Source organism: Cebidichthys violaceus, unplaced genomic scaffold, assembly GCF_023349555.1.
Source record: "Cebidichthys violaceus isolate CVI_PGR_0920_01 unplaced genomic scaffold, fCebVio1.0.p SCAF_11, whole genome shotgun sequence".
Classification (NCBI taxonomy): Eukaryota; Metazoa; Chordata; class Actinopteri; order Perciformes; family Stichaeidae; genus Cebidichthys; species Cebidichthys violaceus.
The window spans coordinates 12053919-12124111 of record NW_027176274.1 but is presented as its reverse complement, the minus strand read 5'-3'; the positions used below and the strand labels follow the sequence as shown (position 1 = coordinate 12124111).

At 40.5% G+C, this 70193-nt stretch overlaps 6 protein-coding genes across 10 annotated transcripts in view; 3 read left to right on the top strand and 3 right to left on the bottom strand.

Annotated features, from left to right (window-relative positions):
• tbl1x (transducin beta like 1 X-linked) overlaps positions 1–7421 on the top strand; it is an 18429-nt gene extending 11008 nt beyond the window's left edge. The window contains exons 2-15 of the mRNA XM_068704855.1: positions 1441–1546; positions 2154–2299; positions 2509–2728; positions 3573–3705; positions 3900–4041; positions 4152–4215; positions 4358–4455; positions 5091–5151; positions 5311–5432; positions 5528–5602; positions 5709–5836; positions 6775–6940; positions 7037–7138; positions 7306–7421. Of these exons, the coding sequence (XP_068560956.1) occupies positions 1489–1546; positions 2154–2299; positions 2509–2728; positions 3573–3705; positions 3900–4041; positions 4152–4215; positions 4358–4455; positions 5091–5151; positions 5311–5432; positions 5528–5602; positions 5709–5836; positions 6775–6940; positions 7037–7138; positions 7306–7332 (1542 nt within the window). The 5' untranslated portion in view covers positions 1441–1488 and the 3' untranslated portion in view covers positions 7333–7421. The remainder of the gene's footprint in view (positions 1–1440; positions 1547–2153; positions 2300–2508; positions 2729–3572; positions 3706–3899; positions 4042–4151; positions 4216–4357; positions 4456–5090; positions 5152–5310; positions 5433–5527; positions 5603–5708; positions 5837–6774; positions 6941–7036; positions 7139–7305) is intronic.
• Positions 7422–9492: 2071 nt separating this feature from the next.
• gpr143 (G protein-coupled receptor 143) lies at positions 9493–16000 on the bottom strand. Its single transcript, XM_068735404.1, has 9 exons — positions 15745–16000; positions 14510–14619; positions 14097–14191; positions 13594–13686; positions 13312–13421; positions 13104–13212; positions 12139–12256; positions 11795–12047; positions 9493–10056 (listed from the first exon to the last, which is right to left on the bottom strand). Exons 1-9 carry the CDS (start codon positions 15998–16000, stop codon positions 9953–9955), a joined length of 1248 nt encoding a protein of 415 aa, XP_068591505.1. The 3' UTR covers positions 9493–9952.
• A 3129-nt stretch (positions 16001–19129) lies between these two features.
• On the top strand, positions 19130–23394 carry LOC137890995 (ankyrin repeat and SOCS box protein 9-like). Its single transcript, XM_068735391.1, has 7 exons — positions 19130–19367; positions 19491–19570; positions 19764–19871; positions 20330–20480; positions 20739–20873; positions 22247–22438; positions 22583–23394. Exons 1-7 carry the CDS (start codon positions 19283–19285, stop codon positions 22732–22734), a joined length of 903 nt encoding a protein of 300 aa, XP_068591492.1. The 5' UTR covers positions 19130–19282; the 3' UTR covers positions 22735–23394.
• A 2790-nt stretch (positions 23395–26184) lies between these two features.
• On the bottom strand, positions 26185–40870 carry mospd2 (motile sperm domain containing 2). Of its 2 annotated transcripts, XM_068704853.1 has the most exons (16): positions 40750–40870; positions 40605–40662; positions 40050–40205; positions 39087–39173; positions 38770–38924; positions 37522–37582; positions 37317–37355; positions 37101–37225; positions 36532–36705; positions 31963–32081; positions 28947–29040; positions 28489–28585; positions 28040–28160; positions 27774–27876; positions 27532–27561; positions 26185–26739 (listed from the first exon to the last, which is right to left on the bottom strand). In XM_068704853.1, exons 1-16 carry the CDS (start codon positions 40780–40782, stop codon positions 26584–26586), a joined length of 1608 nt encoding a protein of 535 aa, XP_068560954.1. In that variant the 5' UTR covers positions 40783–40870; the 3' UTR covers positions 26185–26583. The 2 variants fall into 2 exon arrangements, with proteins under 2 accessions (XP_068560954.1, XP_068560955.1); XM_068704854.1 differs by lacking the exon at positions 27532–27561.
• Positions 40871–40991: 121 nt separating this feature from the next.
• Positions 40992–47796, top strand: fancb (FA complementation group B). 3 transcript variants are annotated; one of them, XM_068704852.1, is made up of 10 exons: positions 40992–42292; positions 42383–42538; positions 42641–42730; positions 42991–43119; positions 43892–44076; positions 44358–44794; positions 44875–45115; positions 45737–45813; positions 46981–47188; positions 47383–47796. In XM_068704852.1, exons 1-9 carry the CDS (start codon positions 41369–41371, stop codon positions 47148–47150), a joined length of 2409 nt encoding a protein of 802 aa, XP_068560953.1. In that variant the 5' UTR covers positions 40992–41368; the 3' UTR covers positions 47151–47188; positions 47383–47796. The 3 variants fall into 3 exon arrangements, with proteins under 3 accessions (XP_068560953.1, XP_068560951.1, XP_068560950.1); XM_068704850.1 differs by lacking the exon at positions 47383–47796 and having other exon boundaries at positions 46981–47304; XM_068704849.1 differs by lacking the exon at positions 47383–47796 and having other exon boundaries at positions 45737–47073.
• A 2786-nt stretch (positions 47797–50582) lies between these two features.
• On the bottom strand, positions 50583–61426 carry glra2 (glycine receptor, alpha 2). 2 transcript variants are annotated; one of them, XM_068704847.1, is made up of 9 exons: positions 60969–61426; positions 60067–60194; positions 57848–57915; positions 56009–56232; positions 54711–54793; positions 54483–54620; positions 54168–54382; positions 52987–53136; positions 50583–52263 (listed from the first exon to the last, which is right to left on the bottom strand). In XM_068704847.1, exons 1-9 carry the CDS (start codon positions 61052–61054, stop codon positions 51991–51993), a joined length of 1365 nt encoding a protein of 454 aa, XP_068560948.1. In that variant the 5' UTR covers positions 61055–61426; the 3' UTR covers positions 50583–51990. The 2 variants fall into 2 exon arrangements, with proteins under 2 accessions (XP_068560948.1, XP_068560949.1); XM_068704848.1 differs by lacking the exons at positions 60067–60194; positions 60969–61426 and adding an exon at positions 58681–58750.
• Between the last annotated feature and the right edge of the window lie 8767 nt (positions 61427–70193).

Here is a 70193-nt window from a genome sequence, read left to right as displayed (position 1 = left end):
GCGCCAACGAAAATAGGGAAGAAAAAGACTGCTTGCTAGAAAACATGGATGTAAACAATACAGGCTTTTAAGAAATCCATGTTTGTTTGACCTCAAGAATCCACACAATAGGCTTTGGTAAATGACAGTGAATGCAACATTTGTTTTGTTTACGCAGATCACTTTCAATAGCACCTCTTTTTGTGTTTAAAAACCATAAAGACGTTCATTGTGTGGCTGCACCGGTTCCAGAGGTTGTTCTAGTTCCAGCTCTTAGCATGTCTGCTGTGGAACAATGAAGGCAGCCTCCACATCTGAAAGAATATACCAAGGTGAAAGTGAATAATTCATGTCGAGTAACATGTTCAACCCCTCTGGCTGTATGCCCACTGGTAATTGGGACAACACCATTCTCTGTCTGTTTTGCTTGATCTCTCTTGTTGCTATGCTACCAAAAACGGGAACTTGAGTGGGCCTGGACAGTGTTTGGAATGGAAGTTGGACAACCATCTTCATACCTGACACCATCCCCTCTTCTCGTCTTCTTGGCGAAATGTCTGTCCCTTAGCTTCCCACTGGGAGAGCAGGAAATAGTTATAAAGTTACACACGATGGTTATATCATTTATTATGACTCATTCTCAGCTTGCTGTTGGTTTCTTCTTTTTTTTTTGCATTTTAACCATAACCTTCTTATAGTGCAATATTTGTCTTTCATATGTACTGCACATTTGTGAATGTTGACATTGTGTGTGTGGGTGTATGAACAATGTTGTTCCATCCACCATGTCCTTGTAAAGCATATGTATGAGCCATTGGGAAATGATTAACTCGACAGTATTTTTGCTATCAGCCTGAGGAAAAATACACAACAGAATAAAAAAAACCATAATTGCCTTTCTGTTCCTTTTGGCTCCTTTCAGTTTTGAGACATTCTCGATTGAAATGTGACCATGAGCTCTGTTAAACACCGCTATTTGTTGAAAATAACTCAGACGTGAAGGTCATGCTGGCTGCTATGAAGAGATTGCCTCTTGGCCTCCTCTGTAATTCACTAGATGGGCAGTGGACAGGCATTTAATATCCTTACTTCTTTATCAGGGCTCTCTCCATCTAGATGGTTGGCCGGGTCACTAATGGGAAGCACCATTCAGTTCTCAATGAAAGCCAAATGGATATGGACACTCCCATTAGGCCGGAGAAGAGAGGTTGGGAATACTTCTGTTCAGTACTAACATGGATTTACAGGTGAAGAGGAATCAGGCAATGGGGCAAGACGAGAGTGAGCATATGGCAACAGAGACTGGACATTAAAATATGTTGGCTCACGGCTGCGTCACTAAACAAGGGTCAGGACAGTGTGACGGAGATATCTGTTTTTAGAACGGCTTAAGAATATGTAATATGCAAGATTACAGACCTTGATATTTACCTCGACTCCCATTTCTGATTATATTTTCAGGAGTGGGCCCAACCTTCCAATATACCTCCTCCCTTCCATTGGGCTAAGATGAGTATTACCAGTGACGAAGTGAACTTCTTGGTCTACAGATACCTCCAGGAATCAGGTTTGTCTCGGTGATATCTGCTGAACACTGACACGTATGCTGAAAGATCTATTGGGCTTGATACATCTGACCACTGTATTATATTGTATTGTTATTATAAACAATCTCAGGCTACTATTTGTTTATCTTATGGTGAAACATGGTCGCTTGCATGAAGATATTTTTCCCTCAGCTTGAAGTGGATGGAAATATACAGAATGATAAAAAGAACAAGTGTGTTTGCGGTCCTCCTCCTTCAGCCAGATGGAAATAAACAGAGCATTCAGCTGTAATATGAACACCTGGTGGATGCTCAGAATATTGCTTTGCTCCTTAGATGTCAACATGCTATTCACTTCTTCGATAGAATCCGGATCACTGATTACAATCCTAGCTGCTGTGTTTTATTACTGGCAGAATACAAGCTACTAGTAGCCCTGAGAGGTCAACATGCCTTATTATACTCTCAAATGTCATACTTGTTATGCCATGCAGTCTTTGTATTCATTCACCGTCGGCTTTGTTTGTATCAAACAAGACTTTTCTTTGAGTGTTTGTGTTTTGTTTGTGCACATTCTGTGCTCGGCACTCTCCTCGTTAATGAATGTGAATGGTGTTTTGTTTTCAGGTTTCTCCCACTCAGCGTTCACCTTTGGCATTGAGAGCCACATCAGCCAGTCGAACATAAATGGAACACTAGTGCCCCCTGCAGCCCTCATCTCCATCCTGCAGAAAGGGCTCCAGTATGTGGAGGCCGAAATCAGCATCAATGAGGTGAGAGAAGGGACCTGCTGTTACCAACTCCCACAGATGTTTTCTATTGTTCAATGATACAAAGATAGTCTACACCAGGTAAACACTGAAGAATACCCAGTAGGAAACACCTTTCACGTCTATACTTGATCATTAACGGGAAACGTAACTCTAGACAAGTCACTAATGCACATTGCCTCATGATGCGTTGCCTGCTATTGTCCTGACAGGACGGCACAGTCTTCGACGGGCGGCCAATCGAGTCGCTGTCGCTCATTGACGCGGTGATGCCAGATGTGGTGCAGACGCGGCAGCAGGCCTTCCGTGACAAGTTGGCCCAGCAGCAAGCGGCCTGTGCCGTGGCAGCTTCAACCTCTGGAAACCAGTCGAACGCACCAAAGAATGGAGAAGCCACCGTCAATGGGGAGGAGAATGGCACTCACAACATGAGTACGTTGAGTCTTCTAAATACCAATGATCTCAAAGTAGGAACTGACGAAAAAAGTAATAGTTAAAATTGTAACGATAAAGGTTTTAATACAAAAAGGACAGACAAAAAATCGACAGACATTAACGTTTCAAAAATACTGTAAAAAATACTATGACATGATTCTGAATGTTGAACATTTTCAAAGACACAGCAGGCAGGAGTTGCTCCATCTGTGCTGTGTTTTGGCTCTACGCTGTCATAAGGATGCAGCCTAGCGGTTGCATTATTACACCTACCAAATCAACAGTTTTTCTACTTCAGGCGACAGGTCCAAATGATCAAAAGCAGCTGCGTGGTTTAGCTTCGTTTGTGAGTGAAACCAGAGAGGTGTGTCGATCAGGTGGCGCTCTAGACGAAGGGCGAGAGGAGGGGATGTTTGTGTCGGCACAGCCCTGAGGAATTTAATTCAAAGGTGTGGATGGTAACAGGAAGAGTCGGGTTTAAGGTCTCATTGCCTTTCTGGCTTTCACATGGTAGAAATGATCTTTCACGTATTCCTAAAGCCTGACCCTTTACTGTACTTGGTTCTCATTATACTGTAATAATTGTGTACACGCCAAGTGGGTCAGGGATACATAATGAAACGGCACATACACTAGTAGAGAGACAGATTATTGTATTCTTTAATATCTTTCTGTTATTTAAAGGTAGCCAACATGCATTAGAGGTACATTCATCAGCATTAGTGTGGACATATGTGTGTTTGCAGGCATGTGTTGGTGCATATATTAACGTGTGTGTGTGTGTGTGTGTGTGTGTGTGTGTGTGTGTGTGTGTGTTATCTGTCCATCTGGGTGTTCTCAGATAACCACAGTGAGCCCATGGAGATGGATGTAGATGTGGAGATACCAGCCAGTAAAGCCACAGTGCTCCGAGGCCATGAATCTGAAGTGTTCATCTGTGCCTGGAACCCTGTCAGCGATCTGCTGGCCTCAGGGTGAGTCCCCGTCTGTGCTGAAACAGATCTTAATGCGGGCTGGATGAGTCATACTATATTGTATGCACGCGTTGGCCCCCTTTTTTTTGTAAGATATATGACCTCATAAGATCCGTTGCTGACAGCTTATATTCCAACAATCCTTTAACCCCCCCCCACCCCACCCCCCCCTGCTGCGTTGGTCTTCTGTTCAGCTCGGGGGACTCCACCGCCAGAATATGGAACCTGAACGAGAATAACAACTCCAACACCACCCAGCTGGTGCTGCGCCACTGTATCCGAGAAGGTGGCCAGGACGTCCCCAGCAACAAAGACGTCACCTCGCTAGACTGGAACGTAGGTTCCTGATCACCCGTCCACATCTTTCCTCTTGTACTTTTACCGTAAACAGACTGTGTAGCTTAAAGGCGGTTGAGTAACAATTCTGACATCTTTCCATCCGACAGAGCGACGGGACTCTGCTGGCGACGGGCTCCTATGATGGATTCGCCAGGATATGGACAAAGGATGGTACGTCCTCCCATCATTCCAGCACGGTGTTGTTTCCTCGGTCACTAGGTTTATGACATTGTTATTGTGAATAATGCAACCTCTGTGACAATTTTTTGAAGGATCATTTCTAAAAGAAATGGATATGGCTCTTATCCGTTAGGGAATCTGGCAAGCACCTTGGGACAGCACAAAGGGCCCATATTTGCACTCAAGTGGAACAAGAAGGGGAACTCTATTCTCAGTGCTGGTGTAGATAAGGTATTTCACAATGGCCCTCAAGCATTGATTTTTGTCTTTCAATAATAAGATCCTCATGTGTTTTTCTTTTTTTTTTTTTTCTTCTTTACCAGTCCTAGGGCTTGGAATTTACTTTCTTTTTAAACATCAGCCACAGTGTAAATCTGCAACATATAATTCTTCTGGTATCCATAGACTACAGTACAAACTGCACTGTTATCAGTAAATCTTCAAGATACAGACAGAGAAAGCCTGGAATATTAGATGTATCTTACATGTTATTAAATATTTCACACGCTCTATCATAGCATCATTGTAGAATGTAACAATGAGGTATTTGGTTACACGGTATTTGCATTGATTGCACATCTTTCGTGCTACAGTGACATGAACTGCAGATAAACTTATTTTATGGATGATTCTTTGAAAATGAAGCCGTATCAACAGGCGGGTAAAAGAAAACGATCGTGCAAAGGCGCACACAGCGAAGACGATGTGACAGCAGCTGACTGCATCAGTCATTTCTTTTTACCCTGCCTACCTATTTGGTGGGATTTATTTCAAGCCCTGGTAGTCCTTTAGAGTACATTTTAAAGAACCCTTCTTTATTCTTAATGTTGCATTCATAGTTTGAAATAATCAATTCTATTTTCTAGACGACAATCATTTGGGACGCGCACACAGGAGAAGCCAAGCAGCAGTTCCCTTTTCACTCAGGTAAAGCGAGTTCACTGTTTCCACCGAAACAATAAAAGCGAATCTTTGCTGTTAATAAACAGGATGTAAAATGTTTCCCGCTCAGTTGTGGTCGTATTATTGGCTCATAAACCTCTGAACCCTTAATGAATGCGCTCCTGTGCTTATAATATCCCACAGCCCCGGCACTGGATGTGGACTGGCAGAACAACACCACCTTTGCCTCCTGCAGCACAGACATGTGCATCCACGTATGTCGCCTTGGCAGCGACCGGCCCCTCAAGACCTTCCAGGGCCACACGGTGAACAGCTTTTTTTTTTTTCTATGTTGCTCTTCTGACCTCACACCGTGCTTCCTCCCTCGACAGTCCCGCTAACGACTTTTGTGTTTTTGCAGAATGAAGTTAATGCCATTAAGTGGGATCCGTCAGGTATGCTGCTGGCCTCCTGCTCAGATGACATGACCTTAAAGGTAAAACTAGCCCTCTAGTCTGTGGAGATTAAAGACGACGACTAACCTGCAGTGGTCATTTGTATTCAGTCAAACTCTGCTTATGCTGTCTCTTCCTTGAACACAGATTTGGAGTATGAAGCAGGAGTCCTGTGTCCACGACCTCCAGGCTCACAGTAAAGAGATCTACACTATCAAGTGGAGCCCCACAGGGCCCGGCACGAGCAACCCCAACTCCAACATCATGCTCGCCAGGTGGGGAATGTCTCGCACATAACTCACATTTAGTACCGTATAGGGCAACCACCCACACTGCTCAGGAAAGTCCAAGGTAGTGTGCTTGGAACAAACATTAAGTGTTTAGTGTGTGTGTGTGTGTGTGTGTGTGTGTGTGTGTGTGTGTGTGTGTGTGTGTGTGTGTGTGTGTGTGTGTGTGTGTGTGTGTGTGTGTATATATATATATATATATATATATATATATATATATATATATATATATATATATATATATATATATATATATATATATACACCTCTGAACCCTTAATGAATATATATATATATATATATATATATACTCAATTTCTTCTGAATGCCAGGCGCATGCTGGCATTCAGAAGAAATTGAGTTCAAGACAAAATCCTAGTGCTGGTTATTGTCAGTGGCCCAAAGCCCGGCACCCTCACCCAGATGTGCATGCATGTGTGAATGTTCTAGTTCAGATACCACAGGAATTTACAGCCCCGTCTACCTGCCTGTAATTCACTTTAGAAATGATACTGCCATCATTGCTACTGCTTGGAAGGAACTTCAGAATCTTAAGTAAACGCCACCGTTGGAACAGTACATGTGCGATACATTTTTAATTGATTTCCATTTTGCTCACTGCATAATATCCTTCCAAGTTCGCTCTCATTTGTTGCCAAGGGCACCCATAGGAGATTAATCCTGCCTATTTATACCTCGCTGAAGAAGTGTTAATTGAAATCAGCCTCCCTTTTTATCATCATTTGTTTTCAACGGTGTCTCAGTGTTAGGGTCACAGATGCTCACGGTTTGTCCTTTTTTTTTTTTTTGTGAAGTTCACACATTTGTTGAAATGCAAAGTGTGACCTTTTTGTGTCGTTTTTCTGGAAATCATTGTTGCTACTCTCATATCTGATCAGTGCACTCTGTCTCCTTCACTCCCACAGCGCCTCTTTCGACTCGACGGTTCGACTGTGGGACGTCGAGCGAGGGGTCTGTATTCACACGCTGACCAAGCACCAGGAGCCCGTCTACAGCGTGGCCTTCAGCCCCGACGGCAAACACCTGGCTAGCGGCTCCTTTGATAAGTGTGTCCACATTTGGAACACCATGGTAAGCGTCTGATTTACACGGTTCCAAGCGGCAGATAAGATTCATCGTGATTGCTGTCGAGAGTCGTTCATTAATTTCCCTGCACTCTTGTGTCAGACTGGAGCCTTGGTGCACAGCTTCAGGGGCACTGGTGGTATTTTCGAGGTGTGCTGGAACAGCACCGGGGACAAAGTTGGTGCCAGCGCGTCGGACGGCTCGGTAAGCCATGGCCATTTTGATGATGGAGTGACTTGTTGCTCCTTTACGTCTTTACTATTTGGTTTGGTACTTGGAATTGATATTGGCTGAAAGAACTCATTACTAGTACTTTGAAGACATGCTGCTCGATACGTATTAGTAATGCTACCTATTTGTTTACCTTCTAGGTATGTGTTCTTGATCTCCGAAAATAGCCGATTTGAGACTTTGATGATGAGTCCTGGAATGTGCAGCAAATTGCCTTTTTCTGACATCAGCAAACACACTCTCGTTGCTCAAGGAGAGCTGTACGGTGGAGCGAAACAAACCCCTCACAGGAGTACTACCAGATGACTGCAGCAGCCTCTGAGGACTTCCGTGCACCTTACAGTTTGTTGAGTGTTTTAACGATACGCCTATTGGAAACATAATGGAAGCCGGTTAAGAGATCCCCAAGACTGGACTGAATCCAACTCCCTGGGTGCATCCGTGTTTTAAAGGTTTCTAATGAGAAAGTGCTGCGATCCCTCCGGGCCTCTGGTCCAGCTGTTATCGGGTTGTAAGGGTGGAAACACAAAGATGAGTTTTATATAAAGAGAAAAAGTGTTAATGAGACACGTGTTTGGCTGTAAGAGGGAACAAATTATGAAAGAAAGGTTGTGGTTTTAGAATTGCTCTGAGCAAAATGTTACCTCATGTCCAAAATGAACTAACGTGGGACGTGATGACACCAATACTGAAGCACTGGTATTGTACGATGACAGGGTGCTTAACTTCTTCCCAGTGGAGAATAGATTGTTTCAAGAGTACTTCTTGCTTTGTTTTTTTTTTTTTCCACAGACGGACTTTTGAGAATCCAAATTGAATGTGCCGCTGCAAGGTAGTTCTTAGCTCACGTCTAACATCAGGTCAACAAAAAGGAAAACCTGCCAAGAAACAGTCCTCGCCTCCTAAAATGACCTGTTCAATTCACTCGAGATTAGAAAACGTCATTTTGTGGACAAGATGTGAAAAGTGTGGTTTACAAAGAGAATTTTCTCCCTTTTTGGATGTAAATTTCAGAATGTAAAGATATGTAAATTAGATTAATACACAGACTTATATACTGTGTATATATGTTTATATACAGTACACTTTATTGCCATTCTGTAGGGGCTCATTAATGGCTAGAGCTGTCACATCTTTGCTGGTAATACGTGACGAGACCTTTCTAAATGAAGTGCATGTGTCATCAGCTTCTTTTAACAGTCTTTTTCAGCTGGGCCAATCGTATCCAATGCATCGGCTTGTTTTGTTTTTCAATGAGTCACAAATTGCTTTTTGTTAAGCAGCTTAGCGTTCCACTATTGATCCCTGATGCCATGGAAGAAATGTGTGCCTCATTACCGGCATTCAGGGAGTTATCGGGTCAACAATATGGGAGATGACAGTCATCGCAGTCTCCTGCTTGGGTTTCTGCTTTATCTTTGTATTAACAGGACAAAACAGGATCACGCAGACCTGAGCAGGAAAACAACTACAGCTTCAAATAGCATTACCATGGTTTCTCTTTGGCACTTTCCTATGAACAATCTGCTGCTCAGAGCACATTTTAACCAGACGGTGGAGGTCAAAAAAAGAAAAAGAGCTATGATTGGTGTTGTTAATGTTTTAAAATGCACGGGTTGTGAGTCGAGCTGGATAGGTGTGCACTAATTGTGGCTCCATCTGCTTAGTGGGATCTCATGGAAAAGACAGAATCTTCAAATTAACTTGCCACCATTTTGATTTGCCTTTTTATTTCTGGTCCCCTTCATTCAACGTCTGCTACAGCAATGTGAAGTGTGCTTTTTATAACGGTGGGGACAGCAAATGTTCAAATCTTGCTAAAAGTTGAAGGGCCAATGTTTTATTTTTGTCTTTTTTGTCTTTTTTTTTAATATGTCACAATTGGATGTTATTGGGTGGTTCATCGTTTTCTGACTTTTTCATTTTCTGAGAGCCATTATTGTCTGTGTCAGACTGAGAATTGGGCTGTGGGTTGGTGGCCATTCTTGGCGTGCTGAGGAGCCCGGTATGGAAGAAGTGCTGTGACGGCTACTGTCTCTCTTGCACCCGGTCCAGGGTGCAGTCACCTGTTTCCATGACAAAACGTTGAAGTCATTCAGTGTCTCAAATAAATCACTCTATTTTGATATCAGAAACCACGGAGCCTGTGTCTTCAATTCTGTGTTTTTCTTAGCACATTAGTATTTATTTGTCTACGACTTAAAAACATTCAGGTGTCACCAACAAAACCTTAACAAATACTTTTGAAATGTAATACAGTATAAAATAGATGTGTGCAAAAATACAAGGTGGACAACTAGGAATACACTAACTGTTATTTAAACAAAAGAAAAGTCTAATTAGCTTATTACATTCTGTGTCTTTGAGAGCTTAATGACAGGAGTGCACATCTCAAAACCAGCGCACATCTAATTGCCAGGAGATATTTTCCCTCAAGCACATTTTTAAAGGTCATCCTGTGAGTTAATAATGTAAAAATGGGATGTTTGTTCTGTTGACTGACTGCTACAAGAGACAGTGAAGTAGCTTTGGGACTGTTCAGCTGCTGTACAGTTAATGAGTCTGCGATGTTACACTACACTACTGCAGACAGATTAAAAAAGTTTAGAAAGGAATAAAAGGCTTAGAATAAAGAATTAGACTTGCTTTGTTGTACCAACTAATGAAATCTCATGATCAGTGAATATCTGGGGGGAATCTCAATGGGATAATAGCAGCTAAGAGGAAACAATCTAAAACAAAAGAAAAAGGTCACACAGGAAAGTCGAGGGAGGCGGGTTGTTGCAGCTAGTGCCTCACAGAGTTCTCCAAGGATTCTTCATCAGCGTCTACATCCTCATAGTCTCGTAGACTGCTGGAAATGTGGATTTCAACTGTACTAGACTCTGAACCTAGCAAGAGAAAATAGGGGTAGATTACTGGGTGTTACTGCACATGACACCTTCACAGTTTAAACTGCTTATCTATTGAGATATTTATACGTCCCTCCTTCACTAATGTGAATGTGCATTGATTCATAAATGTATTTTGGGAATTATTTGCAATTGCAGTGTTTAATGTGATTTTTTTTTTTTTTTACGTATTGCATTTTAGAATTGTGCCATGTTTTTTAAATCTATATTTTTAAATCTATACTGGCATTTGAAGGTTATATAAATGAATGAAAAACAAAATAAATCCTTTTAAAAAAATCCACTTTATTTCTAAACACACTGGATGGTGACACAAAACACTGAATAGCCTTAGTACATGTGATCCACATTGTGCACAAACAAAGTTGTATAAAATGATATAAAATGCTTTACAAAATCATCCCAAAATACATTTAATAGTATATTAACAGGGTTTTTGTCACAGCAGACATTTTCACATGTCATAGTAGGAAAAGTGCAGGTGTTACTAATATCTAATATCTTCCCTGGTATTTTAAAGCAGCTTTGTGGACCCCAGCGATCATCAGTTTAACTATTTACTGTGTTTTTCGTGCTGTGACATGTCAAAATGTCCTGCGTGGAAATGGCCTATGTCATCACTCAGTGTTACTAGAATGAGTTCATAAATATTAACATTTTTATTAAATGCACATCAGTGTTCAATCTTCACTCAGTTGTCAGTTCATTAGATACACCGAGCAAAACCTAAAGCTTTCTAAAGAAACAGTCCTGCAATAAATCCTTGAAGGTTATATTGTTAGCTGCCCCCCAAAATGATATCAATGAGGGTAAACTCAATATTCAAAACACCTCTCAGTATAATGCAAATCAATTCAACAGCACAACAAACTTCAGCTCCCAAAATGACTAAAAAGTTCTAATAGTTTCAACAAACACTGAACGTTTTAAGCTTCATGAGGATTTATTACTGGGCTGCATTAGTCTTAGCTATGGGTGTCTCCAATACTCTGGCATCTGATTGCATTTTACCTGCTTCATCTAAATGTTCAACAGCTTTGCCACTTGCTCTCTGCATATCCTCTTATTATGATCAATAATGACACTTACAGCTCTATGTGATTGCAGCACCTTTTTAACAGAAGGTCAGAATTTGCAACCATTATGAAGTTGCACAGTAAAAAAAACAAACATGCTCTGCCACGGTGGATCAACAAATAAATGCAACATGGTAGCGACACTATTTTCTGTTTTAAAAATGCATATGGTGCGATTCCACGCTACTGTACTACTTTGTACACCATAGATCGAAACAACACTGCATGGGCTTCATAACACCACGCGCTTCATTATTGTATCCAGCGGGAGTCAGCTACAGTACAGGTTTAAAAAGTGATTTTAATATTAAAAAAATCATCACAGAGCCTTAACTTTATCCTGAATCAATGCCTCCAGAGCTTTGCCACTGATGTGAATTTAATCACCAAGATGAAAAATAAACCTCCACTAGAAAAAAAAACAAAAAACAAAAAACTTGCCTTCAGACAGTTGGGGCAGATTCCTCAGTGGATGATATCATGCATAATGATGTCATCCAAAAGAAAATACATACTACATTTAAAGAAGAGGAATTCCAGCCACCAGGAGACACCATGCTCCATACAGGATGCTAATGCTTTATAGCTTCACCATCCCTGATATACAGGTGAGTTGTTACTGCCACTGAAATCCCAATTACCTTCTGAGAGGACGCTGATGGCGTCGGAGTGGTGCTGTCCGTTGCTCATGTTCTTCTTGCCGTCCTGGACATGACTCTGGTAGAGCAGAGTGGTTCCCACCAAGGGATTATTGGCTGCTGCGTTAGGCACTGAAGTAGAAATTGAGTCCCAGGCTAGCTCCCTCCTCCGATACAATCTGAAGTCAACATCGAAGCCTGTCCAGCCGTGAAAGGCCAGGGTGTTGAGGAAAGCTTGCATGGGGTTCAGGATACCCTGAAAGAGTGAAAATGCAGGATAATTCAAGATGTTTGACTTTGATAAAGCTAGTGTTCTTCATTCTGCATGTTAATGTTTTTCAACCCACCATGATAAACCATGTGATGAGGGCTGCGTTTCTGATATTCCTGAAAGCGTTATCATCGATGTCTGTCTGCATCTCCAGGTAGAAGAGGAGACTCTCATTGATGATGTTAGGAATCCAGCTAAAATATCAACATGCCTCATTAGCATTAGCAAATCTAGCAACACAACATGGTTATTTTCATCAAATGAATATGCATATCCAGCTCTAAATATTCTGTGGACTAGCACACATGAGTTTCATGAATCTGGTGAGAGGCACACAGAGTCACACTAGCTTATCCCGGTGACACCGTCAAGTCATATAAGTAATGCTTAAATAATGCAGCGTGACTCATGATGCAGTAATGCATGAACTAATGCAGGATGCATGATCAAGTCACTATGACTTGATACGTAGATCATCAATGAAGTAATGTTAATTCACTTCATAAATTAATTGATATTCAACCAAAAAAATAAAAAAAGGATTCATGCTTTGTAGTTGATAATATACAACTTATAATAACATTCATATGGTCCTTCTAAGAAGTAGGGAATCGTTTTGGGAACTATGCCTATTAACAAAGTGTAAAAACAACATGTTGTGGTTTTACAGGGTGTTATGTGCCGCATAATATTTCTTGGAGACTTTTTGTCGTTGTGAGGTTTCCAGGCAACCAGCAAACTAAGACTTGAGGAATTTACTGTAAGTGGCCAAGAAAGTCTGGCATATATTTTTTTTACTCTTATGTTTTTGTATGGATTAAACAAAACAAGATATAACATGTTAATTGAGCTTTAGTGGTGCTGGTTGGTCTATGTGCTAAGCTTAGCTAACTGGCTACTGCTGCTGACTGACACCACTCTCATGTCTGTGCAGTAAATATGAAGCCACAATCTTCTAATTCTCAGCAAGATGAATAAATATAGTCCCCGAAATGTCCTATTCCTCTATGTTTATTCCTTTGATGAAGAATGGTAACATACCAAATACAGAACACCAGCATTATTTTAAAGAAGCGTATTTTTATCTCATTGGCCAGCCGTCTCTCATTTTCTGTGTAGATTCCTTGTCGTCCTTTTAGCAAAGATGTCACTAGAGTGGAAGAACAAGAGAGATTATGGATAGTGGATATTTAAGCCCATGTGTAAGAAAAGCATTTGACACAAAGAGATTTGAGGGCAAGGAACTGACCTGCAGATATGGTCCGATTGAAGAAGACAGGATTGGCTACAAGGACGAGCAGCATTGGTGCGTATGTGGTGACATAGTGCGGGATAGCGTGCTGGAGACCTTGCTCACAGCTGCACAAAAACAAAATAATGAAATTAGCATCGGGAATCACAGCTCTACAGTGCTAAGCAGAGATGCTATCATCATTGACACAGTGACTGATATTCTCAGGCTCTTGCAGGAGAAAAGGCAGTGACACAAATGCTGAAAAGGTGCATCTAAATGAACAACAAAGCGTCTTACTCAGAGATAGATGGGTAGTAGAGCATGGCCACTCCTTCAACACACAGCAGCACAGCCAGACCCCATGTAATCATGTGGTAGAGGATAATGGTGCTGATGGGGAAAGAAACCAGTCATGAGACTGAGCTCACAACACAGGCTGCAGCTCTTTATCTCGAGGTTTGAGAATTTTTTTGAAATGTGCCGCACGCCCTGAAAAGGGAATGTTAGTCCATTGAAACACAAAAAGTGTGTAAAACATCGGCAGTGGCATACGGCGTCTTCAGACCACTTAGTGCACCTTCAAATGCATTCTCTACAACAAAAATCAAACCAGTTTCAGGGAGTTTTCAAACAAAGCTTTTACATCTATTGCACAAAGTGAACATAAGTGACAGGAAGGTGTTTTACACAATCTGCTTGCTGTAAATGACACATTCTCAGATCAGTTTAACGCTCCTTGTCTATAGGAGGAGATGTTGAGGTGATAATGAAGTAGAGATGGAAGGTGAGGCTCAGATCACCTGATTCCTGCAGATGTTTTCACAACCAGGAAGACGTCAACAGCGTAACAAAAGGTCCACCAAAAAGATGCGCTGAAAAACAACTGGATCCACATCTGTAACACATAAATGGGATAAGATACGCTTACTCTACAGGTCATATGATTATTATTATAAGAAGAATGAGTAATTGGGCCTTGCTGCACTGTGATCTGTAACCTGACAGTTTGAGAAGACACAACAGTCGGCCGTGCCCATGCTTGCTAAGCATGCGTGGCATTTTGCAGGATCATGTATGATTAACAGTATAATGTGTTTGATTTTCCGCTACAGTCCCCTTCACGTCATCTGTCGAGCATAAAGCCATATGGTGCATTTACCCGAATAAAGGCTTAACTGAACTGTGAAGCTTTGTCAAAGAGCGTCATACATACTGCACTGCCAACGCAGAAGACCTCAGGCCAGGCATCAGTGCTGTTGGCCACCGAGATGCGGTCAATGATGTTCGGCAGGCCCAGCCAGACAGAGGACCTTACAATGATACCTGGAGGAGGAAAACGAACACGTGATCTCTAATTGTTAACTGTAACTCATTAGACCGATCCTGAGTAAACAAATACAAACACAAAGGAGAGCAAACAAAAATAAACAGAGTCTGGTTTCAATTAACATTTAGGCATCATTTCATTCTGTATTATTAAGTGTGTTAATTAATTAGATTCAGTCATGGGAGTCCTTTTAATAGCAGCCTTATGTCATGGAAATATGAACCACCTCCAGGTGTGTTTTATAAGGGTGTTTCCATTTCCTACATGAGACTCTTCACTGTGGGGTGGGAAAACGGGAGCTCTCCCAGAAACTTAATGCGATGCAGACTACATGCTGTTGTGTATTTGTATTTGTTTTTAAGTTGTGTCAGGGGTGTGCTTCAAGCTGTTAGTTTGCAGTGGAGGGTGAATCTCGCTGGGCACTAACTACACAGTAATACATGACTTCATCTGCCTCCTCTTGTTTACCGAGCGCAGAGGCAAAGTGATGGATGAGCAGCTCAAGTGTCACACCGGTTCTGATGGAGTTCAACAATCTGAAACTAATCTGCAGCCTTTTGTGCTTAATTAAATGTGTAACTATTGCTTGCTTTAAGAACAATGCTGCATTCAGATCAACAGGAAAAAGGGGGTTTGCAGTGGTTAGGAGTCACCCATGACTCACATGAGAGGCTCATGATTCATTCTTTTGGTTCATAGTAAGCAGCTTCAGAACTAATAATCTTGAAGTATTATATACAGAATTTTTCAGGGTCTGTGTTTTTATGTCTTTTTTATGTTTGTTTAGAGTTTATACTTTAGGTTTTCCATTTGGAAAAAGAGAGGGCATTCTAACAACCTGTACAATTGACCCTAAATGTTGCAAAAACTCATGTAGGATTGATTTATACCAAAATCAACTTTCTTTCTTTTAAAAAAAAATACGTTTTCCATCGCTGTACAAACGTTTTGTTTGATGTGTTCTGTCCGTTTGCATAAACCAGGTCAGACTGCTGTGCATCAAAAGGGTTAAAAACAACATATTTGCGTGCGTAATTAAATCCAGCAGACAAACTCCACGTTGTGAAACTTTCTCTCAGCTTCGATACAAAGTAGGCCTGTACCAGCAGTTCGTTCTTTACCTGTGCATCCCAGTATGTCACATATACTGATGATGAACAATATCCGCGAGGAGGACGCGGGCCTTGGCAGCGGGTACTGTCCGAGTCTTCTGTATCCTTTGCGTTTTGGCAGAATTTGTAGAACGGCGAAGACGAGACTGAGACTCGCGCTTCCCAGACCCAAAGCCCCGAACAAGACGGGCTGGAAGGTGACCACGAACTCCGTCGCCGCGTCTCTGTTCGGGCAGCAGAAGGTCTCCAGCCGGGGGGATGCCATGACGCGCTGGGGGAGAAAGCTACAGAGACAGAGAGGGAAGCGGGCTACGGACGGTGTCAGGAGAAAGAAGAAAAGGACAAGAAAAGGAGAGGAAATGGTTGAGTGTACATGAGCCGACTGAGAAATCACGGGGTTGAATCATCATGTGCTTCCATTTAATCCCTGCAGTTGTAGCTTAACTGTGCCACAATGCAAGACACCGACAATGGGCTGTTGTGTGATTTAGGTCTCAGGTATGAGTTCAGCAGGCTACTGTATATTTGTATTTATTCCTGATGAATATTCACTTTAATATATATATATATTTTATTTCATATACTTTATTATTCCCCCCAAAAGCGCTGATGAACACTGTAAATCAATAGAACAACTTTGATATTTAATAATCACAACATATTCTGTAAATATATACACTGTATACTATTATAGCAACATTCAATCAATCAATAAATCACACAATTTGTTGCTAAAGGGAAACTGATAATGCAGCAGAAAACAGAAACACCAGATAGAAAACACAAAGCACCTAAATATAATCACAAATACATTACAGAGATAAAACAACATGTTAAACATTTAAAGAACAAGTCAAGTTATCAATAGAAATCATACACTATTTGTTTTTTTAGATTCTGAATGGGTAGCCTATATGTGGCTACAGTTAAAGGCCATCCATCCATCCATCCATCCCATTATCACTACATGTGGTTGTAATCTGATACACCATAACAATGATAACCCTGGCTAATCACTTGTGCTATTTGTGGGTCATGTGTTATTGACGAGAGAAACAGACGTCTGTCTAGTTTTTCACATGCATCACAAGACATCCAGTGCAATGCATTAATACATGTGCACAAGCAGATGACTTAAAATTTGGATCCGGAGAGCATGCAAAGTATTTTGTTGCATCAATCTTTTAAATTGATGGTTTGCGCATGACCACAAAATCAAATGTTGATGACGAAATATTGCTCATGGCTTTCCAAACAGCAGCATAAACATGAAAATGACAGATCTGAACAACAAAGAAAAATGCATTGTGCATAAACAGAAATGAGTCCCATCCTCAGATTCATGATAAACAGGATAACATTTGGTGTGCTTTGCTTGCAAAGGTTATCTGAGACTTGCACCAGGACAGGTAAACTATACTTGATATAATTTCCCCTCACAGTATGCATGCAGCAGACGTCCATCTCGTCAAGGCAGGGGTCATGGCAGCTGCTGGAGCTGCTTGCTTGGACAGAGATCTGAGAAAACGGGAGGACATTTGAGGCAGATTTATTTGGGAAACAAAGCATCAAGGGCTTTCATTATTCAGTACTACAGAGAGGGCATTCATTGAGTTTATACAATGGCATTCTGATCCATATGCACCTTCTCTGACAAGGCACAAAGTCAATTGTATGGCAAGCTTGTAGCCTGCTTCCAGGGATTAACAACTCCCTGAGGAACACAGTTAGCATCGACAAACGTCTGCACTCTGTTGCCGCCATCTGCTGGTCTGCATAGAATGTGATCGTAGCTCCCGAAGCGCAGCAGATCTTGCTGTTGCTGTACATTTGGGAATTCCTGTGTGTGGAAAGACTTACAACCAATACACATTGTTGTATTGTATTATAGAACATGAAGCGCTACCTCTAGCCTGACTCAATTACCACATGGGGTGTATAACACATACTCATAACACAGCTGTTAGAAATGGATTTATTTTATTTTCAGAAGTTGCATGGGAACTTAATTGAACTCTGTAAGGGAAGTCTGAGGTCAGATTAGTTTATCACCAGAGCTTTAAGGATTCAGTGTTTTACTCAAGGACACTGAAGCAGAGCAGGTTCTTGTTAATCTGGGTGCTGAACCCTTCCTCTTGACTTTAAGGAAGGTTCTGTCTGATTATCAGGCCACCCATCCACTTTCTTATAAGTCTGAAAAATAAGTCCTGGTTTTTACAAAGCAAGCCATGCAATTCTCTTGAATTAGATCATTTTTGACTACATGGAATCAAGAAAACTTCTTGAAAACTTCTTGGGATATTTTAATGTTTATCTTATTTCAGCAAAATTACACGAGCATCAAAAATGTAAACTGTATTCATCAGAATTGAATGACAACTAAGGAAACAAAGTAAGGATACTCATTTTAAAAATGACTTAAACATTCCCCTCCAGACATGTTCTAAGACAAATCAAATTACTGTGCTTTGAATAATAATTTGTTGGATATGTTGGATAAATACTTAAAACACTATAAAATTACGATCATGAATACTTTTTAAAATATTTACTTCTTCTCCCTCTTTTAAAAACCATAACCTGAGAATACGCAAATATTGTGTGTTTCAAAAGTTGAACTGCTAGACACAAGTAGTGATGCCACAAAATCATCCAAATCAAAGTCAGATTTTAAGAAGAGCACGACAAAACCTCGCCCTTCAGCAGATGGATGTGAAAACGGCCTTCCAGTGTCAAACTCTGCACAAACGTCATTCACAGTGAAGATCAAACAAACAAGTGAAGTAACAACAAGTAAAACACGTTTTTTGACTGGTGGGGGACTTTAAATGCGTGGAAATTAAAATGTGACATCTGTGCAGTGGTAGATTCATTGCTACGGCACATTAAAAAAAATATATCTAAAATTAAGCAACTACTTTTTTTCAAATAAATTAGCAGTTTTCCATGAAACTCTAGCCAAGGTCATAAAATTGAAGAATTGCCTATAAAAAAGGTTTTATCAGTGGAAAAAAGTACTGCTGTGTTATTAAATCAGGCACAATGGGAAGAAATATAAGCAGATGGCATATCTTTAAATGTAGGAACTCATTACGTTCTACCACAGTCTTTAACCCAATAATACATAATGCTTTACTGTGGAGCAGAACTTTATACATGCAGATGGATTCATTTCCCTTTTACTCATCCTCAACCAACGGCACACCGCCCATCTCCTGCTGGAGAGGATGGGTGTGACTGTACAGTGTCAAATTACACTCAAATTACAGACCTGCTCAACATGCCCCACTCCCTCTGCACCTTCATTGGTTGAGACCCAACCGCTTCATTCAACCAGCCTGCTTCCTGCAGGCACATACTTTGTCAGAGAGGAAATGACATCACAGCACCAAGACCAGCCACAAAAACACTGAAAACAGATGAGGACCAAATGTCTTTCAGATGTCTTTTGACTTCGGGTGGCCCAATACAGTTCAGCCTCTGTTGCAAAAACCTACGGGGCGAAACAAACTGGCCATAAAACAGCTTTTGGACGGCACTGTGAAGTATGTCTGCCGGACACAAAGAGACTCCCCGAGCCAGTGCATGTCAAAGTGGAACTGCAGCTTTTTTTTCTAACCCTTTGATGAGTGGTGAGTAGCTACAGGCAGCATATGCTGACACTGCAGCTGGAGCGTATCTACGGCTTTGAACATAATGTTTTACCGCGTCAGTGTAATGAATATTTGTGTATTTTATGTCACGTCTACACTTAGATTTCGAATCAGACTGGTCCCCAATTCACGATGCTGCCTTTAACGGACGCGTCCTCGCTCTGCAGAGACTCATTGCTCAGGTAATGTTTAATGAGACTTTGTAGGTTACAGTATACTGCACGAATCATTATCACATGCAATTTATCCATTTAGAAAACTGTTTTGCTGCTTGAAAATCATCATAATGATCATATTGAGATTGGAGCAAAACTTCAAACGTGCATCTACTACACATGTTTCAGTGGATCTACATGTGGTGTGTATTGTTCACAGGGTACATGCGTCAATCTGAACACTCTGGACCAGGTTTCTCCCCTCCATGGAGCATGTTTACAAGGCCATGTGGCTTGCGCCAAGCTTCTGATGGAAAATGGGGCAAATGTCAGTAAGGCATCACTGTCTGGTTATGTTTGCAAATAGCAGATATAAACTAAACTCAAGACGATCCCAAATAAAGACAAAATGTCCTGTGTCTCTCTTTTAAAGAAACTCCTAAATCCTGCTCTAGTCTAGTTAAGAGGAATCAATTATTGCTGGGTTTAACTTTGTTTTGGTGCATATCAGTAAGAGATTAACCCGACACAGACAAAGCAGCATGCAGCCACATCCACAAGCACGCACAATAACACATTAATGAAACACAAATGTGCAGCTACAAAGTCTGACTGTGAATACCCCACAGCACATTGGCTGTTTGATTGCAGATCCACAATGAATAGCATAAATATAATAACATTTCTTTGCTACATTAAAGGTTCATAACTGTCATTCTGACTTTTAAGGATTTTTGTGGTGAATTTACGGTGAATTGCTTCAAAAATATTACTGACTCATGGCAGGTCAACAGTTCAACGGTTGATGGACAAACTCCCCTGTCAGAGGCTTGTGCCCACGGTCATGTGACCTGCGTATCGCTGCTCCTCCAACATGGGGCAACTCCCCTGGGGACCACCCTAACCAGCTCCCCAATCCACAGGGCTGCAGCCAAAGGTTAGAGGTCATATTCCACTGCATACACATGGATAATCTATGCTGAACCAGCTTTGTCAGTCACTGCAAAATGCACAGAGCGCCAAAACATCAGAAAAAGGTCTGGGAAATGTATAATGTATGCAAAACAATCTTTGTTGTTTGAGCTACAAAGTGAAAAGGTTGCATATTCTTGCCTGGGAAGCGTGAGCAGGTTTGAAAGCACATCCTTTAAAGTACATCACTTCTCAATGTGATGATTCTGTTAACTCTGTCTAGGTCATTCAGAGTGCATCCAGCCTCTTGTTCAGCACGGTGCGGATGTAGATCAGTACATCGACCAATCGGGGTTCCCTCTCCACGTCGCCTGCTCAAATCAGCATCTGAGTTCTGTGAGGAAACTGCTTCAACTTGGTAAGAATGCCTTTAGATTTACCTTTGAACCTCTCCGATGAATGTGTTAGTCTTTTATGTTGAGGAGGGGACTATCGGTTGTAATATTTCTTTATGCATAGTCAATATAACATATAAAGCATAACATATTTCCTTATTAGGTGTAATAACAATGATTTATGATCATTTCTGTATTGTGACTCCTTCATCAAAGCTCAGTTTGTGGCAAAGGGAGATGTTATCTCTTCAATAGATTTCTACATATTAGGTTTTACTAGGGTCAGAAACAATGTATGTGCATGAACATGATAATAATGCGATCCAAAACCATGGCAACTCTTTTCCAGTGGTGGAAGAAGTACCCAGATAATTACTCTAGTAAAAGTAATAATACCACAAGTAAAAGTAATTTCAAAATTGTATTTAAGTAAAAAGATAAAAGATGCTATCAGCAAAATGTACTTTAAGTACCTGAAGTAAGTATTATATTATTATATATTATATATATTATAGTATTACATCTTTAATGTTGATGCAATAATGTGTTGCACCAATTTAATATTAAACTCTTTGATACTACATGTGAAACTGCTGAGTGGTTTAATTTCTATAAAAACACAGGACAAGTACATTTACTGAAGTACAAATTGGAGGTACTTGTACTTACATATTTCCATTCCTTCCACTCTATACTTCTAATTCACCATGATTCAGAGGAAAATCATAAACTATATTTATCTTTTACTGCACTGTCCAGTTACTTTGATTTTACATACAAAACACATGAGTTTATAACCCATGATGCATGATGCACCAGTATACTGGTGGGTTAGTGTTTTACTAATGTATCAGAAATGATAATCTAATGATATAATATCTATAGTATTTATATTTAGAACACTTTAAATACACTGCCAATGATACTAACATGCTTTTTAACATACTCAGTGCTGATCTTATACTTGTAATGGAGTACTTCTTTATTGCAATATTGCTACTTTTATGTAAATTAGCTGATCAGATGTTTTTTATGAAAAACCATAATCTACCAGATAAATAAGTATTAAGTGGTATCAAAAGGAAATCCTACAGTAAAGTACCTCAAAAGTAAAGGTAAATACAGTGCTTGTTAAAAATAAAATGCCTGCTGTGTTATCATAACATAAAATAAACATTTCGAGGGAGCTTAATGATTTGAATATTCATAACCAGAGAGTAAATGAAGTCTAAGTAGGAAATGGCCCAAAAGCTTTGATGTAAGCAATAAAGAAGATACATGGTGCTCTGTGGGCTGCTCTAGGAGAAGGAACGCTTCAACTGAGCTGTCAGAGAGTCTCTCCACTAGTTATGTAATGTGAGGACATCATACCTCATTAGCCTCTGCTCTCCTTTAGGTGCCAGTGTGAACAGCAGCGTGTCTGGTGACTCGCCGCTGCACATCGCTGCCAGTCTGTCAAACCCTGAGATGGTGTCGGTCCTGCTCGACCACGGGGCCGATCGCTGCCTCGGGAACTCAGAGGGCAAACAGCCGCTGGACCTCGCACCTCCAAACAGCCCGGTGGAGAGGCTGTTGAGACAAGCGGGAGGTATTCAATCCAAACTAACCGAGTAGCCTCTCTCTGTGGTGATTTTCACTGTGGCCTTTACATCGGGCTGATGCCTCAAGCAGTGGCTAATAATCCAAACATCTCTCTGTCATGGCTCCTGCTTCTCCACCCTGACGCCTGCAGGAGCCTCTCCTCTGATGCAGCTGTGCCGGCTGTACATCAGGAAAACTGTGGGCAAGCAGAGGCTGGGTGGAATTCAAGACCTTCACCTCCCTACAGAAGTGAAACAGTATCTTCTCTACCGATCAGACCCAGGGGGAGATCCAATGCCCTGAGAAACTCTTTTAGTGACAGACTCTGAGCATTTCACTTCTAGGTCAGTAGGGGGTGTAGTTGCATAATCTTGCAGTGAGAAGACTACATCATGGCAGATACTAACAAACTGATTCTCAGGATCAATCTGCACTTTTATGTGAAAACTTGGAGCAAGTTTTTATCATTAAGTATTTATCAACCAAAAAATACATGCATATTAAAAAATTAGAATGTGTGCTCAAACTGTCTATTAAATGTTGCATCATTAATGTTAAATACGGTTTAACATACTGAAACAATATTCTTTAGATTACAGAGGCCTCCATATTCATCTTATATTGTAGATTTTGTCAGTGGAAACTAAAGATTCCGTTTGTGAGGATTTTGTTTCTCCTTCGAACCTACAGTACATGAAATATTGTTCATATTTTGTAGATGTTGTCTCTACACACTTCCTGAAAATGATTTATTGTTGTTGGTACTCGCAGGGCACATAGTAAATATAAGTAATCTCCAGTTGAGTCATTTCAAAACCGTCTCTGATGACAAACATATTGTCAAAGCTGAACACATCAATAGAGAGATTAGATTACCATGACATGAGAATATATTGTTGTACTGCAATTATCATGACTAAATAATGAAAACGAGGCACAAATAAAAAGATATTGGATATCTTAGGATTTTATCCATCATGTGTAGCTGAAAGGCTGTTAAGAGTACTAATATTGACTTTAGTCAGAGAAATTTGCATAGATAGCATGTAACTCTGAGTCAGCATCCAGCACACACAAACTGAAAAAACATTTTCTTTCTTTTACCTCCTCCCTCACGTTTTCTTCTATTCTAATTCTATTCAAAAATGTCTCTTTTAGTTTCAAATGTGTTGCTCTTAAATTGTAAATCACTAATGAAGCATTATTAAACACTGATATAAAGTTGTACTTACAGTGTATAACATATGGCTTTTTAAAACATGCACTGTATGATTACAGATTATGTTTAAAAAGAGTCGAAATATATAAATGTATCTACGTATTGACTGAAGAAATATGTTTTTCGCTCACTGTAAAAACAAAGAATCTAATGTTCTAGAGATTGTGGTTATGCACAGAAAATGTTGCAATATTATGCAAATGATTCTGTGAAATAACAGCTGTTTCCCCAAAATCTAATGAGGCATGCACTGCACATAAAGCAAATCAAAAACATTACATGAAAACGACATGCATTCAGAAAGAGACAAAACACACCATACACAAAAAGGTATCATTGTATGAATTAATATGTTATAGCCTATTTTCCCTTAAAGCTCAGTTCAGTTGAGAAAAGCTTCATACAGTCCTACATCAACATAATAAATATCTGCAAAGCTCCACTTTTCAGACACACACAAGGAAGATCATTGAAGTGGATAATCAGGCATTTAACCGATTTTCTTGTGGTGCCCATCTACTTATCATATTAACCAGAGGAGGAGAAAGGGCACGGCAACATAAACAAACCAGTGATTTATACAACTTCTCTTTTCCGAGATTCAGATGATAGAAAACATAAACTACAATGTTGTATTTAGGGCACTGCTTCTTTCCCCTGGCCAAATCTAGCATTGAAGATGTGCTGGGTGACTTCCTGGTCTTCATTTGTGTATCTGCTGCATGAAGCAGGAACATGAAATTCAAAGTAGATCTATCTTCACATCTTGATTCTCTCAATGATTTAGTCCAAACAAGCTGCATACATGTTGAGTGTGAGCGAGGCATCATTGTTAACGTTTCCATCCCAAAACTCTTCAAGTGTTCACTGGCCTCTGGCCTGAGTGTTTGTCTGTGAATACAACCAATCAGTGGGGCTGACAGAGGGAACATGGAGGGAAAGCAGAAAACAGGTTTAGGATAGATGGGAATGGCAAGGAAAATTATAGTGAAGCTGGAGAATACACCTGTTCAATAAAGCATGCGCTTACTGGTCATGGACCATATCCTTTTTTTGTGTTACTACACAATTATGGGAGATGAGTAACGCTTACCACCACTGGATGAGCATTGATTTCAATGGTTCATTTACGGAGATGATGAAAAGGGGGCAGTGTGTGGTACCACAGTTCACCGTGAACATCAACATCCTCTCCACGGCGACAAAAACCAACAGCTGCTCAACACCCTTCTCGTTTAATGCAGCACTCATCGACTTCCCATCAAGACCTCATGTCCCAATTTGCCACTTGAACTTAATCATCAGCGCCCCCTCAACCATCGCCTGACTGCCTCAGGGGGCCTGGCGCACATTGAACCGGGTTTCGATTTAACTGGTGTTTAATGTTAAATCAATACCGTGGAGGAGCTTGTGACTTCTAAAGCTGCTGGGAAAGACCTACAGTATCCACTGCAAGTAATTACTGGCAAAAAAGGCAATCAGGTGGGACGAGTCTGTCTGGTAATCAGTGTCACATGACCGCTCAAAGAATTTTCCACTTCAGTCATCGTGGCATCACTGATAGCGGTGTTGTGTTTGGCTCCGTGCAGCTGATCGACTTCCTGGGTTCAGTCAGGTACTGTGTGGCACTCAGATGCACTTAGAATCAGCCCACCTATGTGTGATACCAAAGCTTTTACCTCTATTCTCTGGAGGCATACACGCCATTAACCCCAATGCTTTTTTTTTTTGGGAAGGGGGGGGGGGGGGTGTACCCAAATAGCGCAAAATGCATTTTCTTAGTGAGAGTTTTTAGTGAAACGCATAACACAAGTTTTACATCCAGCGCTCACACTCGCTTAAAACCAATCCCTTCTACAACACCACTATTAATAGAGTTTTGATAAGAAGAACTATGAAGAGTTGCCACTAAAACAGAATGAATTACATCGCTAGCGACGCAATCTTCAGGGAATAAACATATTGCGGCTTCAAAATCAGCCCAGTGTTTATAATCAACGTCGGATTAGTTTACCCGTTATTTCATGAGTCACCCTAATCAGCCCTCGCATGCGAGCAGCCACCACCTACTGCGAACAAGCTGCAAGTGTTGACGCCAGACAACCCTTATGCGCACACATCTAATAACCTAATTGTGATCATTCCTGGTGCGGCGGCTCAAGTCCTGATTGCTCGGAGCTGGATCTTGTTATAGATATCAGTGCTTCCCACTAAGCTACAAGTGGGTTGTGCCACGTCCTTGTACTCGCCAGTAATTGCTTTGGTATTTTTAGTTTGCCAGTGTCGGGGTAATTAAAACAAATAGAGGATATAGTGGAGACAGAGATCTCCAGTGGCTCCTTGGTCTGAGTGTGGAGAGGTTTAGCAAGGTCGTACACTGCAGTGTTTTCAATTAGACGCCTCTGTACTAATGAGGGTTTATTGGAGGGTGTGAATAAAACAGGACTACTGAGTGACCGAAAAAAGAACATCGACATTACATCCTGTAATGTCGATGTTCTTTTTACAAGGAGAAAAACATGTTCAACAAAAGATAAGTTGACAGAAAGTGTTTATTTTATATTCTGTAGATTCATATAATATAAAAATTTTTACATTATGATCACAAAAATAACTCCTTCCTACATATTGTGTCTATTGCAATAAATACACATACATGTTCCCATGGTTGGTCTTAGAAAACACATTAATGATTTGATGTCACATTGTTAAAAGGGTCTCTGTTGCATTAACTCTCAAGTGCCTGAAAAGAGAGGAGTACAATCTCTTCATATAGTGACTCCACAACTCGCATGTCCCTAAAGTCGGCCCTCCTCCCCTCCATGACAGCGGCCCGTGGGGAGAGGAGGGCTCAGGATGAGCGTCCATCAGGTAGGCAACGGTCTTGTGTGTCTGCGGTGCGACAGATACAGGCGGAGGCAGCTTGTGGCAGGTCAGGATGGCTGCTGCTGGGAAGCACTCAGCAGGTGGAGACACAGCAGGTTCAGCACCACGAGGACCAGCACCAACCCAATGAGAACCTTCTGCACCCACAGACACGTATTCAGCTTCTGCTCCATCCGTGCGCTGCAGGTCATCACTCGCATGAGCTGGAGAGATACAAAAACCCCCCCCAAAAAACTGGTTCACTGGCCTGGTTTATCAATCTAACTCCCTTGCAATGAAAGTCATAGAAACAAAATCAGGCTATAGGTAGAGTAAATTTAAAGAAGTGGAGTGAAATGCGTGTATTAGATGAGAAGGTTGATACCATTCTCATGTCTGTGTGATAAGTATGGAGCTGGAGCAGGGCGGCAGTACGCTTAGCTTAACTTGAAGACTGTGAGCAGGGGGGATTCAACTAGCCTGGCTTTCTACAAAAATACACGTACCAGCACCTCTAAAAAGTGTGTTAACATGTTGAATTTGGTCTGAATAATATAAATTTTCATTCTTTTTGTGCATGGTTTAAACACATGCGATGCACAGTGTTAATTAGCTGAAGGACGAGTTAATTTAGAGGGGCTGGAAAGCAAATGTTTTATCATTGGACAGAGCCAGGCTAACTGTTTCCCCCTATCTCCAGTCTTTATGCTAAGCTAGGCTAACTGCTACTCTGTTACAGCTCCAAAGTTAACACCCACCGACACCCACACCCACACCCACACCCACACCCACACGAGAGTGGCATCCATTTTGTCATTTAACTCACTGCAAGAAAGCATCCTGCAAAACGTTTTTGTCTTTGCAGAAGCAGGTTTGCATTATTTTTTAATGCATGCTGGAGATGCATATTTATTAAAATGTTGAACTTTACCTTTAAGAATGTAAACCAGGTAACTAGCATTTAACTAGACATATACATAGACAATCAAACTAATAAACCTACATGTTATACTTACTGATGTGAAATTTAACTTATCATCCAGTGCCTGGGTGTGGAAAGTTTTTGGAGTATGCAATACAAATAAAAAAAAAAAAAAAAGTTAATTACATCTACATGGAACCGTTTCAACTTTCAGAGTCCTTGACCTCTTAAGAGAGGAGACAGTGATGGTAGTGTACAGAATCTATAACGGTGGTGAAAAGGTATGCATCGCAACTTAAAAGATGAGGAAGAGAGGAACTCTTCACCAGAACTCACCGTGGTGTTAAACTCCTGCTGCCTGCTGGTCCCGGTCTCCGCGGGGCCGTCTCTGAGAGGATTAACTGACACTTTAACGCTCTCCAGAACATGACAGCGCAATCTGTGGGAAAGTCACAATCTAATGAGCGGACGCCGACGGGGTCACATGCAGCCGAGAAGTCCACTGTCACAACTGTATTGAGAGGACTGAGTGGAAACAGAGCAGTGTGCAAATTCGTTCACATATTTACCGACATGGCTGGATAAGGAGCACGGGTGCCTACCTGTGTTCCATGACTTTGGTTTTTGGTACTTCTTTCCAGAACTGCGCGAGTTCTTGTGATCCAGCGTTGTCCATCTCGGCAGCCATGACCAGAAATCGGTCCTGTGGAGAGGCTTGAGAACCTGCACAGAAACATTCAGAGCAACATTAAACCAGAATTCATGGCAATACAATTCAAAAAGGGTTTGATTTCTTCAGCAAATGTGGAAGAAATCAGGTTGCGTTGATTCTTCCAAGTTATTTGCAGCACGTCGTAACCGACAGCTGACATTACAGCGCTTAAAAGGCCATACAATGTTTGAACTCGCACAGCACCGTCAGTTGTCGGATGGTTTGTTTTGGAGAGATAATTATTTTAGCACGTTTGAAATATGTATGTCAGGGGAAGAAAAGTGGCAGCCAGCACTTTAGGAAGGTAAAAGACTGGAGTGCTGAGCTAAAGTGCCGTACCTCCATGTAAGGACACCACTATATCTACTGAAGCTCCAGGTTCACAGCAGCTGCTGCTGGGCTTCACTCTGTACTTCTCGGGTGCTGTGGTCCGTACCTGTGGAGAATAAATTACACTTATTCTTATTGTTGAATTAAAATGTTGGTATGGGGAAAATGCCCTTCACAATTTCCCAGTTCAATTTGACATCTTCAAAATGTTTATTTTGTCCAACACTTAAAATCATTTATGAAGCTGGAAAAAGGGGAATTGGCATTTTGCTTCACAAATGCCTTCAACTACTAATCACTTATCAAAAATGTACATTTTCTGTTGATCAACTAACAGATTTATCGATCTACATTAAATGATTGCTAAATCCTTATATCAGAAGTGTAAAAGCAGTTTTGTCAACTCATGTCGTCCTTAAGTTTAAACACACAAGTTCGTACACACTCATGCATGCGAGCACTCTCACCTTAAAGGCCACCTGATTGTTGGCTACATTGCTCAGGATAATGAGGCATTTCTTCTCCGTCTCTGCAGAACCAAAGCTGAGCTCCTCTGCGGGGCTGGAGGGAGAGTAAAAGAACATCGCGAGTCACATTATGGTGAAAAGCAGAGACTCTGGTCTTGAGAATACATTAACATTTTGAGCAATAAAGTGTGTATTTGTGCACTGAAGTGCACAAATACACACTTTATTGTGTATTTTTCCATGGGAAAAACTGAGTTGTGCTCATCCGTTTGTGGTACTTTTATTTTCCATTTCAAACAATGTTTTGATAAAAGACCCCTCTACAAGACAGGTAATAATGCAGGACCCTCCTTGCAAGCCTTATTTCAGATGACATGTGCTTTTGTGTTGCATATTCCCACAAATAGAATCATATCACAACAAACCGACTGACAGAGCAGTAGATCAACCTGTCTGCCTGGTTAATAATCCAGCCGTGGCCTCAGCAGAGATAACATGCAGTGGTTCTCAGATTTCAATATTCTGCCACAGCTTCTACATTTCTTTAAACCGTTCTCAAAGCCTCCGACATGCTGCTTATTCTTCACCCACATATACCTATGTTGAAAAGCCACATCTGGGTGCTCCGACAGGCACTAAGTAATTATTATCAGACATAAAGTCCAATAAAAATCACATGTAGTCACCCTTTTTGCAGTAAAAGAGAATGTGTCTTTAAGAAAAATATTAATAGTTATTACTGGATTAAAAAAAAAGAAGAAAACAGAGGTGTTTGGGGAAATATCAGAAATACTCCTTTTCTGTCTGAGTGACAGGAGGAGCGTGTTCCTGTCAGTGTTTGATTGACAGCAGCTGGCAGACAAAGACAAAGGAAACTAATTTGGTGTAGGCAGACACTCTGTTGTTAGAAGCAGCACTTAAGATGAAGGACCACACCGGCATCTATATATGAATCCAAGTGTGACGAGTCTGATATCAGACAAGCATCTATATGGACCAAAGTGCAACTCTACGCTAGCAGTGCTCTTTTACCAGGTGAAGGGTGGTTTGGTGGCTCATTCGACAAACTGTTTGGAAAGGAGAAGAAAAAACAATGGAGAAGCGTCACCATGTAACTATAAAATATAAAATGTCTCCCTTTTGGTTTTTCCATTGTGTGTCAAAAGCAGAACACAGGACATGTGATTTTCAAAGCAGATGGGTAAAACGTTGCAAAAACATGCAATTAAACTGAAGTTGGAAGTAAATGAAGTACTTGGACTAAGCAGGACAGAACTACGATGTAAAACGTATAGCCAAAGCTAATCTGGGGCCTAAAACCTGTGGATGAGGCCCTTTGTCTCGCTCTCTGACGCTCGTTATTGGCAAACTTCTCTAAGCTAAGTTTGCAACAGTCTAACTGGGCTATAAATAGTGTGAGATTTGCCAGCCTCAGTGAACACTTTCTGCATTGGGGACTTTAACTTTGCCAAGAAGAAACTAGCAAATGGATTATCGTATCTGCCTCATATGTATAAAGTTTCTCATTGATGCAGCCTGGCTACGTTTCATGGACTCAAACTGCTAAGAACAAAGGTATATTTTTCCTTTTTCAAGTATTCCTGGGTTCTTTTCCTCAGTAAAACAGAGTCTGACGCTTACTTGCGGTCAGAGTGAGTCTTCGGGCTCTGGGAAACCTTTGGCAAACACAAGATCAAAGCCCCCCCCAACTCCTCTAAAGCCCCCAGCCTCGAATTAAAGCTAGCACAGCTCAGAAACATAATTGCATTTAAGGCTCATTTAAAATCTGTTTATCACTATAATTCACAGCCCAGAGCTGTCAGAATTCTCACATCAAAGCCATTACTCTAAAAACAGAGCTCAACGGATTTTATTCATGAAAATGGGGAGTAATATCACACAGTGTGTGAACGCACCGCTAAGTATTTACCCACGAACCAACCGCATCATTGAGTTGCTTTACTCCTTTGCAACATACGCTCTTGAAGTCGACACCCACTTTGCAATTCAACGAATGCTCAATTAAAAGGTATGATGTGTTAGACGACGTGTGCAAGAGGTTCACTGATTATTGGCCGCTGTCTCTCACTGAACTATTGGTTGGTAGCTTCCTTAATCCCGGCCCACATGCGACCAGATCAATTGGGCTATAAAAAAAAAAAAAAGGTACAAAAACATCAATAAGGACTTTACAATTTGAGCCAATATGTGAAAACAACATTATTGTCAATTTGTACAAAGCAATACAAAATTGTCTTTTTGCATACGGATCCTAAATACACATATGGTCAGTTTATTAGGTGTGCTTTGCTAAAACGAACGCAGTATAATACAACAGTTTTGCCACAAAGCTTACCTTCACAAAGTTAGAATGTTGAGGTTTTGTTGTTTTAGCTACTGTAGGTGTACAGAGTGTGCAGTCAGCCACAGCGCGACACCTGAACAAGCTTTGTGCTGGAGAATGTGGGGAACAGGTGTGTTGTACGATGTTATTTTTGTACCTTATCTTAACATAAGACGGTCTCTAGTAGATTAATCTACCATCAGTTCTGGCGATCAAACCAACAATGACGGATCAACCTCTTCGGCATCCATTCCCTCATGTCTCCTCTCTACTTGCAATGCAGAGAAACCGGATTGAAGCATTCACTCATAATCTCTTTGTTTTGGTTCAAACTAAGTCTCTTGCATTTGCCCGGTTTATTTAGGCCTCTGTGAAAGCCGACGATGCTTGAAAAAGGAGAGTTCCCAGTCAACTCCCAAGTGATAGTAGATATGAGATTTTAGCATGGTTTCCAAAGCTGAACCACTATGAAATCCATCTGCTTTTTTTGCATCACTACAGTTTTTGAGAGCTTGTTAATTTAAGTGTGTACACAACCTCTTCTTTCCCTTTCTAACTGCAGAGTTGCGGCCTGTGGTGAACCCAACGTCATGAACTGTTCAACTTGTCATGAGGAAGTATAAAGAGCGTAACAGTCGTGCAGTCGCTTGGCATTAAAAGGGGAAGGCCTACCTAACATCTAGCAGAGGGCCTTTGAAGGTGGTAAGTGGCTTCCTAGCCCCTTTGGTCCGGGCACTTGTGTCTCCTTTATCATTGTCCTCTGACCTCATGCTGTCCTCCAGGAAATTCACCTGAAACAACAAAGAGCACTTAATTAGAAAAGAGACTCAGAACACCGATAATGTTATCGTGCGACCCTTATCTGGATCCTTCCCTGAAAATGAAATGTTTGACCCTTGCCCCGCATGCGGAGAAAGCTATCAGTTAATGAAGCGCTCGACGGTCATCTGTAAAGATTGATAAATGGTTCTTGTGACATAAAGGTGAAGTGTTACGTTGTCAAAATACATTTTCTTTTACGGAGAAAACCCCGTGATGACTCCTGACCTCTGATCCTGTTATGCTCTCAAACTCGTGACTTTCGACAAAACAAATAACCGGGACAAAAATAGTTCAATCAGAGCAAAATGTCCTCATGTCCCTCAGACACAAGATACTTTCACTTCAGCAAAAACATCCATACACTTTGATCCAAATCATCCAGAGACAGATCACAAGATCATAAAACAGCTGACGGGAGAGGAATTGTGAAATGTTTGCAAAAGCGTTAGTAAGTTGGGGGAAATGGTTGCTTTCAGCGTTGCTCGCACAACTTATTGTGTAAAACAGATGGTGGAGAGAGTGCATCGTAGAAGGAAGGGAAGGGAAGGGGCAAAGGTGAACGGACTCTGAATGTGATGTGAACATTTGTGACTCAGAGGGGAAGTGTGTAATTCGCTGTGATAAGCAACGCAACATGTCATCTTAGTTTAATGGCCGACTGTCATGCAACTGCCACAATGAAGACATCAAGAGACAATCAGCTGCTGATGAAATGTCTCTATTTATTCGTCAATTTAAAAGATCAACTTTAACACAATTGGGTAATAATGTAAGTAGAAACAAAGTAAAGCATGCTCCAATTCTTAATTAAAAACAAAACATTGAAAGAGTAAGCTGTGACATACAGGTTTTTATAATTAAAATTGTTTTCGCACAGCTTTGACAATATTAGTAAGGCCCATGGAAACATAGCTCCATTATGGATTAACAAAGAACAAAATAAATGTCAAGTTATTTTGAGAAAAGCAATTACCAACACACTATATTAATCACGTACAAATACATAAAATTGAACTTGAAATTTGAGAAAGTCAGGATTTCTATACATAGTATGTAAGATACGCAATGCAAAGACAAATAAAAACCATTGACGGTTATACATTATCATGAATATTAGTGAAATGCTCATAATGAGGAGTGTCTGTTGGTTATACAGTACATATCAAAAACACAATTACAGAACAAGGCACACACGGCCTTTGTTAAAAACAACGCCTCAAAGGCAAGCATGGTTAAATATTAAGAGCTGAGTGTTAATAACTTGGTCTACTGTAGTACAGCAATAACTATCCTAGTAGTTTTTAATCTGAGGTTAGGATACAGATGACGTCATATTTAATGGGGAACAGTGCCTGTGCTAATCCTTCTCTAGGAGCGCATTTCACAGTGAAATATGACCGCATCTTGCTTGGTCGAGTGTTATAGTGCAAAAAAGTAGGCTACCCTTCATTTAGCCTACAGTCCTTCATAACAAAGTCAGAAATGTTGTGGTATTTCAGCAGTGCAATACTATTTAGGGGGGCCAAATTGAAATTTTGAGGTCCAGGACAGGTCAAGGGACGCACGGGTGCAGGGGTTGAGATGACATCAGTCGACTGTGAAGGAGGTGCACTCACAATAATTCAGTCACGTGAGCGCACCTGCCTTTTCCAGACAGTAGAAATCTTCGGGACTCTGAACTTCTTGTGTGGGTGTGATCCTACACTGCCTTACCACCTCCAGCCCTTGTTTGAAAACAGAGAGAAAGGCAATTAGCTTCCTGAAGCCATCGCGTTACCGGCACAGTGCTGCCTCGGGTCGGGATGGGCGCCGGTGGGGTGGGGTGGTTTTGAAGCAGGAGTGCGGAATGCGTTCAGACGGGCTTGAAGAGCAAAGAGCAGGCAGGCTGGTATATCAACCCACTGCGGGTTTAGTCACAGCACACGCCACCAGAAAAGTGCAGGAGATTTGAAAAGATAGTAGTCCCTGATAATTAACCTTATTTAATTCATATTAACCTAACCTTATAACAACTACAAATGTCTCTTAAGCTCTCATTAACGTCTCCACTCTCTTGTATCAACTCTTCACCTGCCTTTGTCTTCGTATTGCGTTTGTTTGAGATGCCCTGGGTTTATTTTTGGTAAACATCAAACAGTATAATGATTTCCATACAGAACTATGGTTCCGTAAGGAATGAATGAGCTTCTGGCCCAAGGGTGGGAATTAAAACGGTTTTCATACATACTACCCTACGGTAAGTGGCAGTATTAGAAGTCACATGAATAACCGTTAACATCAATTTTCATCGCTATACAATTCAGCTCACGAAGAAGAAACAGTTGACCTACTATTCTCTCACCCTGAATATTCACCGTCACGCTAATTTGATCTCCTCAAGACTGGACTACTGTAACTCACTCTTCACTGGGATCACTGGCAAGAACATCCAGAAGCTGCAATACATCCAAAACAGCGCTGCCAGGATCCCGATGAGAGTCCGGAAATATGAGCACATAACACCCATTCTACACTCACTACACTGGCTCCCTGTCTCATTCCAGATTGACTACAAAGTCCTACTGCTCACACATAAATGCATAAATGGACATGCACCCCCCCTACCTACAAGAACTTATTACTCCCCAAACCTCCACCTTTTCAGATCTTTAAACAGCTCGCGCCTCCGGGGCCCCAACACCAGGCTCCACACCATGGGCGACCGGAGACCATCTTACTGCAGTCAGCCATATACAAACACTTACTTATACTATAATGCAGTCACACACCTCAGACTATAGACTGCAGTGCTTGTAGAAGATACAGTTGTTGGGATTAGCATCTGGAAATTAAATTACGTCAATAATGCTTTAATAGGGAGTTATGAACCTTTTCTATAGGGTTATGTGGGGCATGTTTGCACCGACGACATGCCAGAGTGTAAGGTGATTCCATGTGTTTATTGACAAACTTCAAACTTGTGCATGTAGATTCTTTTTGAGGCTAACACTTGACTGATTTGCATATCTCTTTTCTGTAAATCTAAATCTGCCGTGCATGACCAATGTGGTGATTTATTAACAATGGGAGCACTGTTTGTTTGTTGGGGATTAGGAGGCTCATGGGAGTAGCTTTGGGTGACGCAGCACGTCTCCAACAGATACACTTTGTGTCCTATAGGCAGATCAGCAGGCTACCAAAAAACTCCCCTCAACAACTGCAATGAGTTACAGCTCGGTCATGTCCTAAAAATGTAGGTTAACTCCAAATCTGCCCGCCCGCCCTGACCGTGACAGCAAAACAGCAAACTAACAGCTGCAACACAAAAACAATATCTAACAAGCACTAATATAATGTAAATGCAAAACAAAGCTAAATAGATTATAAAGCGAGGGACGGATTGTACAGCAGGGAGTGTAAAATATGAGTCGTACACTGCAGTCTTGACTGAAAGCGGGTGAGGTTTGGTGAGGTTGACAGTGGCTGCACTGATATTTTAAGATAAAGCCTGTGGGACCTCTCTGTGAATGTGCTACACCGAGGCTGCTGTTTGGTGACAGTATGAATCTAGCTACGGCAGCAAAGAGCTTAGGCTGAGTGTCCACAAAGCGGGTTTTTTTCCTGAGTGGCAGCGTCTTTTTTTTTTCTTTTCCAATTGTTCCCAATGAGGAGAGAGCGCGTGCTGCCGCCTACAGAAAAAGCGCTGCACCCAGCTTCTTTTTTTCAGACTTTTTTGTGCAGCCACTCCGAGCGCTTTTCTAGGTAAAAATCTCTCAACTTGTCAGAAAAGGCGTTGGTGACGTCACTGTGGATGAAGCGCTCTCAAAAAAAACCCACTACATGGACACACAGCATTAAGTAGCTGACTTGACATACGAGCATATGAGGAGCAGAGTGCTGGCTGGGATGCATGGGCTTTTTTTGGCAGGATTTAATTGCAGCCAGAGACATTTAGAGTCACCTTCAGAGACAATGAGCAAGAGCTTAACGTCTTCCAAATCAGGGCATTACTCGCCACTTAATTCACACTTGTCTCCACGGAGCAGTCTGATTACATGCTGTAATATCACGCTCAACTTATAGAAAGTGAGTGAAAGAAGAAACGGAAGGAATCTCTGACCATAAGAGAATCTAACTAGCAGCAGAACCCAAATCTATAAGAGCGCCGCTGCCTGCAAATGTCAGAATCGTAATTAATAGTGGCTCCATCAAACGTGAGAGCGGCTTCTCACAGCAACACTGGCCCTCTTAACACACACACACACACACACACACACACACACACACACACACACACACACACACACACACACACACACACACACACACACACACACACACACCAAGGGTGACAATGTTTTATTCGATTTCTTTTATGCACTTCTAAATTCTACTTTCCACATTCTATTAAACTGGATATAAACTTGAAAGAAAATGTACCTTTTTGGGCTTAACCGCAATCTCAGAGCTGAAGCTGGACTCAAGGGCATCCTTGCCCTCCATTTCCCCGTCTTTGCTCTCCATCTCGTCCTCACTGAGAATTGGTCCGTTTTCACAGATGGGCGTTTGGAAGTCGTCGTCGGGAAGAGGTGGGTAGCTGTACTTGAAAGGGTCCTGGAATGTAGCCGGATAAATTATATGATTACACGCATATAGTTTTTTAAAAGCGTGTCCATTGTCAATTTCAGTATAGGTAGTCATACAGAAAGTGCCATGACTTCAATATTAATGAATATAAAATGTGGCTTATAGGCAAGAGAGATTCTGTTTAACAGTTCCAGTATGGAGAGCATCTACGAACATAAAAATGCACTTTATTGATAAAACAACATGACAGATTTCAGTGTGGCACAAACACTACTCAAGAAAGAGATTTCTTAAAGTGGTTTGTATTCAGAATTTGATAAAAGCATTTGTGAATCGCACCATTATTACAACATGATTCTACTGAAAGTTAATAAATACTTCAGACCATTCTGGTAACGACTGCATATAGACACAATACATACCGTTCCACCCATGTGAGCTGGTAGGTACTCGAGGCCTATGAATCCCTGGATCTCAGATCTGGATGCAAACTTGAGTTTGCTGATGGCCTCGGGACCCAACCACGACTTCACGATCTTCCACGCAGCTGAAACAGAAAACATTAAGCTCAAGATGTCAGAATCTGATTACAATTATTCATACAAATTGTGATGGAGAGAAGGTTGTCTCATTCTCACCATTCATGATCCAAGGCATATCCACGATGATCATTTTGGCTGAAATGATAGAAAAGGTCAAAGCTTTAGAATTTAGCTTTTCATTAGAATTATGCTTAAAGACTTGAGACTTGAGAGTAGCTGTAAATGGCTATTAATGGACAAATGTAACATATGTGAGTATTGAAATATATTTGTTGTGCTTTTATAAGTAATATTTACTCACATAAAAACTTTGGATAATATATTTTGAAGCAATTAATGATGTACTTCACAAACTCCATGTCCTGAAACACAAAGTGGAAAATAACAAGGGTTTAAAAAGCGAAAGCACATACAAGTCTTCAACTATGAAAAAATACACTTTAGGTTTTCAATATGTTTGTTCATTCTTAAACCGCCTCTAGATATGAAGTGACTACATTAAACCGAAAATGAAAGTTAGTCTCAAACTTCTCTGATGACCCGCTAACTTCCCCTCAAATACTGTCTGAGAAAGACTTCCGGTACACGTATATTTAGATATGAACCATTTTGTAAAATAGACAATTAAATAAGTTGCTGTTATATGCTGTTTTGTCACCATTTGATTGCATCACCTAGATCTAACAACCATTATCATTTCAAGGAGACAGCCTTCCTAAAAACAAGTAGAAAAAAAGAGAAACGGTTTGGACTAAAATGTATCGTCTCCATTTAAAAAATAAAGGGCTTCTGATCCAAACCAATAATCCTCTCTACACCTCAGATAGCAATGATGAGATATTCTCGCACTAACTAAACGCATATCCAGGTGACACTTTGAATCGGTTTCTCTGTGAATATGATGAATGTTCATCTTACTATTTTATGTAAATCATCAGCAGAACAGCCGATATGTCAATAGATACAGCCTCTATGTTCTAGTTGAGCTCAATAATTGGCTAGAAGCCTCATTGCTATGCAGGAGACTCTCCTCCGAGCCTTAATGAGATCATACCGGCTACGCTCGCTCCAGCTCAACAAGTTTGCTTTCCAAACTGATCTTCTGATCTACTCATTTCATATTTGGGTTGCATAGCCATTCATCCTTTTTCTGCCGTGCTTGTGCAGGTTTATTCGTACTTAATTGAGACATTTCTCCAGGAGAGAGCCGAGCCAATGAAACACACACACACACACACACACACTCGCTGACAAGAGAGAGCTCTCGTCAAGGAGCTAACGCCTGCGACACAGCGAGTCTACAGATTAGACGGCCCACTCGAATTGACCAACGGGGATTTAAAGGTTACTTTAATCTCAGAAGTGTAAAACCATTAAAGAGCATCAGTCCCTGCAAGAAGCACAGCTCAAAACGAGGATGCTCAACCGCATTTCAATGACAGTCACAAGAAAGAAAACTAACACAAGAGTAAAGCGTATCTAATAAAGAGGGAATGAAGATGCTACTGGCATAGTTACTGACAAATTAAAAACATCTTGATGGACTTACTATGTTACCGAGGCCGGACTCTGCCATGTCAAACACAACAGTGAGCGGCATCCCAGGTTCTTTCTTGGCATACCGCTCCAGCCAGAAGGCAACGTACTTCTTCTTGTCCACGATCGTTTTTGCATCCTTGACGTGTAGCTTCACTTTGAACCAGACTAAAACAAAGTAAACCAAAACAAATATATATTAATTGTAGTTTTGTATTTGTGTAGAAAATGTAGTGACGGGTACACAGTTTTAAATGGAACAGACATCTTGTCTAACAATTGAAGAAAGGTTGTAAGTGTGTAACTGTCTGTATTAGGGCATGTGCGTACAGAGCTTGTTGCCCTCTTTGTCGTAGCCATGGAGGTAGACAGCACCGGTTTCAAACATCCATTTGGGAATGGTGCTCTCAGTGAGATCTGAAACACAGGCAGACACACGTTACACTGCTGTTTGTTATGGTAGAAATACTATAGAGAACAAGGCATCGTAAGCAAAGGGCGATGGTTGTTTGTAAGATTCCTACAGATTTTTCCAGACGATTTGAATACTTAATTTAACTACTTAAAGGTGCAACATGTTTCAATTAGACATATTTTCATAGTTTTCATGATGTCCAGGAAATATTGAGCAAAGCCATTCCCAAAGATTAGTCATCACGAGCACAAAACACAACTAAAATTGGTTTGCAGCCACTATATATTAAACTTTCATGTAGGAGAAACTGGACTGAACAGATGTAGAGGCTATTTTAGAGGCCATAATTTAATAGTTTTATCAAACCCGTCTGTTGAGCCTTCCTATAATCTGACACTGCTCGAGCTGACAGAAAATACTGTAACACACTCATCATCATCCCTCATCAATAAATTGATAAAACAAACTAACAACACTTGGCCTTGTTGATACGGCCTCTGATGCCCCTGGATAGTAATGCCTTGAATAAATCAAATTTACAAAAAACAACTGCTTGACAAATTGAATTTGCTGGATTAAAAGACGAGTAAACAAGAATTCCTCAGAAAGCAGAATGAGTGGGGATTGTTCTCCATGCATGGTGACCTGTGTGTTTACCACACAATGACAGTCTGTCTGGATTCATCCCAGAGCAGCGAACACACGACCACCGATCTGTGTCACAAGCTTGTAAATGTCTAAATACGGAAATGTTAACATTTGACATTTTTGACAGGACTGGATATTGAACTTCAAAACATTTTTGGTACTGACCACTTTGCCTGTAGCAACAGCTATAAAAAACAAACAAAAAACTGGTCAGATTGGACACTTCGTACCATTCACACCATACTCTTTTCTCCACTGAAGACTTTCATCGATCATTTTCAAGGCGTCGTCCACGACATACATTCTCCATTGCAGGTAGCCCTCCACCAGAGCGTCCTCTGTTTGAAGCCTCTCCACATCTTTGGAGTCATATTTATCTGTTGAATCTGTAAACATAACGAAAGACTTGAACCGCATGACGTTCCGAATACAAAAAGGAGGTCCAAGTACAAGGTTTCAATTCCAACCACAACGACCACATTGTGCTGTAAACTCAGTTAAAGTTCACCTGGAGAGCATCATGTTACACCCATGTGCTGTCTCAGTCAAAACTACTAACAGAGCTAATGTTAGCCAGGTCAGTTAACGTTATCTGCTGGAGCTTATCGGCTCTGAGCATTTAGGTCATGAAGTTATTAACATGACACTATAATTACAGCTAACTTGTGGACAGTTCAATAATATATTTGAGTTAAGAAGCTGACCATAACCCCAAATTCATTCAAAAGCAAGTAAGTGGTCAAACAGAAAAGTTCATGCCAGCTTCTTCATAATGTCTGTATTACCTTGGAGGAACTCATTCTTGAATCTCTGTCTCGTCTCCTCAATTTTCTTCTCAATGTCCTGTCAAAACAGAGTGAGTTAAGGTTAAGACACGTCTTTCGGTTTCAACAGATTACTCACTAATTACTAACGGTAGTTAGTCGATACCTGCTCTCCTTCGTGTTGCTCAAGTTCGGCCATATTCAGCTATCATCAGGTTTCCGTCTCTGTGGTAGTTCCCTGTTGAGCTAGCTAGTCAGCTAGCGTCTAACTGAGTTGGGAATCAGTGCGGAGAGTGTCACTGACGTCCAGTCGTAGCCATTTTGGCTCCACACGTAGCCACGCCCCTTTGATATATAGTGTATTTGAACCATCGACTGCTATAGTTTGAACGGAAAGAACAGATGCGGTGTTGAGCTGTGTTTACTATTACAAGAGACGTGTTTATCTAATCATCATGTATTCAATTGATTCGTTTAAAAACGACAAGCGAGGCAAACACTTTAGCTTAATATCGTCAACTCACTACTGTTTACCAGCTTTTTACCCACAATGCACTGGGACTGTCAGGAAGTGTTCAATATCAGTTGGCGCGCTGTGAAACGCTGGATACGGATACACTTCTCTCTCTCACAAGTAAACATACCAACTAGTCGTCTAAATGTACTCGTTGGCGAGACTTCCGTCCTGAAAGCGACAGCTCAATACATAGCAATCACGTTAAATCAAGCTGTCAAATGAGGAGGGATCGAACCCGGTAGGAGGCACCCGAAGCTTTGTGGCATAAATGGAGAGATTGCTCTCGGGAGATGTGTATCCCAGTCCCCATCGACTTTCCCTGTGTGGAAAGATAATCCTGTTTGACTGTAAACGAGCTTCAGCCACACATGACAGCGAAAGAAGCGAGTTAATATTCTGCAGCCTCTCGTTTGAACGTGATGTCAACGCGTTTGTGAAGGCAGCTGATGGAGCGACTGTCATCAGCAGGAAGAGATCAGCGCGTGTCGATGTTGTGAAATGTAAATGTGCCATAAACGTTCAGAAGAGGGTCACCACGCCGTGTGTTCTAGTGACAAAGAAGAGCGAGAAAGGGGTAAGCTTCCAGTATAGTCTCCTCACACTGAACAGCTCTAACCGACTGGAGTCCTGCATAGAGTTTAAACTACCTTATCAAATGAGGGACAATGTGTCTATCCTCCGGGGCCCCACAGTGGTGTGGAGCCATGCTGGCAATGTCTTCCATGCATCTCTGCAGACAGGAGAGGTGAGGCAGATACCCATTCAGTTGTCCCACTGTGTTATTGGAGAACTCCCACTCCACGAAGAACAGGTATTTGTTCTTGGACTGCAAATCCTTCCAGACGAGTGCTCAAATACTCACTCCACAGGCCAGGCCCTGGGCTATTTTGTTCAAAGTGGACAAGTGTTCGATGGCAATATGATTTTGCCACATCCCTACGTTTGCATCACACGGTGCATCTTGGTGCTGTCAGCTGAAAAAGTGGACGATGTGCTGAAATCTGCTGTGGTCGCTGCAACTTCTAATCAGCAACTTGTTCTTTTTGAGAATGGCATCGTGAAAGACGCGTGTCAGCTCCCCTTTGACCAACCCGAAAATATTCAGGTGGTCAACACAGGAAGAAATGGCTGCCTGTTTGTCATATCGTCTCACCAGGGGCACGTATGTGCAATGTGGAAAGAAACATTTCAGGTAAGCTGAGGTTTCAATATCTGGATTGTTTTATAGCTGTATTTTCAGTTGTTTTTTTCATAAACCTACTTTGATAAACTCTCTCCCCAGATAGCCTCCCACTGGTCAAGTGTCAGTTCTGTCCATGTGGATGACTTCCTGGGATGTGGAACAGACCAACTGCTGTTGGTTTTTGAGGATCATGGCATAACAGAACAACCTTTGGAAAAGTTTCTCCTCACGGACCTCTGTGGCATTTCATATTCTGTAAGTCATACATTTACATTCTCATGTGTAGTACATGTAAACTATTCCCATTGATAACATCAGAAGGTGGTCATCACGACTCATTGAAAATGCAAATTTCAGCGCGGGCAGGACAGCGGAGCACCAACGACACCACCTCCTCCACCAGAGAACGATCTGCTAACCCTTCGAGCTTTAGAGTCCAGACTACAGGTGAGCATTCATAAGCTATTTTTTTAAGAATTTGCATATTTTAACTGTAGTTTTACATACATTTGCCATATGGTGATGTGTTGAAATGTCAGAAAAACATATTAATGCTTTAATTTAATCCGCATCACACCATTATGCTGCATAACAGATTATCTGATTGTTATTCATATGAGACATTTTGAAAGATAACTTTTTTCACCTCTGACACCCATTGTGTGCTGTATCTATTAACTCTCAATCAAATGTAATCTGTTATTTAGAGTGGAGTGACAGTGCTCCAGGATCTTCAAAGAGAGATGAGAGTGAAGAGCAGAGTTCTGCAGCAGTCGGTCCAAGCCCTCACCAACGCCGTCTCAGGAAGAGAGACTCTTCTCACCCAGCATGAGCAGGTACAGCACACTGACGACATTACACAACTCTGACGAGCGCTGCCTGTTGTTATGGCTTTTCATTGAGGTCGTGGAACTCTAAAGATAAAGGGAATCAAACCAGCAACTCTCTCAACCAGATCCCTACCAGAGTGTTGTTATACCTTAAATGTTGCCATCCCTCCAGCACTGAGATAACATGAAGTCGTATGACAGTCATGATATATTGAGCAGCATTCTGATATTAGCTGTTGTAGTTTTCCATGGCATTTCTATGGTAATGAAATGTTATGTTATGTCATTTAAAAAATGGGAAGTTGTATAATATTTTCATTGGAATTTAAGGACATTTATTACCTTAAAATGGTGAGGTATATTACTGTCAGTCTCCCCCTCAGTTGTTTAGGGTTGTGCTCCAGCACTTGTCACTCATCTTAAGTTGTCATATTTGAAATGGCGTCTCACATGTGGCCGAAGCGTTCAGCGTTCCTTATGTTGCCACAGGGTTTGAGGAAGCAAATGCAGACAATGAAAACAAATGCCACAGTTGTTTACTTGTCTTCTACTTTGTAACTCTTGTTGTTGTTTCATTCTGTATGCTTTGAAATGCTTTTGTTTCTCGGAATGACGAAACGGTGTTTTTGACAGAACGTATCAGTTCTGCCCTTTTGGTTCCTAAATAGTATTTTAAATGTCCACTACACGTGTATCTGGGAAAATTGAAATGTCTAAATGTGTCAATGCTGTCACACACTTGTCATCGCTGATTATAGTCTCTGCTCTTTCTGTCCAGGAAGGCCTCATTGCTCTGTGGGACTGTGATGATGATGATGATGATGGTGGTGATGATGAGTCAAAGGATGAAAAGACGCAAGACATGCCAGCAGTGTCTTCACAACCTCAAGTTGACAAGCTGTGGCATCGCATCGTCGAGGAGCGACTGGTTGTGGGAGTGATACTAACTACCGACAGCTCAGTGTAAAGACGATTTGTTTATTCATTGAAATTGAATTGTACATATTTGCTTCTGTGTGACGATGAAGAATGTGTGAGCGTTATAGACTGAGGCATCAGCCTTCCCAAAGATGGCCCGTTGAACACGACATTATCCGAACTCTTAGTGTTGATTCTTCTATAAAGAGATATTGGTGTTCTTAATAATCAGCTCACAAGCAGACAAAGGTTATCTGCTTTTCAGTATGATTACCTACTGTCCATGTGATATCTGATCGTTAGTGATGTGTTATTTCTTGCTCCAGACCAGTGACCAGTGTGAGCTTATCCATCCTGACAGAGACGGGTCAGAGCTCAACACCTGCAGTCATCCAGGCCCAGAGCCAAGTGTTCTGGCTCCCTGTGCCCTGCTCTTCATCCTCCTCCTCCTCCTCCTCCCCCCCCCTCTCCGCTGCCTACACATTCTCAGAGCCTGCAGCCAAAAGAAGCAAGCAGCACAATGTCGGGAGACCCAATGATCTCAACACATGCAGACTGGCTGTGACCGCTGTTGCCAGGCTGACACCTCTGTTGAACTCTGGCTGTGTCAAGTGCCGCGTCATGCTCCATTACGTCCAGAGACGAGATGCTTTTGCGGGTGTGAGCAACCCAACACCGGTTGTTCTGCATTGTGGTCAAGTTGCTTTAGACATCCACAGTAATTTACAAACCCAGCTGTTGAAAACACCCAAACTCAAAACAGGTAAAATCACAAATGCCTACGACTTGTGCTGTTCATTTTGACACATACATGTTCATTGTTATCTTCTTTATTGTGCCCAGATGACGCTGAAGAGGACTTGCTGAGCCTGATGGCGCTGCTGGATCGCTGGGTCTTCCACATAGACTCTCCTGATCACAGCTTAGGCGATGTAGATGGCTGGATTCACAAACTAGCGGGTTGTAGGAGGATAGAAGTGAGCCCTCAGTATCTGCTGTTAAATTCTTCAGGACCATCTGCTCTCATGCTGCTGCACTGGCATCAGATAAGCCCTTTCCAGGGGGAATTCTCTGTCCACTCCGGGTAAATCATTTTGATTTTGAGATAGCGATAAGAAGGCTGTGGTGTTTGTATTGATGGTTTGGATAGTATAGAATTGTGGCCAAAGTCATATTATCAGTTCATAAAGTGAAAGGATGTATTTTTGAGCTTCAAGTTAAAGGTGCCCCATAGACTCTTCTTTATTTGGTTTACATCATTTGAAATGCTGCTACTTTGAAGTAAAGTCAGAAAAAAAACAGAAGACTTTTTTAAATAGAGATATTTTCTAATAATGTATATATAATAATGACATTACTGGTTCAAACACTACTACCAGGAACTCCCCTGAATTATTCAATTTTATTTAAAAGAACTAAGGAAGGTAGTAGAAGTGGACGCCGCTCAATTTATATTAATGGACTCAAAGTTGACGAGGCTTTGAAGTTGATGAGGAAGCGTGTCTGTATGATATTCCACTGAATATCAGAAGTGGTTAGGATTCTGTGGACAGCAAAGCGCTTGAAATTACAAATTCTGAAAATAAACTCAAAAAAGGCTGAAGCAGCTGACAAATGATAAAAAAAAACATGAAGAAACTTCAACAATCATGTTTTCATTAATTAATAATAACATACAAATTGTGGTTCTGTTGTTCCTTTGCAGCCAGTTACACATGCTCCAGTTCCTGGACTCTCTCTTGGCTTACCTCCCTACGTCCTGCTCCATCCAGTCTGTCAAAGGTACAAGAGGACAAGGTGCAGCTCAAATATTGTCTTTGGTACTGGAGAAAGAGCTGGTGTCCCTCAGAGAGTGTGTGTCATTGTTACTTTGTGAAGAAGAAGAAGAAGAAGAGGAGGAGAAGAGGAAGAGCCTTCGACATGAGGAGACCCCTGATCCTGGTTCTGTCAAGGGGCTCCAGAGGTGTAGGGAAGTGTTTCAGGGGGACGTGGAGAGGAGTAAGACGAGGTTGAGCCCCCTGGTGGATGTGTGGAGGTATCGTAGGCTAACCCAAAACATGTCCAAAGTCCAACTCGATGGGGATTTGGCAGCTCTCTTAGACGCTCGGAGAACTTTGCTCAGCTAACAGACTGCATCTTCAATCTTGTATTGTGTCAAGTGTAATGACTGATAGGAGCTAGTCGTGTATGCTTTGCACATTTCACCTGGACTGAGAGCTGCCCCCCTTTGCTGGCTTAGGTGTGTGTGTGTGTGTGTGTGTGTGTGTGTGTGTGTGTGTGTGTGTGTGTGTGTGTGTGTGTGTGTGTGTGTGTGTGTGTGTGTGTGTGTGTGTGTGTGTGTGTGTGTGTGTGTGTGTGTGTGTGTGTGTGTGTGTGTGTGTGTGTGTGTGTTCCCTCAGACTCTAGGGGTTTATATCTATAGTGTCCGCTGCTGTGTAGAGCCTCAGTCTGTTTCCACTGGATCACCTCCTGCCTTAATCTGATACTGATGTGACACTGCTTTCTGCTCAGCTTATTTTTCTGTCCATGTCCCTTAAGACCCTCTGTGTTCAAGAATGCTCTTCAATGTCTGTTGCTGCTGTGTGCTATTCAGTTGGAGACGGAGACCACTTTCAGCTGAGAAACGGTTTGTGTTATGAATAAAAAGGCAACAGATGATGGTTGAGCAAGGAGGTTATAAATCTGCTCAGTGACTAGTTGACTGAAAGCTTTTAGTGGTGGGCTACTTTCCCCTCATGTCCCTGTAAAAAAAAAAAAACATGTCCTTGGTGTCGGTTTCTTACGCTGCTGCACAAGCTGTCAGCACTGTTAGTTAAAATGCAGTTTATACAAGTAAACATGAAATCCTACTTAAAAGGACCCCAACTTTTCTGGCTACATGAGGTATGTGGCAGCCTGGCTATAGTGTTTGCTGAAATGGCTGGTGTTTCTTTTTTCTTTTTCTCCCAGTAGGGGCTCAGAAACAAGGATGTGCATGTTTGTTCTGGGAGCTACTCCATCCGTGTGTAGTACTCAGGACTCTCAGGAGAGATGAACTCCCCTTCTTTTACACCTTTCATATGTCCGCTTCATTGCAAGTAACAGCTTCCACTGGACTCACTGCCGCAGGACTCCCCTGAACATAGCTGGAACATCTCTTCAGAGTGACTTCATAAAGGTAATGCTGCTGTGGGTTAATGAAATGTTCCAGAGCTATACACAATGTATTTTTGTTTTGTTTGAATGGAAATAAAGAACCCTGTTTGTAGGTTTTGCTGTTATATTGAGATCACTCAACTTCGTCCAGCATGCAAGTTGATAAAACACATCGACACTTCTTTGTTTTGTGCTTTATTCGTCCCTCACATACAGAAAACGGACAAACCCTCACCACCTCTTCGGCTGCGGGACAAACTCCCCTGTCACTTCTAGCGCAGAAGACGATTTGTGAATTCTGTTCAGTAAATAACACCACTAAAGGGCCAGGGAGAAATGCATCACGTGAATAAGAAAATTCTATTGTATTGGTGTTCCCTTAAAGCCCAAACTGCTACCCAGAGTAAAATATATGGTTTGTCATCCCATTATTGTCTGTTAAGTTCTATTAACTGTGAGTGGTGGAAGAGGGCTGCAGGGTTTCTATTCTCCACGGTAGTCGCCTCACTTTAATAGGACATGAAAACGTGGTAGATGGATAATGTTGCTGCTGTGTTATGAAACCAACCAGACACGGAGAAAACAAAATCCACATCCCATCTAGCTTATTGATGCAGACAAATTGACAATTGATCGAGTCCTGCGTCTTCTGATGTGTGTGGATGCCAGACATCTACCGTCACTTCAGACAGTCCATGGCCACCAGCAACAGAAGGAGAACGGACGAAAAGCTACTCATAAATACATACATTTCAAAATTTGCAATAAAATATTTGATATATATATATATATGAATACAAATATTTTTGTTAAATTTTAAAATTAAATGTTTATGGTAAATTAACAATTTTAAATGATTAGATGTTTTGTAATGTTTTATTACTATTAATTGATTTAGATTTTTATCATTAGCTTTTTCATTTCATGGAGGAAATGGATTACCATACTTTTGTATTTAATTCTAACAATAAGATATAGACCTTCATTTATTGGCCATACATTCATATTCATAGTTGAAGAGTTTGAGTTATATTGAAACTCAGCATTTCATGTCACACTTATGTACATACAGGACCGTTTTATTCATATGTCTGTAATATGACTGATACAAACAAACATTTAACAGCATCGGAGAGTATAATAAGTTAAATATATTAAGTGTTTTATCTAATGTGACTATAAACATGTTAATTAGTTAGAAACAGGTAAGTTTAGTGACAGGAGCTTCTCAGATTGTGCCAGTAATATGTTGAAACATCTGTAATGATGAATGATGAGCCATGTTTAAATTGATGGTGTGTGATGAGGGGCACTGGTCTGGAGTCCACTGTTATTGATCAAGTTCAGTCCTCTAGACTCGGTCAACCAAAGAAAGTGGGAAGCCATTGATTATATCTACAACGCAATGCATAGTGCACAGCCCACAGACAGTACAGTAGGGTACATGATTCTGTATGCATAGAGCTCACCATGTGAGATAACACTGGTTAAAAAACTGAAAATACTTTAGCAACCTTTTATTTCAATGATTATATATATATATATATATATATAAAAATGTATATATATATATATATATATATATATATATATATAAATGTATATATATATATATATTATTTACCTAAAAAGCTACATTTTTAAGACATCTCACCAAATATATATGTCAAAGTACAACAGTATTCATTGAGGTTGCCCCTTTTGATTATCACAGTCACATTTTTATAAAAAAAAAAAACTGAATTAGGCAAATTATTACAGACATTTAACAGTAAACATAAGATGAACAATACTTATTTAATATGCCAGGCTACTTGTTTATGTCATGTTAACTTGACAAGAAACTCCAGACAGAAGTTCCACTTTCTTGCTTTCAACCACATCTGTCATGGCCTTCCTCAGAAGATAGTTTCTCAGGTGTCAAGGAGATGGTTTTGCTGCGGAGAAGTTGTGGTTTTCAGACGCTGCTTCATTTTAAAATAGCCTATGGAAACACTGTTCACCGTGATTCTAGACAAGGTATACTTTGAGCTCGGGAGGAGAGATCAATACTACCAGCCTGCAGATGATTTCACACCAACTAGCAATATTTCTGTTGCTGAAGTGCCACATGTACTAATTTTGGTACAGCATTCATACAGCTGATGTACAATAAATTACACGGGCTGTCCCTCAGTGCCTGTTTTGTTGTTTAACGAGTGCCATGGAAACATACTCCTCTGAATAAACTGCAGAAAACAGCAGAATCTGCTGCTGGTTTTATTACTTTAAAACAGTAGAAATGTTTAATTTAGTGTCGTATTCATGTTCAGACATAGGAGACATACTTTTGGCAAAACCATGCTCCAGTGTTCTCAACCCTTATTAATTTCCCGCTTTCCTCTCACACCGGCCTTCTCAATTGCTGTGCTGTTGCTATGGCAACACTCATTTCTTGCCTCTCTCCGACCTCACAAAGCAGCTTCCCTAAACCTTAATGAATGATGGAAAGTTGTTTTCCCTCTTAAACACAATCATAAGCTGCAAATTATTTTCCTTTCATAAGCCGTTATACTGAACTTGATTGCATAAAGGCTTTTGCATCCCTGCATGTTCAAACTGCAATAACAATGGGCAGAGATGGAAGGCTGTGTCGGTAAAATGGATGGTCTACCCATGCTAGGATTGGTATTATTGATTAGTTTATAATCCCTGTGTGTTGTGCATTAAAATAGTAGTTTTATGATTCATGCAACCTTTTTAGAAAACCTACCACAGGCCATGTATTATTCATCTCTTAGATTAATATAAGACTGATGGATCCTGGCATTACCCACAGTATGAGAATGAATAGCATTATTTTTAGGATAATTACAGGATATAGAGAGCTGGTGTGGCCATGCCTGTCTCTTTAAGAATGATATATTTGGGTCATTCATTGCTTTTGTCTGAGCACACGTGCAGTTACAACAGGTGGAAACAGCTGAAGAAGCATCTTTATTATAAATGTCAATTGTCCTCTCCTGTCGGTGAATGCCTCGCAACTGTTTCCCATATAACTGATAGGTAAGCCCCGACCTATGGACACAACACTACAGTGTGAAGGCTATTACCATGCATTAATGGAAACCCGCTGTCAGATCATATCTGTGTCACCCCAGACCACCCAGCGATCCATGGCGCGTGTCATCCCCCTGACTTAAGGTGCTCGGTGAGGAGACTGTGTTTGTCGTTTTCTTTGATCTGATCTTCTAGCAGGGCGCTAAATGCATTTCCATGTGTTTGTGCCCTATTTTGTCAGTTATTTTCTTCTGAAAAGGCTTCCATCTATTCATTTCTTACATGCAAATACATTATATATTGTGTAATTGCATCAACAAATGCATGGTAATATAAAACAAAGCCTCCAACTTTATCAATGACAGGAGAAGTGGAAATAAAGTAAATATGGTGCAGTCAATTTTATTGATGTACGGACCAGTAAATAAGGAATAACATTCAAACAAGGAGTTCTTCACCACAGTATATCAGGAGTGCAAGGACCACTGCTCTGTACCATGAATGTTATGCAGTTCTGTCCTTCACTGTTGAATCCATCGACAAACATATGTCATCATCCAGCAACAAACACGCCAAGTGAAGGGAAACAGGCTACAGCGGAGGTTGTAGAAGTATACAGAAAGCTATTTTTTTTTTAACAAACATAACTTTTCCTCCATTACAATAAATATTTCATCACATTGAATCTACAAAAAGCATGTAGACAACTCTAAAACCATACCTAAGATAGCTGGAGCATGTACCTGGAATATAAATGAATACATGTGCATATGGACATATGACACGATTGAGTAATGCTGTGTGTGTTCACAGTTTGTGGGCTAACCTATACACTTTGCCATTTTACTTTTATGAACCTAGCCTGTGAAATACATCACGGTTTGTTTAAACTATTTTAGAATAGAAAGGAAAAATGTTGACTTTTTTAGCATTGGAATAAACTTACATTGATTTTAAGTAACATCTCTTGTCCAAGAATATGATTTATAATACACCAAACAACAAGTGGATGTCTGGCCACAGGTAGAAAAGATCAAACGCTGCATTCGGCTCTGATAGACCACTGAACGAGAGGAGATGCTTGAAAAATAGAGAAGCACAGCACTTCATCTCTCCAAATCTTTGATGTCTAAGGCCTCAGGTATTTCATAAAAATTCAGTATCCAATTCTCGATTTTCATCTGCTTTGTTCGCGCTCATGCCTGAAATGTGTGCTGCTGCCTAATGTCTGACCGATGCGTCTGTGTGTGCTTTTTGCCTGTACGTTATGCTGCTTTATTGTATACAAACAGAGAGGAAGTGCCATGACAATAGTACAATATAAAAGAGTCCTAAACATCCTTAAGAAATACCCTTTTTTGCAATCACAAAAAGTGTTTGAGTATCTAATTAAGCTACCATACATTTACAAATCCATGGAATGTTTCTTTGTTCCTTGTACAGATGCCAAGGCAAAGTTGATTAATACAAAATTGGTCCATCTTCTCCAGCATGTTACTAATCCTCAAGTTAAAACCATTTTTCCAGATCTGTCAGGAAATAGTATGCAGCAGTTCAACAACAACAAAAAAATCATCAGTGTCTCAAGAGCTGTTCACAATATCCGAACATGAGCATTACTGTATGATGCATGAACGTTATACATTATCCCTGAAAGAACAACACCTTCATCACCACCATGGTTCCTCTCAATGCACATCCTCCCATCTCATCTCACTGTGCTTTCCAAGCATTTCTCAATCTGAGAAATGAAAAAATAAATGTTGTTTGTCCAGGGTTAAGTCTTTACTTTTGGTGGATGTCCTCATACCTGATGATCTTATAAGTGACCCAGTAGAAGACATTGAAGATGAGGAATGCCATAGGAAAGGCGGCCCTGGAGATGGTGTCTATCCTCTTAGCTCTGTCCACAAACTTCTTCCTCATGGTGTCGGTGTCCTTGGGGACTGATGGTTGAGGGTTCGCAGCTGGAACAGCGTTCTTGACAGCTGAGCCATCCTTCGTTGGCAGACACTGACTCATATTGTAGCCAGCAAAATGAAAGCGGCCTTCATCATCCTGGAAAAACACATGCATTTGTGGACAGAATGAACTTGCTTGGTCTTTTTTAAAAGATTGCAGCTCTTCTTACTGGCCGCTGACTCTGTGTTGCTGTTAGCAATGTGAACATGAACACTAATCATGAGATAACAGTTTTAAATTAAAAAAGAAGATAACCTGATGTACTTTAATGATAAACCACTGCTTAGGGAATTAATATTGATTTCCTATTCATACTACATAAATATTCCACCAAGAGTCTGCCATGCTAGCAGCTCAGTCAGGCCAAAATTAGCCACAGTGTTGCTTTGAGCTAAAAGCGCCAGCATGCATACAACTTACAATATCAATGCTAACAGTTAGCAAACACAACATGTTCAGCAGATATAATGCAGATATTGAAACATCTCAATGAAAATGACATAGATCTACCTCATGGTGTCTATGGCATCAAGTTATTTGGATGCATCATTTGGGAGCCTGTGCCAAATTTTTTAACATATTGACCTGGTAGATGTTGAGATATTTCACTGGCAAGTGAAAGATTTGACCTTTGACTTGGCCAGTCAGATAATCACAGAAGTCATTAGGATTCATCCTCTGGGTACCATGAATGCCTTTACAAAATTCCAGTCTGGACCAAAGTGGTGCAGCCAACAGATGGATGTCGCTATATGCACCTTATGTGGCTAAAAAGTTTGATAACCAAACACCAACCCTGTAAAGACTTTAGAAGCATACCTTGTGATTCCTCCTTTGTCTTCGCCTCAGGCGAAGGAACTCTTTCTGTTGCCTGGAGACAAAATTAACCCCAGCATATTCTAGCAATGCAGCAAATACAAAGAGCAGACACACAGCCATCCAGATATCAATGGCTTTCACATAGGAGACCTGGAAGAGAAAACAGATTTCCTTTGTTAGATCCTCCAAGGTGACAGCATCAGCTAACGGTTCAAATGAAGTATGAATTCACGCTTTGACTTGAAATATTGGTAGATTTAATTTTTTATTGGTAGATCTTTCTGTATTCATTTTAGGCCCTAGATCTGTAAGATCTACCCAGTTTTCTTTCTTTTTTTCTCCCTTTATCTTGCACATTATGTCAGTTAACCAAGATTTCTAAATGTCTGTAATTATAAGTATAGTTTGCTAACAAATGTATCAGAGCTGCCAGTAATATCAGTGATTGCATGACAATAAACAGCAGGAAATAATTGCTTCCTTCATTACCAATAGAAAGAGAACTGTATTATTAGGTTGTAACTCAAGCACTGTTTTGGATTTTTTTTTTTCAGAAAGTGAGGATAAAGCTGACATTCTTTACTGCTCATCGGTGTGACCACCTAACTCCATGACAGCTGATTAGCATGGGGAGAAAACAACTCAGCTTTTTGAGGGCAGTTAAGGCATATTAAGTTATTGTTTTCTTGAATCTGAGCTCTCAAAGGCTTTTGTTTAAATATTTATCAGCATGCGTGTCTTTTATGTGAGAATCTCTGACGTGGCCGATGCCTTCGGTGCTCAGGTGCAGACTGCTGCGTGGAGAGTGATTGATCATCAAGATCCGTCTCTCATTGCCTGTAGTACCCCTCACAAAATGAGCATGGCAATTTACCCTGATTGAAAATAAGCTACCACAGACTACCAATGCTGCTGGCAATGTACACACGCTTTAGATGGCAACATCTTCACGGCTGGAACAAAAATGTTGAATGCAGTGAATTGCACCAACCAGGTCAAAAGAGCTGCAGACGTAGGGTTTACTCATCCCTGAAATAAGATGTTTCTCAATATGTTCCAACATAAGAGGTTTTTATGTGATTTTACATGATTGAGATCTATAGATTTGATACAAGCACAAGGTTTTCTAGAACCTGCAAATTCAAAAAGTATGCCGCTGGGTCGACTAAGTGAGGTTTCACCTTTGGAAGAGATGCTCTGGAGCCGGAGCTTTGGGTGGTCATGGTTAGCACAGTGGTGATGCCCAGCGCCACTCTGGCTGGAGCAGCGTCCATATTGATCCAAAACGACACCCATGAGAGGATGACAATGAGGAGGGAAGGAATGTACATCTGGATCAGGTAGTACCCCATCTGTCTCTCCAGATGAAATTTTACTTCTATACAGGTGAATTTACCTGAAACACAAAAACAATTCAGCTACCAGACCAGGAGAAATGTTAGGAGTGTGAAATACAAGCAGCATGTGGTTGTGTGTGTGTGTGTGTGTCCTCTGACCAGTGTTGTAGTGTTTTGTGCAGTATCCCAGCTCTTTCTCTTCCCTCATAATGAATTGAGGCAGCGTGAGCCCATCTGACACCTGCACCGCACCGTTCTCCAGCCACTCGAAGATCAAGTCATTCATGGTGTAGCCGACTAGTGACAGAAAATAATTGGTGAATCAATATCTGGATAATGCGAGTGTGGAAAGCGCCGGGACAAAACTGAGACTAAGGCAATGCTTACAACTTTCCAGTTGCATGGTACAAGTTTGGACATCCATCGGAAAGTTCTTCAGATCCATCGGGCAAGACAGAATGAGAGTCAACCTATGATACGAGGAAAAGTCACAAAATAAGATGCAGTGAACACACCAATGAATATATTTGATTTTAAATCTTGAACTAGTGGAACATGAATTGAAAATAATTGGCTAGCAGTTGGTACTTTTTTGGTAATCTCTGTATCATGTGCCTCTTTCTCCTGTGCGATAGCCTCTGACATATCATGTCGGATTCCCTTCAGCAGGTTCCTATCACACTTTCATTACTTCAACTTATTGTCTCTGTGATGCATTGTGGCCCACAGTCTGCTCACACTGTCATTTCTCTCATGAATGGAGAGAGTGGCTAACCACCTTTCATCTCTCCCGTTGACCCACTCTGCCTCCACACCCGAGCCTCTCTAAATGGACTCAAAATTGATCCGCTTCATAGTGCATCATTGCAGAAAGAATCGAAAGCCGCATGGGATTGAAGTTGTATTGAAATTAAATAAAACATATTTTCATATCTCGTACTGAGTTTTGCTCAAATGTTTGGACTAATGGGCCGTTAACATGTCATCCATTCCTGCCTGCACGTTTCAGTCTTCCACAATGCTTTTTATGTAGTACAGAAATCCTGCTTGCGGAGAGTTCAACATGGAGAAGGATTCACATTTTTATATTCGCTTTGGATTCTCAACTATTTCCCTGAGATTAACTTGCCCTATTGCAATCTGTATTCTTTTATTAAAAATCTACTTCACACACGAGGATGTACTGTACTTCAGTGAATGATGACATTTCAAAGGAGTGATTATAATGAGATACAATCCATTTATAACTCTATCGTTTAGATTGACACTCTTTGATGTTTGAGAGGAAATGTAAGAAAAGCAATGAGTGAACATGTCCTGGGGTGAGCTATGCATCAGAGCTTTTGGTTCTCCGCCGTATCATTTTAGTCTCTCAGAACAGATTCCAGCCTCAGCTACAGACCTACAATACCAAATGGTGTAAACTAGGGTTTCATCGAACAGTTATTTTCATTATGAACTAATCTTATGATTATTTTCTCAAATAATCCTTTGACCCTTATACCACCAGCAGTGAAAAATCCTAGAGCCCAGTGTGATGTCTTGTAAAATATGTGTTTTTTTGTCTGTCTAACAGTCTGAAACCCAAAGACATAATCAACTGAATGGTTCAGCTCCAGTGTAAAGCTCCATCTTTCATTCTTAAATCATTTTTTATTCTGTTGTTGTTTATAACAACACTTCACCTGATACTGTAGAGGACAGTCCCATCCTTGAAGATCCGCAGCAGCTTGTTGTCTGTGGTGACATCATGGAAGTTGGCCCCTTTTTCGTTGGCAAAGAAGAGGTCTGGCTTCCATATGGAGTCCAACATGGACGGGTCCAGGTCGAGGGAGGAATCTGGGTATTTACTATACGCCAGCCGAGGGTCATTCCACTTCTGCCGCAGGAATATATTCACTCTGTAATCCTGCAGAGATGACAAGCATATTTGCATAATTTGTAATTCAGTGATTGGGGTTATGAGAAAGCAGTCAGCTTTAAATATTACGTATCCACCTTTTGATGAGAAAAAATAAAAACACTGCATCTTCGTGATTATTCAAAAAACGCATAGACAAAATGATAATAATAGCAAGCATCTATACCAAATGTAACACCTAAATGTTCACGTTTTTTTCTTGAATGGTAGAATGTAACTAAGTACATTTTCTCTCAAGTAATGTACTTAAGTACTATACTGAGGTGTTTGTACTTCACTTGAGTATTTCCATTTTATGGTACTTTATATTTCTACTATAAAATAAAATATAGTAAAATATATTTTACTCCACTACTTTATTTGACAGCTTTACTTCATATGTGAAATATGAATTCATCTTTAAAAAAAAGATGCATTTTATTAGGTTATTTACACAACAGTGAATAAAGCAGTTAAAATGATCTCCACTTTAACCAACTTTAACATTAAAATGCTCTGAAAGCAATTCAAATAGTAATGCAATAATACAAAATACACAACAATGCTCAGGAAGGGCTCATGTGCATAATGAGTTGCCAACTGAAACTTTATTATTTTGCTGCAAATACTTTACTTTTTACTTCACATTCACCCAATTACAACTGTTGCGAGATGCAACACATTTAAAAAACACATGATAGATAATGAAATGGATGAGGAACAAAACATCTAAATCATCCAGCAACACTAGGTGTGTTTAATCTTAAATTTCCTCCTCCAGTTGAATAATTACCAATTGTTGAAAGTTGCATTTGCAAAACACTGACCATGTAATAACTTTTTTTACTAACCATAATTATGTAAGATCCATTATAGAAGCTAATGGTGGAGTTAGAGGATGAAGTGGCTGATGAGGAAAACTCAGACAGTGCAGTTAGTATCAGTTAGAGTCACAAAGCTCAGTTACTCAGAGTAATTGATATGTCATGATGATGAGAGGCCCTTATGTTGTTTGACATTTCATCAAAATATTGGCGGTTCCAAATATTTGCATGCATGTCTAAAGCTGTGTAATTCCCTGGCAATCTTATTAACTTCAGCTCCTGCACAAATTAACATCCTTCATTCAAAATGTAAGTAGTTATTATCACTCATTATGAATCCTTTGATCGTGATGAGTTTCGATGCAGCCTCGCAGGTTTTTATATTTTTACCCCCTAAGCAGCTGGATGCTTTCACACATCACAGATAGTAGATCAGCTTGTTTGAAAGCCTGAGCCCCACCACCCACCGTTATTGGCTGCACTTTAAGTGACTTACTGGTTGGGATTTATCGTATTATTTATTGAACCTGGACTAACACAAGCATCATGGGAGAGGAAACCAATACTTCTTTGGATAGCCAGAGGACATATTTTGCATCTATAATGTCTGTGTTCCCCAATGGAACCACCAATAGACTCTTTTTAATGGCAAAAATGAAGTATTATGGCAGGGGAAGACGCAGCAATGATAAAGGTTTAAAACAAAGTAGATTAGGTAATGAAACAAGATGACTATAGGTCTTAATTAACTCCTGAGCAAGGGTCAGGACTTTAGAACATGTGCACAATGCTCAACTCACCATTGTAGTTTCTGCTATAGAACCAAAGCTGTTGATAAATATGTTGCAGGTGACATTGACTGGTGGACCTGCAGGTTGAGGGATAGATAACACATTGTGCAGAAATCAGCCAAAATGCCAGAGGAACTCACCATAGCTGTCTCTGTGACAGAGCCGAAACTGTTGAAAATATTGCATGTAACATTTACGGGGAGACCTGTGAGACGGAATGACAATGACATGACAGGAAAAAGCCTTAAACCAGATCATCAAGGGCGACTGGGTTTGGAGCGGTGAAGATGTTTCATCAGGAAATTTGGGTCTGTTGGTTCACAAGCTGCTGTTTCACTGTATGTGTCAACATGCATTATAAACAAGCACCGGTTTTCTTTTTTCTCTCTTTCATAGGAGCTCCAGGAGTGGATGGTGACAGATTGCATACTTTGTTAAACTAGACACAAAAGATCACATATCATAACATATATATTGCTGAATGTTATTAGAATGCAGTTGTACTAAACAAAATATAATAATTGGTAATGGCATCAGACTGTGTCAGCATGTTACTATCTTTTCTGGTTAACGCAATGTAAACTTTTTTTTTCTTTTAGCCAAATAATTAATTAGTCGATGAACAGGAAATTAACCTGCAGCTATTTTGATAGTCACTTAATCGTTTAGGTAATTAAAAAAACAAACAACTGCCAAATAAATCCCTGGTTCCTGCTTCCAAATTGGGAATATTTTTCTTATTCTTCTATGATATGTCACAAAATATCTTTGTTGTTCAGAAAAAAAGCAAGCAATTGAAATATTCGAATATATATATAATGAATCAATACTTGCAGCCGTACAACAATCTGTTAGTTCTTGTATCCTTCCAACAGTGTGAGCAGTTCCCAGCATGCTATAATGAGTAGAGTCCTTCTTGTGGCCTGAACTGACATCTCTTTGCAAGGCTTGGCAGCTTTAAAGTCACAGCAAATCTCTTTTCCCTATCTGATAAGTGAAGTTGTAAACCCTTCACAGTGCCCTTCCCCTGTGCTTTCCTTATCAATATTGCATAGCACTTGGTATTAATATTTGCCTCAGTTTGTCGTCAGGTAGCTACATTTAACAGCAGTAGCAGAAAAATAAAGCAGAACCTCCTCACAACAAACTCAGCAAGGAAATCTAGGTCAGCCTTCACAAATACAGTTCAACACTCTCTTCAAAGTATGACTAGCAGGTTTGCAACCCAAATCCTCTGTTTACATCTCTGTGGGTTTAGAAAATAGTGTTTGTTTTTTAGCTGTGAGATGATTAATTTTAAAATACAGAGATAATACTAATACAACCAGCAACATTAAAATCACGCTTAATGCCTTTTAATCCATGTGTGCTCATCCTCTCTTCATTAGCTAGAAATAGTTGCTTTCACTTCATCCCTCCCCTGAAAATGCAGCCGGTGTTAAACAGGCTGTCCTCCTCCCATCTTATGTCCATTTCAGCAATCTTGTCAACATCTTCCTTTTTCTTTACCAGATGGAGAGGAAATATCTGGGCCATGTGTTTCTGAATCCCGCTCATCAAACCCTGTGCTACACTGTCTTGGCTGCTGCAAATAACTCCCCAACCAACAAATCCCAGTCCACCTGACCCAGCTTGGAGTGGGCCTGAGCCCCAGCGGGCCGCCCTCTTCTCACTCAGCTCCGTTCCAGTGACAGATGCTGTGTCTGTCTCCAGCATCAACACCACCAACAACAGAGGAAGTCAGTAGCCTGCAGTCTTGCCACGGGGGCATCAATCATCACTTGGCCTGTCATGGTGGCATCCCTGTCTGCTACTGTGACTGTGATATTCACAAGATTTTTTTGTTTGTTTCCAAATTATGACTTAACTGGAGATATGGATTGTTTCTGACATTTTACCCAATGAAAACAAGTGTGTGATGTTACAATGAGGGGTTAGTTGATGATTCAATTCAAGCCAGGACAACAACGTTACTGTCAACTGAAGTGATTTATTGTTCTTATCTTTGGACTGGCAGCATGGTGTCTTAGCATCAGATAACAGTCAATGAATCTCCAGATAAGTAATAGTGTCAAAGTCTGGTGGGTTTAGCGGGAGGTGGATACTGTATTCTGCATGCAGAAATACTCACACAATCTGTGTTTCTGTGGTTTTGTTGTAAAGGTGAGACTTTGTGTAAAGTGAGGTGTGTGAAAATATCCGAAAGGCAAAGACAATGATAAACAAACCTTTAAAATTCGGTCTTATTCGTGCATCATACCCGGACGTGCGACCCATGAGTGAGTCTAGAAAGTCTGATGGAGACATGTTGGAGGATGATCTGGAATCGTGCTCCTTGGCATCCACAACTCTGGAACTAACACACACACACACACACACACACACACACACACACACACACACACACACGCACACACACACACACACACACACACACACACACACACACACACACACACAGAAAGAGAGAGAGAGAGAGAAAAATCACATTATCAGACTAAAGTCCCAGCTGAAAACCAGGAGTTAAACCTTATCTGTCGCCTAACAGCTGCCTGGGTGTGATGGGCAAGCACAGGGAAACTATAAAATGCGTTTAAGAGAATACACATATCAGACGAATCTTGCGTGATTTCGACAATGTGGGCATTTTATTTTCACAAGAAAGAGCTATATTTTAGTCACATCATGCAAGATTACTGCACAGATAACACAGCATGCTGTAATTTTATGTGAAACATTGTGAAATTGTTGTTATTATGACTCAAGAGAATAAATAATAATACCACTACGTGCGTAAATATCAAAATAAAGTCATTGTACTACAGGCAAAAAAACAAACAGCATGAGGATATTATACATTTTACCTTAAGGCTATCATGAGGACCAAATAGAGCTCACAAAAGCAATTCAAATAGTTGAAAATGCGGGGAAACTTTAATCCTAATCAAAGCAGCTCTCTAGCAATTACCAACTTAGTCTGTGCAGAAAGAAGTCATGGCCCATTTCATGTTCTTTCTTTAATTACGCCTATTACTTGACTGAATTATTGTATTATACAAACTTGAGAAGGGAGAAATAATTCGTTTTCAGTCTATACAATTACATATATTTGATACATTAATTGGCCTACCTGAAGTTGTTTGTCTCCATGAAATATGTAAATAAAGCTGCCAAAACCTTAATAAAGGACCGATTCATTCCTGGTGGGTTTCCCATGTGCTCACTTTTTTATTTCTTCCATATGTTTACATTAGTCAAACACATAATCCAAATAGGGGTACCGCTTTCTTCCTGACCAAGTCGTGGGCGTTTGGGTGTTCTTGTGTCATGCAAGAATACAGGAGACATTCCTCAACGCAGCCACAAATCATAGTTTAGTTTCACGAAACTCTGACTCCCAAAAAGAGATTTCTCGAAGCGGAGCTGTGAAGAAACATCAGTCCTGTGGTCGGACGTCGAGAGGGTGGAACTCCAAAAACGCATCGCCTGGAAGCTTTTTGCGTTGGCTCAAATCTAAGAGCTTCCGCTGTGAAGAAAACCCCGCTGGCCCGTGTTGTTACTTATGAAGTGAAATCTTTCGCAGGTGGAGGACCGTCCTCTGTTGAGGAATGGGAGGGGACCGTCTTTTCTCATTTCAGCACTTGGAAAGCTCCCGGCTCCATTACGCGCAAGCGCAAGGCTTAAAAGTGGTGGACGTGAGTTGGTTTTCAATAAATCCAATATACAAAGAAGGTAATAATCTGAAACACATTCAAACATTGTCTTCAGTGTCTGTTACATAACGAAAGGTGTCAGTTTTAAGTGTTACAGCTTTCGTCTCACGGCAGCGCGCGCAGCTGCGCATCATGGATCGACTGTCTTTATTAAGGTTCCATGTTTCCCAGTGGTGTAATTAAGTACAAGCAATTACATGGATAACGTGGGGAGTTAATGTAAATATTTATCTTCTCGTAAAAACATGACTACATTTGTAATAACGTACAATTAATCAGGGATGCAAATCAGAAAAAAAGAGATTCATAATGTGGGTGTATAACATAAGATTAACTGGGTTACTCTGACATCATCCTTGGCTGTATTTTTAAGCATGTGTCTTTTTTTGCTCCCATCCTTGTCTGTTTAGAGCAACCTACATCTTCACAGAGATATGAAAAGTGTAAACAAAGGACGAAGCCGCTGGGAGAGTATTTGGTACCCTGGTTGCCCTGGAAACAGATTTCCGAGGCATCATTGGAAATTCTGAAAGGTTGGCCTCCCAGAGCGAGACGGAAGAGAGCTGACTGACAGAGAAACAGACAGAGATGGTAGGAAAAATACTATAGTTTGGCTGAAGCCCAAGGGTGGAGGAACCGAGGTTTAGTAGGCCACCACACAGATAATCATTATTCAATGGGCCTTATATGTAAGCTTTAGGTATTGATACAGAGGCTGCATGGGAACCTGGCAGTGTGAGGATGTGAGTGGGCTGTGAAGCTCCGTGGACCACAGGCATCAGTGACTCATTCCACATGAGCACACAGGCATGTGCTGTGGAAGAAACAGCTAAACTTTAGTGAGGAAAAAAAAAGGTATTTCATTCACATCAAGCCAACCACAGGCATGGTGTTGTGAGATGACTCTCATGCCTCAACGTTGTGGCATGCTCTGGGCCATATTACACTTTATTTTGACACTCGGTAACTGACCAGTTTACCATCCTGGCCTGTCTTAGCACGAGGTTCTCCTCCTCTTTTAATGCTGAAGTCCAAATTACAAGTGTCATGTTGTATCTCATGGTTTGCTTGCTCTGGTCTGGGGATTTAACGTCAATGTGTCATCAGAGGTCTTGTGCAGCAGCGTGTGGGACTCCATAAATACTGAATGCCTTTTTATGAATTATTGACCAACAGGATTGCATGTCCATATTTTGTTTTTAATGACAAAAGGAACCAAACAGACTTTGTCTTGCAACTATTATGATGAGCAACACATCATCAATGTGGATGACTCCAATGTCATTATTCCTGATCTGAGGCCAAAATAAAATCAGATATTTTGTGAAGTCACTTTAGTGAATACATTTCCTAGTCGTTAAGGGCCAACATTCTCTCTTTGTACTCAAGTCATTTATTTCCCAACTCTGCAGTTGGCTTGTCTGTGTAATGACAACCAAACCAGAGCTTCAGTTGGCCATTAGCTTCCATAAGGAAAGACTTTGGGGCCAGGTGGGTCACATAATTAAAGGAGAACAAGTCAAATCTGCGTGTCATTAGGGGGAGAGAGAGATGTCCTGCGCCTCGGTGGGTGGGTGCGTGAAAGGATAGAATAAAACAGAACAATTCTTTAGACACTGTCTGTCTGTCTCATTTATCCAGCAGTTTCCTCACAGCCATTAAAATAACAGGCTCAAGACGGTATCTTAAAGCTGCCCACACACACCAAAGATTGGTTGCTACCGCCTGTTATTCAGCGGGGAATTAAGGGTTTTGCATCATCTGGTTTATTGTGTTGTCTAAAAGGATTTGCAGCACAATCTATAGCTTTAAAATGAAATATTTTAGTCTCTGTGTTATAATATTACAACCCAAAATAATACACATACAATTGTAAAAACACTGTAACATTACTACTACGACTGACATTTTTTCCATCTTTATTTGTGCATAGAATCGTTTTTAACTAGGATTGAAGCAGTAACCATGTAGTCTGTGTGTGTTGCTGCCATTGATCGCCCTCAATAACTGAAGAGTTGTGGACTGGCTGGAGAGCTCACCTGGAAACAAAAAGCGGGCTTCACCACCCCAATGCTCATGTGCACTGGACTGGAGACAATTGAGAGCTGCACAATATCAATTGCTCCATCGATTCCTTGTATCTTTATCCCACTTAATGACTTTTTAGCTCTATAATTCAACTCATGGAGCTGATCCCAGGCCTAGCAGGGATACAGAGAAGCAACTTGGTGGTGGGAGCTATTTTGATGAGACGATGCAACATGCCGGAAGAAGAAGGCAAAGGATTTAATGAGTGGATTCTTGAAGAGAAGGAAGGATTTGCGAATTCTCTAGTGCCACAACACCCAATACACTTACCATAATCTCTTTTGTAGAAAAATTAAGCTATTTTGAGGCACACAAGCGAATGATAAACATTTAGATTTAGATTATACACAAATCTTGGCTGCGCCACCGACACATGGAGACATGTTTAAAAGACTCCTCTTTAGATATAATATAGGAGCTATAGAGTGAACCGGCGGGGGGGCAGCCTTTTCAAGTGCCCCACAGGGATGCTGCTCCTTAGGTCACGTTATCCCTCTGGCCAAGTGAAGAGAGTGGCGCTGGTCCTCAGAAGACTCATCTGTCAATCACAGCTTCCGTTCATCAGTGGGAGCAACCTGACAGCCAGAGAGCCTTTCTCCATCACTGAGCACTGAAAACCCGCTGATCCTCAGTCTAGACCCCCGCACATGCTCGTCTCTGCACATCCAAACAGATGAATAAAATGCAACGCTTTTACAGCATGTAGACATCCTATCGATTGCTTAAGACATTCATATTCACTTTGATAAGCAATTATTTTTCAAGCAATGGCTAATCCATCATGTTTTCACTCAGATCTGCATGTCAGGATGTCTCCCTTGAGTTCCAGTTTTCTGTGCAGTCACCCAAACCCTAAACAGCACACATACACATACTTTTCCCTGGCCAATGCCTGCTCCATGTTGACACTGGCTCACAATTTATCTATTTCTAGCTTGCAGGCTTGTCTCACTGAGAGTTTTCGCTGGAGCTGTGCAGCTGTCAAAGTGATGCAAGAATAGATTGAAGATAGAATGCAATTTCAATTGCTGAACTGGTTTACACATATTTTTTTTCTCCTTTCAATGGAGCTTAGATGTATGTTGTGGGAGCAATTATCCATTAGGGGGACACAGAGCAGCAGCTCTTTTAGCCATTTATGGGGAAACTAATCTCTTAAATGCAGACTCTTGTGTTGGATATCAATGTGTGTTGGTATTCCACCCCAGTGGGAACATTTTGAAACTATGGCTGGCAGGGAATTCTGTCAAATGTGGTTGGTTGAAACGTCTCACCAGGTCTGTCAGAAGAAACATTGTTGTCATATAGGGGAGCATGTGCAGGTGCACAGCACAAGACATAGCATGCTTGCAAAAACGTGGCTTCATAAATGTGATTAGCATGCAGCCTGTCAGATGGATGAACACATTAAAGATGACAGACTGTCACACTCAAAATAAATCCAGTTCTATAGACGTGAGCAGTTTATTGTACTATACAGTCTATGTTGTTTTCTGTCCCAGTAGTGCATTTCAACTTAAATACCACTTGGAGGTAAACCAATACAATTCATATCTTGTGAGCCGCGCCACTATCTCCTGAAGTAAAGAAGCAAAGGATCGCTGGCAGCCCAAAGACACACTGTTCTCTATTATCAAGCATCAGTGTCTTCTTCAATGGACACTTGTCACATCTCTTCTCCTACTCACCATGTTTTGTCTTGCTTTAAAGTGTCAGAAAGAGCTGAAGGTTTACTACAGTCACAGCTGTGCCAAAACTATATTTACTCTGAAATTTTCTTTCACAACTGAAACTTGTTTTTCATGAAGAATCTGACTAGTTTGGCATTTCTTTTGTTGTCTCCCAAACTTTGAATGTGCAATGTGCAATACAGACAAAATAACATCGCTATCTTATCTTTAAATATATGAGACCCTAAACATTTTATTCCAAAATGAACTGATGATCCACAAAGTACAATGTATTCATTAATTTATAAGCAATTAATGAAGCAATTAAAAACAATAACAAATCTGCAGATTATGACATCTTGGAAGTTGCTACATAACAAAAGCTACTTAGTTTTGAATGATCGAGAGAAAGTACATTTTGATGCACTCACTTCATCAGAGTCTCATAAATTACAGTAAAATAGTGCAGATGTCATTTTGGTATACCGTTTCTTTGCTTCTAGTTGGTTGGTGGACATGATGTAACGCTTTCAGATCCTCCAGAGAAGATACCTGACAGCTTCCAGGTCTTATGTGTCTTTGGAACAGCTCCACTTTCATTAAGTCAAAGGTCGACTGAATTCACTCTCTGACCAGTTAGTGGTCTGAACTCATGAATAATTTAATAAGATATATGGCAGCCTTTTATTTCATTCATTCGCAATCATGAATCACATGAACTTGGATGGATTATGTTATCATATAGTGTTGAATGACCAGAGACAATATTCTTTAATTTTCCAGCAGTTGTTCTTTGTAACAAATGCACTAAGATTGACGCGAGGCCGACCCGTCTACATTAACTTGGAGGAGCTCGGTTTACAACACACACAGAGGAAGAGTGGCTCATTCTCGGCTCAGGTAGCCGTTACTCCACTACATTGCGAATAACATTAGCTGTTTGCTGCTGCATTGATATTTATGTGCTCAGCAGAGTTTTGATTAAAAACTTGGCCTATTCCACCAATACATTTCATTATCAAGAAGCATGCAAAAGAATGCAGAAGATATCAAGATCAAGAGAATCTGATTTTAATTTTAGTTCAATAAAAAGAGATGTTGCTTCTACTGATCACATTGAAATTATATGACAAGATATCAGTACAGTAACTATCTCCTCCATCTATGACAGCTGATAATTCTCTTCTTCAAAAGACATCTTACAGCATTCACAGAGTGAACAGAAACTACTTTGATGGTATGCTATAGAGAATTAGATACAATGCAACAGATTATGTATAGATAATTGTGGATACAAATTATTTGTTTACGTGTGCGTTCTTTGAAAAAGCAAATTAGCTTGAAATTTTCAATGACATCCTTCAGTGTCAAGTGAAAGCGCTGATGGAGAGTAATCAGGAGGTTGACGGCAGGATTGTGCTGTCGCAGCTGTGGAAACAGACACATATAATCAGACTCACAAAAATATCTTCTTGTGGCATAAAAGGAAATATCTCGAGGTGTTCAGGTTTGGGTAATGCGCCAACAAAAACCCATATTATCAGAAGAAGAAAGAAAAATAATGACATTAGTTAGCCTTTTTAATTCCACTATTTGGACTTCCCACTGAGAACAGACTGCCACAAGGTCAACTTCAATTTCTAATTTGCCTCTATCTAAATTGTGCTCATCAATTCAACATATTCAGCACCTCTCCGGAGCAGCCAGCAAGACTTATGAAGAGCGGTTGGAAGGGGAAAAAAAGAGACATAGAGACAGAAGAGGGGGGAAAGATAGATATTTTTAATTCATCATTTTCCTCAATACTATAAATAATCAGCTTTATACATTTAATTTGTTTTAACACTTTATAAAGAACATCTGCGATGGCTAAAACACATTACAATTTGACTTGTTACAATGTCAATCATTGTCATTGTCTGTCACATCTTTGCACTGCTTCCACTAGTCTGGCACCGTTATCACTTTGGAACCATTTTTAGAACACTGTAGGGCAGTAAACACAGTTTCCATGGAAACATCAGGGAGACACACATTGATAAGCGGATTGGAGCAGCTGTATTTCTCTGATGACGAATGAAACCTCAAAAGCTGAGAGGGTTTCAGCTGGTGAACACAATTAAACGCAGCCAATATATTCGGGATGGAGGGATCCACATAAGCGGAGGAATCTGTTTGATTTCTCATTATGAGGCAGATAACAAATTACTCTTATCTGGTTTGGCCAAAAGCACACTGTGGCTCTGCCTGCCAGCCAGTCGGCAGGTCTGCATGTGTGTCTGAGTGCAGTCACAAATGGGCAACAATTTCCAATTAGAATTTACTTTACACACGGATATATTGATCTGGTGCAGCTGTTCTCATCAAGCTGGAAAGAAACAATCAGGCACAGTTTCATTTAGGATCAGTCAATAGTCTTAAGCAGGGCAAGAAGAAGAAGAAGAAGAAGAAGAAGAAGAAGAAGAAGAAGAAGAAGAAGAAGAAGACATGGTCAGACATGTTTTTAAAACAGTAACCTAAGAAGTCACATAATCAACGATTTTAAACAATCATTGAATTAAATTTCTAACATAGATAATTTGGTAACACTTTATAATAACTACACACTATGAAGCATTAGTTAAGAATGAGTAAACACATAATTCATCATTTATAAAGCATTGCTCCTACATTAACACTCATTAGTATGCAATTTATAACAACAGTTATAAATGTTTTATTCTTGATTAATAAGCTCGCCTATTATGTGCTTGGTGATTGTGTTTTCATACTTAAATGAAGTATTATATATATTACAAACCAATTATTAAGGAGTTGTAGATGATTAATAACATCCTTTATAAAGTGCTAGTAAATGATTAAGAACTTATTTAGATGTACATTATTCATGCATATATATATATATATATATATATATATATATATATATATATATATATATATATATATATATATATATAATGATTTAGATATGCACTAATGTTAGGGACTATGTTAATATATGCTTTATAAATGCGTATTAATAGTGCAATTCATGATTAATTCAGGTAGTTACTAGTCATTTATTAAGTATTTTGTGTGACCTCATCTAAAGTGAGGACTATCTATGCTTTACAAAGCATTTATTAAGTCAAATTGTCATCAGTACCTTAAAACCCACAAAAGGCTGTTATCCTCTCAACAGAAAAGACAAAAAGACAAAACACAAAGTGATCTGGAAGATATCAATATTAATTACAAGATGCAAACAATGTACTCATAGATACAAACCTCTCAGCCATTCACTCATGTGAAAAAAACGAAATAAACAGATTATCCTTCAGGAGAATATTGCTGGATATAAAACATTTACATTCGCTCCACTCATATGAACAGATAAATGGTCATCAAACATTGTCGTTATAATAATGGACATTTTCTACAGTGCAAAAAAATTAAAAATACCAGAATTTCTTAGTCATCCATCTCTAAGCTCACAGTCATATGTCCAACAGTATATGACTACATTTGCATTAAGAGCTATGGCCACATGGTATACAGAAGGGGTGTTCAAACTATCAGAAAATTAGACTAACATCACTGGCCATCTGAGCCCTCTGAACAAGAGTTTGCAAGGAAAAGATGAGTTTGTGTGGTAAATGTATGCACACATGAAACAATTTGTTGTGAAGCTTCAACTTTTTGAGGAGCAATGCTGCAGTTTCCAAATCTGCCAGCATTTATTTCCAGTTTTTTCAAACGCCAACACCTCTGGGACTTTTGAGAAACATGTGATTTACATCGCTGATCACAGAATTTAACCAGTGATTTCCGCTGCCCTTGATAAGGACTGTTCTCAGACTCGCTCTCTGTCGATATGGAAGGGTTATAGGAGGACGTGCAGTTAGAGCTTATTGAATGTCCCGATGGCAGGCGGCGAATCTGCTCATTGTTTACAACTGCGAAATGAGAAATCCAACTTTCAAACGTCATCAATGTGGGACAAAGGAAAATCCATCATTTATAAAATATGAAAACATAATCACCAAACACATAATAGACAAGCTTATTAATCAAGAATAAAACATTTATAACTGTTGTTATGAATTGTATACTAATGAGTGTTAATGTGGGAACAATGCTTTATAAATGATGAATTAAGTGTTTACTCATACTTAACTAATGCTTCATAGTGTGTAGTTATTGTAAAGTGTTACCAATAATTTGACGCTCACTTTGTTTAAAGACACTCTAACAAAGCGTAAGATATTTTGTTCGGTTCTAGGAGGCACTCAAAAATGTGTTTGACTTATTGTTACTTCACTGTGCAGATTGATTCATGTGCAAGCAATATTGCATAATTATAGTTTCTGGATTTTTTTAATTAGGGAGTAGGAGATGTATTTTTCTGCATTTTTATCATTATTTTTTTAAACATAGTCAACACAAACTTATCATACCAAGTATTCCAATCATTTTTGAGATCTTTATTGTTGTATGAGAGCGGTTTAGACCAGGAGCCTAACACTGTGTCACATGTCTTCCAGGGTTATGGCCGAAGACTCAGCTGTTGGGAGGACACAAAGAACCTGATCACAGTGCAACCGATGGTGTTGTGAGAGATGCTTTGCATGAGAGCAGTTCATCTCCCCTCTGTGGCTTTCGTGGTCCTAAAAGGGCTGCACTGAAGGTTTTAGAACGCTGACCTAAAAAACAGCTCGGAGAACGTTTACAGCTTCGTTAACGGGATGTTGATTGAGTGTATGGAGTACTGCTGAAACACCACGCCAACAACCAATAGCTGCCAAGTGTTAATGTAGTGAAATTAAGAAAATGAGTGCACAGGTGATGTATGTCACCACAGTTTTTACTTTATAGAGAACTTGTGTCTACACAGCTTCAGTT

Excerpts from the sequence above, each read along its gene's own strand:
- gpr143 (XM_068735404.1), bottom strand. The coding sequence starts at position 16,000 with ATGGCATCCCCCCGGCTGGAGACCTTCTGCTGCCCGAACAGAGACGCG. Across the intron at positions 14,620-15,744 it reads TGACATACTGGGATGCACAG|GTATCATTGTAAGGTCCTCT; the intron begins GTAAAGAACGAA and ends TTCCTCCTCCAG. Across the intron at positions 13,213-13,311 it reads CAATCGGACCATATCTGCAG|TGACATCTTTGCTAAAAGGA; the intron begins GTCAGTTCCTTG and ends CTTCCACTCTAG.
- LOC137890995 (XM_068735391.1), top strand. The coding sequence starts at position 19,283 with ATGTCTGCCGGACACAAAGAGACTCCCCGAGCCAGTGCATGTCAAAGT. Across the intron at positions 19,368-19,490 it reads TTCTAACCCTTTGATGAGTG|ATTTCGAATCAGACTGGTCC; the intron begins GTGAGTAGCTAC and ends GTCTACACTTAG. Across the intron at positions 20,874-22,246 it reads GAGGAAACTGCTTCAACTTG|GTGCCAGTGTGAACAGCAGC; the intron begins GTAAGAATGCCT and ends GCTCTCCTTTAG.
- mospd2 (XM_068704853.1), bottom strand. The coding sequence starts at position 40,782 with ATGGCCGAACTTGAGCAACACGAAGGAGAGCAG. Across the intron at positions 38,925-39,086 it reads CAAAGAGGGCAACAAGCTCT|TCTGGTTCAAAGTGAAGCTA; the intron begins GTACGCACATGC and ends ACTTTGTTTTAG. Across the intron at positions 29,041-31,962 it reads GGCCCTCTGCTAGATGTTAG|CCCCGCAGAGGAGCTCAGCT; the intron begins GTAGGCCTTCCC and ends CTCTCCCTCCAG.
- fancb (XM_068704849.1), top strand. The coding sequence starts at position 41,369 with ATGGAGAGATTGCTCTCGGGAGATGTGTATCCCAGTCCCCATCGACTT. Across the intron at positions 44,077-44,357 it reads CTAACTACCGACAGCTCAGT|ACCAGTGACCAGTGTGAGCT; the intron begins GTAAAGACGATT and ends TTCTTGCTCCAG. Across the intron at positions 45,116-45,736 it reads GAATTCTCTGTCCACTCCGG|CCAGTTACACATGCTCCAGT; the intron begins GTAAATCATTTT and ends GTTCCTTTGCAG.
- glra2 (XM_068704847.1), bottom strand. The coding sequence starts at position 61,054 with ATGGGAAACCCACCAGGAATGAATCGGTCCTTTATTAAGGTTTTGGCA. Across the intron at positions 57,916-60,066 it reads AATAAGACCGAATTTTAAAG|GTCCACCAGTCAATGTCACC; the intron begins GTTTGTTTATCA and ends CTCAACCTGCAG. Across the intron at positions 56,233-57,847 it reads CTATAGCAGAAACTACAATG|GATTACAGAGTGAATATATT; the intron begins GTGAGTTGAGCA and ends TCATCTCTGCAG.